The 67,995-nt window shown below is 42.0% G+C and overlaps 3 protein-coding genes across 5 annotated transcripts in view; 2 read left to right on the top strand and 1 right to left on the bottom strand.

The window, feature by feature from the left end:
• Nucleotides 1–17,167, bottom strand: part of DUSP11 (dual specificity phosphatase 11) — a 20,118-nt gene extending 2,951 nt beyond the window's left edge. For both annotated transcript variants that reach the window (XM_047781761.1, XM_047781760.1), the window contains exons 1-7: nucleotides 16,933–17,167; nucleotides 15,223–15,298; nucleotides 10,622–10,753; nucleotides 6,520–6,643; nucleotides 1,689–1,749; nucleotides 401–447; nucleotides 61–136 (exon numbers count right to left, since the gene is read on the bottom strand). In XM_047781761.1, coding sequence (XP_047637717.1) covers nucleotides 61–136; nucleotides 401–447; nucleotides 1,689–1,749; nucleotides 6,520–6,643; nucleotides 10,622–10,753; nucleotides 15,223–15,298; nucleotides 16,933–17,033 — 617 coding nt within the window. In that variant the 5' untranslated portion in view covers nucleotides 17,034–17,167. The remainder of the gene's footprint in view (nucleotides 1–60; nucleotides 137–400; nucleotides 448–1,688; nucleotides 1,750–6,519; nucleotides 6,644–10,621; nucleotides 10,754–15,222; nucleotides 15,299–16,932) is intronic.
• Nucleotides 17,168–20,974: 3,807 nt separating this feature from the next.
• Nucleotides 20,975–30,076, top strand: C5H2orf78 (chromosome 5 C2orf78 homolog). Its single transcript, XM_047782799.1, has 4 exons — nucleotides 20,975–21,051; nucleotides 22,305–22,375; nucleotides 26,275–27,036; nucleotides 28,200–30,076. Exons 1-4 carry the CDS (start codon nucleotides 20,975–20,977, stop codon nucleotides 30,074–30,076), a joined length of 2,787 nt encoding a protein of 928 aa, XP_047638755.1.
• A 5,413-nt stretch (nucleotides 30,077–35,489) lies between these two features.
• Nucleotides 35,490–65,007, top strand: STAMBP (STAM binding protein). Of its 2 annotated transcripts, none has more exons than XM_047781758.1 (10): nucleotides 35,490–35,570; nucleotides 37,439–37,656; nucleotides 48,009–48,084; nucleotides 48,412–48,507; nucleotides 50,111–50,477; nucleotides 51,995–52,119; nucleotides 52,978–53,115; nucleotides 60,811–60,923; nucleotides 61,516–61,615; nucleotides 64,351–65,007. In XM_047781758.1, exons 2-10 carry the CDS (start codon nucleotides 37,454–37,456, stop codon nucleotides 64,405–64,407), a joined length of 1,275 nt encoding a protein of 424 aa, XP_047637714.1. In that variant the 5' UTR covers nucleotides 35,490–35,570; nucleotides 37,439–37,453; the 3' UTR covers nucleotides 64,408–65,007. The 2 variants fall into 2 exon arrangements, with proteins under 2 accessions (XP_047637714.1, XP_047637715.1); XM_047781759.1 differs by lacking the exon at nucleotides 35,490–35,570 and adding an exon at nucleotides 35,589–35,644.
• The last annotated feature ends 2,988 nt before the right edge of the window (nucleotides 65,008–67,995 follow it).

Here is a 67,995-nt window from a genome sequence, read left to right as displayed (position 1 = left end):
CTTAAATGATATAAAAATCATCTTCCCAACCACAAGTATCACATATGAAACACAACTTACTTTCTGATGGGACCACTCTGAAGGTCTTCAATGTAGTTTTGTCTTTCTATGCAATGTCCACGGCTCCTATTGAATACTGAGGAATGGATGAACTGTTAGAAACATCTGTACAAAAAGCAAATTTTCCCTAGAGAAAGCAGATTGAAGCTGAAATCCACTGGCTAATTAGTCAAGCTGTTATATCTCACTATTTCCAGATACACCCCTTTATAAACCTGGTGGAACGTTAACTTACGTCAGAGCAAATGAATTACAAACTTTGCTTTTTTTCCAAAATTTGAGCAATTCGTTTACATTTCTATCTTCAAATTTTAAAAATAGTGACAATCCTCATACTTACATTCAATTGCATCATCTGGCTTCATGCCTTCTACATCAATCAAATACCTAACAAAACAAAATAATTCAAGTCAGTTGTAAATAACAAAATTTTAAAGAACACAAGTTTTTGCAAAAAGGGTCCAATTTCACTCTACAAATACAGAAATAAAAATCCCAAGAAGATATTAGCACATCTAATCAATAAGTATTTAAGAATGATATACTGGAGTTTGAATTGTGGCACCGTGGAAATGAATCCGACTAGTATCCATGAGGATGGGGGTTCGATCCCTGGCCTTGCTCAGTGGGTCGGGGATCCAGCATTTCCGTGAGCTGTGGTGTAGGGTGCAGATATGGCTTGGATCCTGCATTGTTGTTGCTGTGGTGTAGGCCGGCAGCTGCAACTCCAATTCGTCCCCTAGCCTGGAAATCTCCCTATGCCTTGGGTACAGCTCTAAAAAGCAAAACAAAAACCAAAAACCAGATGCTCAATAAATATCTTCTGCGTGAACATAAACTGGTACAGTGGAGCAACACCCACAAAAAAGCATTACTATTGCTTCAGAAGTCCCATTCTGAGTGAAGCTGTCTGAGACAAAGCATAAATATTTAAAGATGTTCACATAGGAATGTTCACTACTTTAATGTTTTGTAATATCAGAAACTTCTGACTTTTTTTTTGGCCATACCCACAGCACGTGGAAGTTCCCGGGCAGGGAGCGAACCCATGCCACAAAGCAGCCTATGCCACAGCTGTGGCAATGCTGGGTTCTTAACCCACTGTGCCACAAGGGAACTTCCAAAAAAAACTTCTGTCTTTTATATTCATCAGTAAGTAAAGGAATGATGCAGCCTTTAAAAAAGAACAAGGTCTCCAAATATTTTCATAGAAAGATGTCCGCTATACCTTAAATTATAAACTAGGATGTCTAAATATTATAGCATTAAATCACAAGCACAGTCGGCCCTCTGCATCCATGGGTTCTAGATCCTGTGGATGTAGGGGGCTGACTATATACTACACCATAAGGGACTTGAGCTTCTGAGGATTTTGGCACCCATGGGGGTCCTAGAACCAATCCCCTGCAGATACCAAGCAACAACTGCATATGGTTATGCCTGCATTTGGAAAGTCCGGAATAATACGTGCTAAATTATTACTGGTGATAATCTCTGAGGGGGGGCAAGATGACTCTCTACTTCATGCACTTCTGTTCTGATTGCATTTTTTGTATTCAGCTTACATCAGCCTACATACTATTGTAAACAACTTAAACATGGTCTGCCTCTTGGGATTGGCAACTCACCTGCAAATGAGGTAGCCAGTCCTGTTTAAGCCATGGGTACAGTGGACACCAATCAGTCTGTCTATAAAACAGAACAGAGAATTAAATAGGTGAAGTAGATACGCTAAAAACAAGTTACACAATTTTTTGAAGAGCAGCACTTACTAGTTACTAAAACACTACCACTATCCTAAAAAGGAAAAACTGAAGAGTGTGTTTTTGTGGGAACATACCCTAAAGAATTAACTAATATAAAGTCAAAATTCATTGTCTTTGGGAAGTTTTGCACAGCCTCCAACCAGACACAATGGTGTGGACTGGAGCAGGCCTGGTCTGGCACTAACAGTTAAAACTGCACTGAGACAAACACCTGTCTTAATACAGAATGCCCATCGGGAACTGATCTGACTACAGAAAAAGGGAGTGGGAAAAAAAAAATGGAATGCCTTCACTTTAAACGATTAATGTTAAAAAAGACAAATGGTTTCTGAAGGGCTCTTGGGTTGCCAGGGCATTTCTGAACCTTCCCTCATTGCTGCTCCTCAAACGCCATGGGTCTAATGTGCCTGAGGGGCTCTTGGGGTAAACAGCACTGCTCCTATCTCATGATGAAAAAATTAAGGCGTGGCGATGTCAAGCCAAGCTGCATAGCAGGCAAACAGACCAAAGACTAGGGAGTTCCCGCCATGGCGCATCAGAAACAAATCTGACTGGTATCCATGAGGATGGGGGTTCAATCCCTGGCCTCGTTCAGTGGGTCAGGGATCCTATGTTGCTGTGACTGTGGTGTTAGCTGTAGCCCTAAGCCTGGGAACTTCATATGCCACAGTTCGGCCCTAAAAAGCAAAAAAAAAAAAAAAAAAAAAAAAACCCAAAAAACAAAGACTAGAATCGAGTCTCAAATTTTCCAACTATGCCACACTATTTCTTAGTCCATCATCTACAAAAATTACATGAGAAAGTAAACAAAAAACAGCATGTAGAGTTCCCTTGTGGTGCATTGGGTTAAGGATCTGGAGTACTCCCTGCAGCAGCCTGGGTTGCTGCTGTGGTGCGGGTTCAATCCCTAGCCCAGGAACTTCTATAAGTGGCAGGCGCAGCTAAAAAAAACCCCAACAACAAGTAGCCAATCTCTGCAAAAAGCATGTCTGTGACGAGGGGGTGTCTGGCAGGAAGGCACTCTGCATCTCCTGCCAGGACCTCTGCCACCCTACTTCTAATCTCTACTTCAACTGATCCTCCACAGGGAAGATATTATCTTTCTAGAATACAAACTTGGCCGAGGTGCTCCGTTGCTTAAAAATCCTCGTTTAGGAATTCCCTGGTGGCACAGTGGGTTAGGGTTCTGGCGTTGTCACTGCTGTGGCGCGGGTTCGATCCCTGGTCCCAGAACTTCTGCATGCAGCCGGAGTGGCCCCCCAAAAAAACAAAAATAAACCTCATTTAGCACAGAATAAAGCCTGAATTTTTAGCACAGCATTTAGAACTCTGTCTCTCCAACTGAATTGCAAGTTCAAACTACAACTTACAGGGAGCCAAGTGACCCACCTCCCTCCTCTCCCCTGCCAGCCTCTGTGACCCTATTTTCTACCGCTCCGTCATCGCTCACCCTCCCCTCACTCTCCCACACGGGCCTTCTTACTATTCCTCAATCATGTCAAGCATAATTGTGCCTCAGGGACTTTGCACCTACTATTTCCTCTGCTTTAGAACACTCCTTTAGGGAGTTCTTGTTGTGGCTCAGCAGGTTAAGGACCAGACTCTGTCTCCGTGAGGATGTGGGTTCGTTCTCTGGCCTCACTCAGTGGGATAAGGATTCAGAATTGCCACAAGCTGCAGCACAGGTCACAGATTCGGCTCCGATTCGATCCCTAACCCAGGAACTTCCATATGCTACCAGTGTGGCCCTAAAAAGGAAAAAAAAAAGTCTGGAATAATCTATGTGGGAAAAGAATCTGAAAGAGAATGGACATGTGGGAGTTCCCGTTGTGGTGCAGTGGAAACATATCCAACTAATAACCATGAGGATGCGGATTTGATTCCTAGCCTTGCTCAGTGGGCTAAGGATCCAGGATTGCAATGAGCTGTGGTGTACGCCATAGTTATAACTCCATTTCGACCCCTAGCCAGGGAACTTCCATATGCCATGCATGGGGCCCTGAAAAAAAGCAAAAAAAAAAAAAAAAAAAGGATAGATGTATACATATGACTGAGTCGCTTTGTTGTACAGCAGTAACTATCACAACCCTGAAAATCTACTTCAATAAAACTAAAAACAATATTTCAAATATCATGTCATATACCTTAAATCTATACAATTTTCACTTGCCAAGTATACCCCAGTAACACTGGAAAAAAATTAAAAATACACATCCCCCTCTCAAAAGAACACTCTCAGGTAACCAATGGCTTGGTTCCTCATTTCCTTTAAGGATCTGCTCAAATGACATCTTAACAGAGAGGCCTTCCCTGATCCCCTACCACATTCCCCCATCTCTTTATCTGGTTTTGTTATTCTCCAAAGCACCTACCACCACCTGACACTCCATATATTTACTCTCTCCGACTAGAATGTAAAGTACATAAGGGCAAGAATTTTATTTTGCTCCTACTTCCTAGAATAGTGCCTTCAACTTGGAAGGTGGTATATAAATATTTGCTGAAAATGAACATGTGAATTCTCTGCCCTTTCCCACTACCCTCTGGTCATACAAGTTCAAGCCCCATGCCTTCTATCACCTGTTCCCAATACCTTTCCTCATTCTGGCAAAATATTCTTCCTCCCAAGCCCAGCTCAAATGCTGTCCTCACTCAGGCCTTTCCTCAATCTCTCCCCTTTTCCTGATGCACTTGATTCTTTCATTATAATTAACCCACTGTCTCATAGTTACTACTTGTTTATCTTCCTAGGTAACTCCAAGTTTCTAACGAACAAAGCCTATTGGTCACCTCTATATCCCTGTGCCCCAACCACAGACCTAAAAAGCTTTCAATGTTTATCAACCAGTTTATCTTTTGAGTCGCTACCAGTCCTAGGGAGTGGATAGTGTAGTCTCCTCCTCTTCATCAGTGAGCCTGGCATTGGTGGGAAGGCCTTACAGCAGAGGAAGCCAAAAATGGATCACAGGGAGGGTCCCAAGATTGCCAAGGTGGAGAGCACAGTGAAGTTAGCCTGACGCAGGCAGAAGACCAACAGAGGGCTCAGCTTATGCAGTGGACTACACGGTGTAACATGTGAACCATCAAGATCCACAAACGTGTTCTCACACACTGATGAGGATCTCACGCACTCATGAGGACTCACAAACATGTTCTCATGCACACATGAGGATCCGTACTCTAACATCTTAAAGAGGTAACATTTCTGTGACTGGTTTATATAAATCAGATAATATACCTCCTTTGTAGACACCCTGGTTATCATGGGCAAGGCCAAGCCTCTTAAGTTTTAAAGTACAGAAGAGATCTTTGAGTAGGGCTTAAGATATTTAAGTTAGTACCTGCATTAAGCAGTCAGGTTATAGTTTGAAAAATTATCTTGAGAGTTCCCTGGTGGCCCAGTGGTTAAGGATCCGGTGTTGTCCCTGCTGTGACTCAGGTTAGATCCCTGGCCCGGGAACTCCGGCATGCTGTGGGTGCAGCCAAACAAAAAAAAATAGAAAATTTATTTTAAAATTCCAGTCTCTCCCTCTCTCACCTCCTACCCCCATCCTCCCACCTCCATCTCTATGCCATCTCCCCTACTCCTTATATTCTATGAATACATGATATCGCTTTATATACACATGGAATAATTACAATCTTTCAGATTTATTTAATAAAAGGTACACTCCACAGGCTAAATTCAGAAAGAAGGCAAAATGAATACTTGCCTTCTTTCTGAATTTATAATTCATTTCTGTTCCAAAGACAAAAGATCCCTTAGTCCAAATCCATGTTCCTTCTGGACTTCCCATCATGGCTCAGTGATAACAAACCTGACTAGCATCCATGAGGATGAGGACACAAGTTTGATCCCTGGCCTTGTTCAGTGGGTTAAGGATCCAGTATTGCTGTGAGTGTAGTGCAGATTTCAGATGAGGCTTGGATCCAGTGGTGTAGGCCGGCAGCTACAACTCCGACTGACCCCTAGCCTGGGAACTTCCATATGCCATGGGTGTGGCCCTAAAAAGACAAAAGTAAATAATAAATACATGTTCCTTCTGAGAGTTAGATGCTGGAAAATGGCAAATGGATCCTTCAAACTCAGAAGCTACTAAGACTTTCAATAAAGGAAGGTTATTAATCTTAAAGTGAGGACAGAAAATGTCAACCTTTTTAAGTTCTTCCTGTCTGAAGACGAGACTAAGAGGTGGTCGTGTCCTTCCTCATTTGCCCTCAAAGGGAAAAAGCAGCAGAAATATTTTAAACTGGTATGACAAGGATGCCACTCCTCTGGTCCACTCTGCTTGCTCTGCTTCCAGGGATCTGTCTCACTACAAACCTCTGCCTTTTGTTTTCTCATTTATGTTCGCTAAGAACCTAAGAGTCTCACTCTTTACTTCTCAACTGTTAACCAATAAATAGGATAAAAGAATATTTTATTTAATTATATATTCCCCACTCAACTTAAAAAAAAAGAGACAAGTAAGCTAATTCAGTTCTTAGTTCTCACAAAAATCATTTTCCAAACTAAATTGTCTGTGACCATAAAAAGGAAAAACATCTTACTCTATTAGCCCCATGTGACATTTCCACCTTAACATTATCAAACACAGCAGGACTAATGTCAGAATTATTAAAAATATTAAAAATCCCCACCCCACTCAAAATGCATACCAAAGTTCAGGTAAAGAGGAAAAAAGCAACTCACCGTTATCTTTATTTTCTTTCAAAAACCCATCAACAGCACATTTGAATTTAAAAATAGTCTTGTCATCAGGTACATGATGCCCAACCGTATAAATTTTTAAGTAACGAATAGTTTCTGGTAAGTCCTATAAGGCAAAACCATAAAAATGTGGATTACATCATTTGTAGGGAAAGAATAAAAAATTAAGAGGACGAAGAAGAATATAACCCAAGAGATTATATTAAAACTTAGTATGTCAATCATTCCAATAAGAGTAATGTTTTTCGAAACTGCTTTCACCAGGAAGTTTAACTTTCATTAAAACTACAGCACAAACAGTCACTAGGTACACAAAAGGAAAAGCAAAGTCCATGTGAACAAAAGAACTAGAACTCAAAATGACGTAAACAGGTATACCTAATATCTTATATTTCATAATGGAAGCATCTGTGATTTAAGTAGAACAGTAGAACAGCATCCGAAGAATTTGGATTTGAATTGGGAGACAGAACAAATTTCAGCCACTGTTGAGAACTGGTGTTCTTGGGGTGGCAAAAAGTAGATTGTCAATTACAAACAGAAAAGGATAAGTGAAAATTCTGTAGTTCTGAATTTAAACAGAAAGTAGCAGTATGAACCTATGATGTCTTTTACATTAAAAACAAATTTGTGGAGTTCCTGTGTGGTGCAGCGGGCTAAGGATCTGATGTCAAACTGCAGAGGCTCAGGTTGCTGTCATGGTGAGGGTTTGCCCTCTGGCCCAGGCTCAGGTTGTGTCATGGTGAGGGTTTGCCCTCTTCCACATGCTGTGGGTGCAGCAAAATAAACAAGCAAACAAACAAACAAATATAAAAACAAATATACGAACATGTTTCCTAGCTCTGACCACTGACAAAGCCTAGAAACAACGGATGTCATGCCAAAAGGACCCAGGAGCCAAACCGAGAAGCTCCAACTGGCCAATGATGGGGTCTCAGTTAGAATAATAACTGTAATGGAGGCCATAGTGATACGAAAATAAACAAATAAATAAATAAATAAATAGGTCACCACTGGAGGATGTCTGTGAATCAACCTTTTTTTTTTTTTTTGTCTTTTTGCTATTTCTTGGGCCGCTCCTGCGGCATATGGAGGTTCCTAGGCTAGGGGTCGAATTGGAGCTGTAGCCCCCGGCCTACGCCAGAGCCACAGCAACTCGGGATCCGAGCCGCGTCCGCAACCTACACCACAGCTCACAGATCCTTAACCCACTGAGCAAGGCCAGGGATTGAACCCAAAACCTCATGGTTCCTAGTTGGATTTGTCAACCACTGAGCCACGACGGGAACTCCAATAATTGTCATCTTTTTACATTGCATCTTCTCATTCATTTATTCAGATTTTTTTTTTTTTTTTTTTGCTTTTTAGGGCCACACCCTCCTCATATGGAGGTTCCCAGGCTAGGGGTCAAATCGGAGCTGCAGCCACCGGCCTACGCCAGAGCCACAGCAACATGAGATCCGAGCCGCGTCTGCAACCTACACCACAGCTCACGGCAACGCCGGATCGTTATCCCACTGAGCAAGGGCAGGGATCGAACCCGCAATCTCATGGTTCCTAGTCAGATTCGTTAACCACTGCGCAACGACAGGAACTCTGAATCAACTGTTTTGAAAACTGTTAAATAAAAGGAGAAACCATGCCTCTATAACTGAGCAACCAAATAACTGATGAGGGAAATCGCCTGATAGAAATAAATCAAACAATGCAAAAATAATAGAATTCACTATTTTCTGAAGCCCTAGTTGAATTAATGGATGTAGATACCAATCTTCAGTGATTGATAATATCATAGAAAGAGACAATCATTCATCTCCATGGAAGAACACACTATCACCTAAAAAATATCTTGCCAAACAAGTTCCTGTCGTGGCTCAGAGGTAACAAACCTGACGAGTACCCATGAGGATGTGGGTTTGATCCCTGCGGGTTGAGGATTCAGCATTGCTGTGAGCTGTGGAGTAGGCTGCACACATGGCTCAGATCTGGTGTTGCTGTGGCTGTGGTGAACAGCCACAGCTCCAATTCAACCCCTAGCCTGGGACCTTCCATGTGCCAAGGATGCAGCCCTAAAAAGACCAAAAAAAAAAAAAAAAAGAAAGAAACAATAACAACAAAAAAACTATCTTGCCAAGCAAAACAAAAAACATTTGAGCTTTATCAAGCTTCTAGGTCCAGCTACCAATTTACAGAAAATACAAGGACTGAAGAATATGTTAACAATGCATGGAATGTAGTCATCAAAATCCAGATGGGACAAACTACCTGGTCTCTTTAAAAAACAAAATTTAAGGAGAAAAAAAAATAAGAGACACATAGAGGGAGAACCTATAGATTAAGTAAGACTTCAGAGACCTAAAAATCAAATGCAAAATGTGGAACTTATTTGGATCTAATTCAAAATTCTTAAAAACAATTATTTATGACATTTATGAGACAACTGCAAATTTGAGCACTGACTGGATACTTAATATTAAAGAATGACATTAAGGAATAAAAGTCCTATATTTAAAGGATATGCACCAAAAATGCAGAGGTGTAATTATATATCTGGGATCTGCTTCAAAATAATACAGAATAGGGTAAAATAGGTAGGGGTTCAGATAAAACATGACAGCCATCACCTGATAAATATTAAAGCTAGATGAGCTCATGGGTATACAAGAAACACTCATGGTATTTTGCCTACCTCTGTATATGTTTAAATTTTGTGATAACTGTTTAAAAACAAGACAACATTGTAGAAAACAGCTTGGTGGTTTTGCAAAGGTTAAATTCAGAACTACCACATGACTCTACACCTACCTATGCTGCATGTCTAAATGAACTAAAAGCAGGGATCTGAACAAATACTTGCACACCAGTGTTTACGGTAGCATGATTCACAACAGCCAAAAGGTGGAAACAACCCAAGTGTCAGTTGACAAATGAATAACAAAATATACACACAATGCAACCTATTGAGCCATAAAAAGGAATGGCATTTTGTTACATGCTCTAACATGGATGAACCTTGAAAACATTCTGTTTATAGTGAAATAAGTCCGACGTAAAAGGACAAATACTGTATGATTCCACTTATACGAGGTACTGAGAATAGGCAAATTCATAGAGACAAAAAGTAGAACAGAGGTTAACAAGGGCTGGTGGGAGGGAAATGGAGTTGTTATTGTTTAATGGTTACAGGAGTGTTTGTTGAGAATCATGAAATAGTTTTGGTTATAGACAGTGGTGATGGTTACACGACATTGTGACTGTATTTAATGCCACTGAATTGTATGCTTATAAATAGCAAAAATGATAATTATTATTTATGCATGTTTTACCACAATAAAAAAGAAACAACCAAGTTCAAATTATAATTCCTTTTTTCTGAGTCTCAGTTTCATCATCTGTAAAATTAGTCATGGTGATTATCTGCCCTCTGAGCGTAGTGCAGAGTTAGCACTCAGTAGGAGATCCCGCTTCCTTAGCAAAGCATTGTTTTGAGGATTAACTAAGTTAACAGATATGAAAGAAGATTTTAAACGGCAAACTGCTATACAAATACTAACAAATATTAGTTGTTATTATTTCCCAAGAAGAAGGAACAGGGCGGAAGGAGAATTCTTCCCCACTGGTATGTCTCACATGAGCCAACAGAATATATGGGTTTCTAAACTATATCAAAAGATATTAGGAAAAGAAAGCATTAAAACTTAAGAGAACTGTCTTTTGCTAGGATGCTTAAACATGCTCAGGCAACTGCTTAGAATAAGTGCTAAAGATGTAATGGATATACCTTTCCTTCCTTTTAGGCTACAACTATTCTTACTAAAAGTTTACCTAATTTTCAAAATACAGAACATGGAAGCTTACAGAATTTCTTAAGCACATCCAGAGACTAATGCTAAACATTATAATTCAATTCACGTCTCTGATCTAAATTTGAGACAGCAAGTAGAAATGTGCAATTAAGGAAACCACTTGCCTCCCTTTTTGAACTCTTACCCATGAGAGAAGGCAGAAGAGGATAACTACTGAGTTGCTATGAATTACTGCAGTACCAGAAAGAAGGTTGTTTTCAATGAAGGATTCCATTTACCTCTGGTTTATAATAGCGGCGAGTATATGTTAAATCAATAATCAGTCCAAGTTTTTCATTCTGTTCCTGGATTTTGTTAAAAAGATCCAAGGGGGAAAAACGTTCTTCTGGAGTAAGTTTCTTTTCAAAACTCTGTCAGAGAGAATGAAATAACAAAGACATGTGCTTAAAAATCCTTTAACATATTATCCATTTATTCAGGACCTGAGATGCTAACATATAACAAGATTCAAGTAAAGTTTCTACTCCTCTGGAATTTACAAACTATATTAATAATCCTTTCTTCCAGACAGATTAGAGGGAAGAAAATAAGCTCATTTCTATATATTTATTTGTTTATTTCATGTTGGTCTCATAATCAGACTGTAAACTCCCCGAAGGCAGGGACCACACTAATTTTGCCTACCGCTGTATTGCCAGCTCCAAGCAGAATACCTGTAAACAGGCGCTTATAAATACTTCGTGAAGGAGTTCCCGTAGTGGTGCAGTGGTTAATGAATCCGAATAGGAACCATGAGATTTCGGGTTCGATCCCTGGCCTTGCTCAGTGGGTTAACGATCCGGCGTTGCCGTGAGCTGTGGTGTAGCTCGCAGATACGGCTCCGATCCTGCATTGCTGTGGCTCTGGCATAGGCCGGTGGCTACAGCTCTAATTAGACCCCTAGCCTGGGAACCTCCATATGCCTTGGGAAACGGCCCTAGGAAAGGCAAAAAGACAAAAAAAAAAACCCAAAAAACAAAAAACAAACTTTGTGAATATCTACATGTATGAAGGACGGCTTTCATTACTAAGTATTCTTTTATGTATTTGGATTATTTATGTACCTTGTTCCATTGATCTATTTGTTTATTCGAGTGCCAGAAACACACTTTAAAAAAATTAATAGACCAGTTTTTAGAGCAGTTTTAGATTCTCAGCAAAACTAAGCAGAAAGCACAAAGAATTCTTATACCCTCTCCTCCATCCCACACAGCTTCCCCACCAGCAATATTCCAGGCAAGTGTGCTTCATTTGTTAGAATTCATGGACCAACACTAACACATTATTATAAATCCAAGTCCATAGTTTTCATTATAAGTCACCCTTTATCTTGAACATTCTGTGGGTTTTGACCAATGTATAATGACATTTATGTGCCCTTATGGTACCATACCAAGTAGGATCACTGCCCTAAAAATCCTGTGCTTCCTCAACACTTTTTTTTTTTTTTTTTGGTCTGTTTGCCATTTCTAGGGCCGCTCCAGCGGCATAAGGAGGTTCCCAGGCTAGGGGTTGAATCGGAGCTGTAGATGCCAACCTACACCCAGAGCCACAGCAACTCGGGATCCGAGCCGTGTCTGCAACCTGCACCACAGCTCATGGCAATGCCGGATCCTTAACCCACTGAGCAAGGCTAGGGATCCAACCTGAAACCTCAAGGCCCCTAGCTGGATTCTTTAACCACTGAGCCATGACGGGAACTTCTCCCTCAACACTTTTTTTTTGAAGTAGAGTTGATTTACAATATTGTGTTAGTTCCAGGTGTACAGCAAAGTGATTCACTTATATACACATACCTTTCAGATGATTTTCCACTATAAGTCACCATAAAATTTTTTTTTTTTTGGTCTTTTTAGGGCCGCACCCACAGCATACGGAAGGTCACAGGCTAGGAGTCAAATTGGAGCTGTAGCTGCTGGCCTACATCACAGCCACAGAAACGCCAGATCTAAGCCTCGTCTGCAACCTACACCACAGCCACAGCAATGCAGGATCCTTAACCCACTGAGCAAGGCCAGGGGTTGAACACATGTCCTCATCCTCATGGATGTTAGTCGAGTTCATTACCACTGAGCCACAATGGGAACTCCATTTTTTTTTTTTTTTAGATATTGAATACAATTCTTGTGCTATATAGCAAATCCTCAATTTTCTATTTGCAACACTTTATAATATGGCTTAGTGTCTGGTAGAGCTGGATGACCCCCTTCCACTATGATTCCACCTTCTCAGAATTTTACTGGCTATTTATTTTTCTGAGAATCAGCCTAACTCAGAAAATCCCTATTTGAGATGATGTTATATTTATAATCGACTTAGGAAGATTTGAATAATTTATAATGTTGAATCATCTGCATAATACTAGAAAAGTTTTAAAGAGTAAATTAATTACAAGGCATACAACTCTCCAGTTTCTTGCAGACTGAGAGCTAATGGAGCAATTATCATCTCCAGCTGTCTGAAGAATAACTAAGAGAACTAATCTAAGTCACAAACTTAATTTCCGTTTAGATAACTTAAATAACTGACAGCTAATTTACGTCACAAACCTTTTTGGAAGCCTTCCTTGATTAACCTTGTCGGGTACCATTTTTGCCTCCTTGCCATGGCACTAATTTGACACTTAATATACTCTATTATGTCAGAGTATGTGTGCTTGAGAGGTGACTGTCGAGTACTGAGGCTGCTTTCCTTGGATGACTTCCATAAAACACGCAGGAAACCAATGTCACATTTCAATGCCACACTGAGGTAACTCACTTCCCCAACTCTATTGCATGAATATGGTGTGCTTTGAAATCACCTTTACAGTACCTTAAATAACCCCAACACTGAAGAAAATAACTTGAGTACAGAGAACTAGGAGAGAATTTTTATAATGATATCATACAGGAGAGATTTGTGGTTGTGTAAAGGAAAGGAAGATGAAGTCTTCCTGTTCTCTCTCCTGCTGATATACTTTCAGGCAAAGGGCTATGCAGGGACTCTTGTAGAATTTCAGGAATCCACCTTCAGAGGCTATGCAGTAGAGATTTGAAGAGTTAGAGTAACGGCGTAGAGGCAGCAGAACATAGGAGAGAATTCACAGTAACAGCAAATGTGAGTTGGGAATCCATTCATTCAACAAAGATTTGTTAAGTATTTATTACATATCAAAATCTATGCTTGGTGTTAGTGGATGTGAATAAGAACCATATGTTTGGAGTTCCCACTGTGGTACGGCAGGTTAAGGATCCAGCTTTGTCTCTGCAGTGACTTGAGTTCAATCCTCAACTCAGCATGGTGGGTTATGGATCCAGCACTGCCACAGCTATAGCTCAGATTTGATCCCTGGCTCAGGAACATCCATATGCCACAGGTGTGGCCAACAAAGAAAAAAGACGTACAGTTTATCTTTATAAAATTACTAGTTTTTTACAACCAGAGATGCAGGAAGAACATGGTATGTGGAAAAAGAACTCTGACCTCTGAGTCACAAGTTAAATAAATTCCCAATATATTCACAGTGGGCTTTTCCTAATACTAATTTTTTTTTTTTTTTTTTGCCACATCCATGGCATGTAGAAGTTACTGGGCTAGGGATCAAACTTGCAGCATAGCAGTGGCAACGATGGATCCTTACCCACTGAGCCACCAGGGAACTCCAACTGATATTAACTCCTGTTATGCCAGGTAGTTCAACAAGACATGGAATCTCTTATCATTTTTCTATATCTGTCAAATGCTTTCCCCATCAAGCCCTTTCTCAGTCAAACAAAACCAGAGTCTTCAGAGTTTCCATGCTGAAATCCTGACCTTGCTGATCCAGGCCATTTTTTTGGTTGTGATGATGGGAGAAAAGGGATCTTTCTTGCATTTAATGGTGGGGGTAATGGATGCCAGACAACTTGCTAAATTCAGACCAGTCCTACAAATGCATCTCCCATCCTAAATGACTTTTTTTTTTGGCTGCCCCAGAGCATATGGAGTTCCCAGGCCAGAGATCAGATATCTGAGCCACAGTTGTGACCTATACCACAGCTACCGCAATAATGGATCCTTAACCCACTGTGCTGGGCTGGGGATCAAACCTGTACCTCAGCACTCCAAGAACACCACTGATCCCATTGCACCACAGCAGGAACTCCCTGAATGACTTTTGAATGTCCTATTCAACATTCACATAGGTGAAAAAACTACTGATAATTATCTAAGCCTTAGAACCTAACTGTATTTCACAAATAAACACAAAGACTTTGGTTCTTGGCAGCTTTAACATACACTACATCTTCCAGAATGTTAATCATTTTATCAACTGAGTGAAGAATGCCTTGTTTTATTTGGAAATGTCCTAAGAGCTGTTCACTGTCATAGCAACTCCTGCTCCTAACACAATATAACCCACCTAGATCAGTTTGAATTTGCAGCTTTTGCATTCATGGTGCAAGTAATCAACTATTTCTTAATTTGTAGTATAGTCATGCTCAAACATTCACGTACTGAAACACACATTATTACAAGTTACTTTATTCTTTAGTGAGAGTGCATTACATTGATTTTTTTTCTTTAAAATTAAGTATGGGGGGGCACAGTCTTGATGCATTAGCCTGCTGTGGCCTCCTTTGCCTGGAAAAGCAATAAAGCTATCTTTTTCTCTTTCACCCCCCAAAAAATAAATAAGTAAACAAAATTAAGCAGGAAAGTAAACTGTATTTGCCTATGAATTTGATTTCAGGACAGCAAGGGTTATCACAACATATCCACTATAAACAGGGAAAATGGAGTATGACAGAGTTGAGAACCAGGGTTCAATACAGTGATTTTAGACTTCTGAAAGAATACTGTATTAACCTTTGCTTACCTTTTTCAAAGGAACTTTGAAAGCAATGAAACGTGTCCCAGGCATCCGCTGTCCAACTGGGAGATAGTCTTTCCACCTATTAACACATTTTTCATTAGGCAAATTTTATGTTAGCCTGTCTCTCTGAATAGGATGAAGGCTCCTTGTAAATGGAAATCACAGCCCTCTACAGGAGGTCCCCTCCTTCTGTTGGCATTTTGCTGCTCCAATTATTCAACCCCACCTAGTAAGAACCTATACTTGCCTTCTTCCTGTTTCCCCAGCTCAAAAACAGATAAAAGGCAATTAAACAGTGCAAAGATCTCAACAAATAAGGTATATCTAACACCAGAGATGGTCGGAACTTCTGTCTACCTGATAAAACCTAGGCCGGTCTTCAATACTAAGTTATCATTACTACTCAAATGTTGACTGAGATAGTTAAAATTCAATTCTTTGACTTCACGGTTTCTTTTCAGTCCTCATACAACTGATGCCATCAAACTCAATCAGTACGGAACTTCAAATTCATATTTTAAAAGAAAACCTTATGTGAGTCCTCTGGTAGCTCAGCGGGTTAAGGCTCCTGCATTTTCACCACTGCATTTTCACCACTGTGGGTTGCTGCTGTAGTGCAGGTTCGATCCCTGGCTGGGGAACTTCCACATGCTGCAAGTGTGGCAAAAAAAAGAAAAAGAGAGAGAGACGTGACATAAATGTTGCAACTCTCATTTTAAAAAATTAAAATATAAAAGAAAACCTGGTGATAAAAGGACTGTGAACTTCACTTAGAGCTAGGAATCACAGTGAAAAGTAATATGTGAACTGACTTGTGTAGGATGAGTTTGAACTAAGGTTAATTCAGAGTATCTGAAGCATAGAAAGTGAAGGCAAAAGTAGCAAAGACGGGGGTCTAGAAGCAGAGAAGATTCTATACCATGCAGGGTCTTAAAGGTCAAGAGTTTGTTTTTTATTCTTAAAACAATGCTTTGGGGGAAAAAATGCTTTTGAGAGATGTTTATGAGCAATATTCCAACTTTGTGTCTTAAAAATATTTCTTGTGTGAAGAATGGATTGAAAGGAAACAAGAGTAGATATACAGACACTCGTAGGGACCTAATTGCAACAGGTAGCCAAGTTCAGTATTAGAACGCTAATGGAGAGGTGACAGTTTCAAAAGAAATTCAGGAGATAAACTGAAGCAAACTTAATGTGGTAAGAGAGGAAAAAAGGTAAATCTCAGGGAATAAACGAGTTTACTGCGCATGAGCAATGTCTCAAAATTAATCATTTGAACGTACAGAGGTAGATCTTCCAAATGTCACCGGTTAAGAAGCAACAGAAACCACACAAAGCAACTTTTTCGATGGAAAACTCGGCGGCGCTGCTGGTTTTTTTCACTCAAATTCAATTATTACATTTTCTGTAACACAACTTGAGGAACTGAAGGAGACTCCATTTCAGTAATTAAGAAGAAATCCCAACACTGCCGCTTCCATCTTAAAAAGCAGTCCCTCTGCATTTTACCCGAGAAGCAATTGCCAGAGCCTCGCTTTTAAAACAACGGGAAGAAATGAAAACATCAGACCGTCCCTTCCAGCTACTACGTACGGCGAAGCGAGAGGCTGAATGCCCCGTAGCACAAATCGGGCGGGGCAAGCGCTCGGAAGCCACAGTGACAAGCAGAGAGCGCAGACCTGAAGCCCAGGCCCAGGAGCCAAGGCATATTACCTTTCCGGGATGTGGTTTCCACCTTTCTTCTTGGCGGAGGAATGACCAGAATAGACCCAACTCTGGCTCCAGCGTCTGTGAGCATGATGACAGTGGCTCATGTAGCCCCCAAGAAGACGCCCACAGAAGGCCAAAAATGCTAAACTCGCCAGGCCGGCGCACCCAAAGACAGACTCGATCCGGAACCGGAAGCGCCTAGGCAGCAACCCTCGCCGCGCCCCGATCGCCTTGCTATTGCGCATGCGCTACTGCTCGTCGAGATGACGTCACCACGCCGGCCGACTAAGAAACTTGATTAGTAAACAAGACTCTGCTGGCTGCAGTGCCCTCTTTAGCGGGCGGCTGGTAGCACAGGTCTGTTAGTTTGTGTGTACCCTCAGAAGTACAATAGTGCAGGACCTGGAAAGCTGTCTCACAATCCCAGTTTCTTGTGTAGTGCTAACATATTTTACAAACGTTACAGTCACACTTGTTGTACCTTGTATATAAGTATTTGTACATAATGTATATCCTATATTTTAAATAAAAGCAGCATACTATACATATTCTGCAGTCTAGCTTGGATACTGATTTCCCCAATTTATTTATACATTCATTCCATTCTTTCATTTTTCTTTTTTGGCCGACCCTCAGCATATGGAGTTCCTGGGCCAGGGATCAGCTCTCAGCCATAGATTCGACCTAAGCCACAGCTGCAGCAATGCCGGACCCTTAACCCACTGTGGTGGGCAGGGGAACCAACCTGCACCCTAGTGCTCCAATGCCACTGATCCTATTGTGCCACAGCAGGAACTCCTCATTCTATTCCTTTTAATGGTGCATAATATTCCATACTCTATATAACTAGTCCAATATTGATGGACTTACAGTTTTCGGTTTAAAAAATAATAATAATAAAAAATAATATCCTGCAGATGGGCTGCAATGTGAACATCCTAATACATGTATACATCTATATCTATATTTCTAGAAGTAGAATTGCTGGAATGAGGGAAATACAAATGTAAAATTTTGAAAGAGGCGTTCCCGTTGTGGCTCAGCGGGTTAAAAACCCGATTAATATCCATGAGGATGTGGGTTTGATCCCTGGCCTCACTCAGTGGGTTAAGGATCTGGCATTGCCCCAAGCTGTGGCATAGATCAAGGATGTAGCTCCAATCTGGTGTGGCTGTGGCTGTGGCTGTGGCCTGGGAATTTCCATATGCTGAGGGCATAGCCCTAAAAAGACAAAAAAAATTTTTTTGAAAGATAATGCCTAATTAATCTCCAAAAATATTGTATTGGGAATTCCTGCTGTAGTGCAGTGTGTTAAGAATCTGACTGCAGTGGCTCCGGTTGATGCAGAGGCATGGGTTAGATCCCCAGCCCAGCACAGTGGGTTACAAGGATCTGGCACTGCTGCAGCTGCAGTATAGGTCATAGATGCAGTTCAGATTCAATCCCTGGATCAAGAACTTCCATATATATATGTGTATGTGTATGTATATACACACATGTACACATATACACACACACATAAATATGCCACCAGTGTGGCCATATATGTGTGTGTGTCTGTGTATTTATATGGTATCAACTTAAATTCCCACTCATTTATTGCGTTTCTATCATGTGCCTGGTATCACGCTGGATGTTGACAGTACGTATTTATGTTTTAGAAATACCAAAAAATACGAGAGAGAGATAAGAATGGAGCTCAAGCATAAGATTTCCTCACAATATCAGGCATAGGGATCTGTTAAAAGGGATCTCTTAGAAAAACTATGATTTCTGCCCCAGTGGAACAGCAAAGGATAACCTATCTTACATTAGATTAAAAAAAACAAAACAAAACAAAAAACATGTGGATTTCCTTTGTGATTCAGTGGTTTAAGAATGCGGCATTGTCACTGTAGTGGGTCAGGTCGCTGCTATGGCGCAGGTTCAACCCCAGGCCCAGGAACTCCATATGCTGAGGGCATGGCCAAAAAAAAAATTTTTTTAAAGTTTAAATCCACAACATTTACAATTATGAAAGCTTCCACATAATTACGAACAGGTCAATGTTAGCAAAGTGCTATTTGGAAAAAGAAGAGATATGTTAGCACAACATAGTTTGCAAACTCGCATGTAGGCATGTTCAAATTAAAATATTCTTTTGCAATTTATGAAAAAAAAATCCAATAGGCATGTACTGTCCAAAAAGTACAAATGATACAAATATCTATAGACATGATGTCAATGTACAAGATGTGACATAAATCTATCAGACACAAGAAAAGCTATATTGGTCTCACACTTCTGATTGCTAAAAGGTACAAGCTTGGATGGGAACAAATTCAGCTGGATTTAACACAAGAAAACCCTGGGCAAAACAGGGTTTCCAAAAAGTATGGCAACTAGCAAAGAGGAGGCTTCCGGATGGGATTGGGTCCAACATGAGGTAAAAGAATGCCTTACTAGGTATGTAGTACGCTGGAATGGAAACTATAGAATCAAGGGATATTTGGAGCACCAGCCAGCTCAGCATTTGATGCTAATGAAATCTACCAGTATCTGACAGGCCCCAAAAACCATGTAATGGTTTGAGGGATTCTAAAAAAACGTGACAATGGGAAGAGTTAGGGGGAGTCTGGGGGGTAGACAGACTGGGTACATTATGCCAAGAAATGACTCCGTTAACTTGATGGGTACAAAATGCAGAAGTGGGTCTATGGGATAAGACAATATCCTAACTATAAAAATAAGGCTTTAGATAGGACGTGATGGTAAGTTCCAAAGTGTTGAACTGTTTAGAGCTGTTTAGGATCTTCCTCCAATGTGTAAGATTCTTTCAGAGGTTAAGACAATGCTGAGCCTGGAAGCTAAAGTTAAATGGCTAGAACTAGAGAGCAAAAATAAGTCATATAGGCTCAGAATCTGGAAAGGCCTAACTAAGGATTTGCCTGAATAGACTTGAATGTCGGAAATGAATATTTTATTTTGCATTATTCTATTCTTATTTATTTATTGGCCGTACCCATGGCATATGAAAGTTTCCAGTCCAAGAACTGAATCCCAGCTGAAGCTGTGACCTATGCTGCAACTGCAGAAACACCAGATCCTTAAACGGACTGTGCCTGGCTGGGAATTGAACCCATGCCTCTGCAGTAATCCAGGCCACAGCAGTTGGATTTTCAACCCATTGTACCACAATGGGAACTGCTTTATTTTATTCTATTTTATTAGCTATGCCTGGAGCATGTGGAAGTTCCCAGGCCAGGGATCGAACCCAAGCCATAGCCATAAGCCAAGCAACTGCAGTGACAACACATTTTGGCCTCATTTTGTATAAACAGACAACTATATATACATACATTATAATAATATATATAAATATATGTATATACAATATGAATAAATACATGAAATATTTTATATAAAATATATCCTAAATAATATATAAATATATTACATATTATATAATTATATATATTATATATTATATATATAATTGTCTGTCTATACAAAATGAAGCCAAAATGTGTCAACTTAGTTCTCACAGAAACCGAGAAATCCACATAAATCACATAAATCTCTTTTTTCCTGTGGCCTTTCACCTTGCCTGCTCCCTATTTTCCACGGGGGGGGGGGGCATACTTGCGGCATAAGGAAGTTCCCAGGCTAGAGGTCAAATTAGAGCTATAGCTGCCAGCCTGTGCCACAGAAACACTGGCATCTGGGACCTACACCACAGCCCAGAGCAACAGCGGACCCCCAGCCCATTAAGCAAGGCCAGGGATCAAACCTGCATCCTCACGGCTACCAGTCGGATTCGTTTCCACTGAGCCACAGCAGGAACTCCTTGAATGTCCTCTTCTTTCTCTAATTATTCTTTTCTTCATTTTGCCTGGCCTTGCACCCAAGCATGCAAGACAGAGAATCCTAGAGGCCAGAGATTCTATAGCGGCTGTTTGCAAGGGGGAGGAGATTACAGTAACTGCCACACTGGGTAAACTTATGAGACAAGGAAAAGAGACAGTTTCCAGAATGTTTCTCACAGATAAGAAACCTGGATGGCAGGATGCCTGTGGGGCCCAAGGAGCCAGAGGTAGCAAATTATGGGCAAAGGAATTGCAGTCAAAGGCTGAAAGAGGAAAGGTTTGCGACCAGCTGTGTCTCCTGTCTCCTGCTTTCTGGTATTTGCTTCCAATGGGCTGAGTCTGGGTTTTTTTGTTTCTTTTTTTTTTTTTTTTTTTTTTTTTTAGGGCAGCACTCATGGCATATGAGGTTCCCAGGCCAGGGGTCAAATCCGAGCTGTAGCACTGGCCTACACCACAGCCACAGCAACGAAGGATCCAAGCTGCATCTGCGACCTACACCACAGCTCACGGTAACACTAGAGCCTTAACTCACTGATGGAGGCCAGGGATCAAACCTGCGTCCTCATGGATGCTAGTCAGATTTGTTTCTGCTGAGCCACGATGCGAACTCCAGAGTCTGTTTTGTGAAGCATCAAGCACTGAAAAGAAGACCTTCTACTGCTGGAAGTTGACAAGAAGTGACATCCATGAGGGTAAGAAGGCAAGATCAAGACTTGTCCTAGAAACAATGCCTATAATGAAGGAAAAAAAAAAAGAGAGAGAGAGAGCAGAAGAGAAATACAAGTCCAACTTGGCCCAGCCCAACCCCAGGATGGTAGGAGTTAGGGGAAAAAAAAAAAACTAAAAAAGATCTTTGGACCACATTGTTCTCTAAAACATGCACTCCACAAACATCACCCTGCTCTTGAACCAGGTTCCAAAAAGAGCTCCTTAATGTCATCCTTTGTGTCTTAAAACCTGCAGTAAGTTCACTAATCAAACTGACGTGATTTCATAACAACTGTAATTGTTCAACCTGCACAGCTCTTTCCTAATGAACTAATGTATACAAAATCAAAAATGTATAATATATAAAGCATAATAATATAAAATGTTTTATATTTTAAATATATAATATATAAAACATAAATCTATAAAATATGTTACTATTATTTATATCCATAAACATCTAGAAGAAACATTGAGATGATTTCCCTAACCTAACAGCCTCAGCCTGTGGGAAAGTAAATCTGTCCTGCAGGATTTCACCTCCCCAGAGTTCACACATTGAGGTGTTGTTTCGCTCTTCAACGTGCTCTCCACCAAATCCTGTCTTCTTCTTGGGGATCCAACCTCCCTATTGGCTTCCTCATACCTTTTAACTGCCTGCTTTGTGACATCGTTCTCCCACCAAACCTACTGCCACATGGCAGAACCTCGTGGTTTCCATGGAGTTGCCTGTGTATCAATTTGGATCATCGCAAGTGACCAGTGACCAGTGACCAGTGACCAGTGACCTTTGTACTGGACACATGTGCTCTTTGGCTTCAGCCACTCAGCCATCCTTCGGTCTCATCTAGTATCTGCAGTTGATGTTTCCTCTTCTTTTCTGAACATGTCAGGTAAGGAAAGAAACTTTTAAAACTTTTTCATTAGGTTTTTTTTTTTTTTGCCGTTAGATTTAGTAGTAGATTCAAAATAGCGTGGAATAATGGGGAAAAGTATTGAACTAGAAATCTGGAGGCTGAGTTTCAGTCTTGACTTTGACATTTACTATCTGTGTGACTTTGGGCATGTCATTGACTTGCTCACAAAGTATTTTGTCCTCATCTGTTACATTAGGATACTACTCTGGTTGTTCTCTGTGGTCCCTTTCTTTGCTAATATTGAGTCTTAAAGGGGGCTCATGTAGAAAATGAAATCAGAGACTTGTTGAGAGTATTCAACAGGAACAGAAAACCCAGTTGATGCAGAAAACTAGCAATATATACTGAGATGTTTCGTCTGTAATGGTCTCCTTCCACGTATGTTTCAACTTTAGTATTTTAAATTTAGGGCTGTTCAAAGAGTAATATTCACATATTTCAGAGTTTTCTATCTAAACTAGTTGAAAGAGAAAATAGAGAGAGAGGATGGAGAGTACTGGGCCACACGGAGGCACATGGTCAACGTTAAGGAAGTTTAGGATTGTTTTAATCAGTACAGGTCAAGAGGAACCAAGTGAAAGGAGAAAATATAAGAATAAAGAGGCGTTAAAAAAGAATAAAACTGGGAGCGCATGGAGGAGCTCTCGAGAAAAAAGTAGTTTGGGATGGAATGTTGACAGGAACCAAAGATTTTAAATCAAAGCAGAAAAAGCATGGAGTGAAATATGCTCAGAGCAGGGCGAAACAAGTTGATTTTAGCGAATACTTATATTAATAGACAAGGAAGGAAAGTAAGGCCAGAATAGGGTATGGCTGGGAAAAGCAGCTTATCATAAAAGTCATAGTGTTTTTCTTTGATTGCCTCTCTGAATGCAGTTGGCACTTGACAGTTTTGAATGTAGACAGTTTCAAAATATGTTTTAAAAACAATGCTTCCCATAAGCAAGAAACTAATAAAAGTGGTTATCTAGGGGGCTGATTTTCAATGTTTTATATCATTTTCATTTGTTAAGCCATGTAGATGTTTGGCTCATCAAAAATAAAATTTTCAAAATGGTATCTTCTAACCGGAATCAGAAAGATTAGTTCCTTTGTATGATAAGTAGGTTCTAAGTCAAGGCTACTTTTCATCTTAACAGTTATTTCCTTCTTAACACAGTGAGCACACTGATCAACAGCCATCCTGTTTTTAGATCTTAGCTACTAAGAAGATAGAGGAAAAGTCAAGTCCCACATTTCTAGTTCCACTTTTATTTAAAACAGTATTGTGGAGTCCTTTGGGTTTTCCTACATTTAAAAATCTTTTTTCTTTCTTTCTTTCTTTTTTTTCTTTTAGAGCCATACCCACGGCATATGGAGATTCCCAGGCTAGGGGTTGAATTGGAACTGTAGCCGCCGGCTGCAGCCACAGCAACACAGGATCTGAGCCTCGTCTGCGACCTACACCACAGCTCACAGCAATGCCAGATCCTTAACCCACTGAGCAAGGTCAGGGATTAAACTTATGTCCTCATGGATGCTGGTCAGATTCATTAACCACTGAGCCACGAAAGGAACTCCTAAAAATCATTTTTAATTGGACTCTAGTGATGATGGTTTTTTTTAAGGCTTTGGGGATGTCGCTCTTCTAGATGTTGAAGATGATCGTAATCCAGGTTCTAGGATAAATTTAAAAACCATCATGATACTTTCTAAGATGTCTTTTTGTTTATTATTGGGTTATATTAATTGAAATATATATTTCTACTAAGCTTAATATCTGCTACTTGCTGGGTAATAGTCAAAAAAATATGAGTGATCACAGTAACAGAATTCTTGTACACATTATTTTGCTGTCTGCTTTGTACCAGTTTTTATTGAAATATTTGTCTACATAGATTGTGGCTACCTATACATTCACATTTATTGCGATTTTTTTTTTCTTTTTAGGGCCGTGCTTATGGCAAATGGAGGTTCCCAGGCTAGGGGTCTTATTGGAGCTACAGCTGCTGGCTACGCCACAGTCACAGCAACACCAGATCCAAGCCATGTCTGTGACCTACACAGCAGCTCATGGCAATGCCAAATCCTTAACCCACTGAAGAAGGCCAGGGATCAAACCTGCAACCTCTTGGTTCCTGGTTGGATTAGTTTCCACTGTGCCACAAAGGGAACTCCACATTTATTCCATTTTACCGTTTATGCATTTTTACTGATGTATCTTCTCTGTATGGCTAGGAATTCATTCAAAATCACCTTCTGTTGTGTTTTTTGGTAAACAGTATTCACTAAATAGAGTAGGCAATATTCACTTTCATAATATTGCATGTATAATACAGAACTTAATTTATTAGTAAATTTCTGCTTTGATACTTGCTAATGCCCAGTTTTCATTAATATCCATGTATTTTAGTTATGTGATTTATTTTTCATGATTTTTTCATGTTTTTCCAGAACTTATTATATCTTCCTCCATACACATCATATGTAATATATGATTTATTCATGAGTTACTACTGCTATTATTACTGTCATCATTATAACCACTTTATAAATGAGTAATCTGAAACTCAGAGAGTTGACTTTTTTCTTTAAAAAGCATTTAAGAATTTCACTTTCAGGTAATCATTTTGAAGTAGGATCAGAAACCAATCTACGAGAGTGTAAAAATGACACTTTATTTTATTTTTTGTCTTTTTAGGTCTGCACCCATGGCATATGGAGGTTCCCAGGCTAGGGGTCTATTTGGAGCTGTAGCCACCGGCCTACACCACAGCCACAGTAACACCAGATCCTTAACCCACTGAGCGAGCCCAAGGATTGAACCCGAAACCTCATGGTTCCTAGTTGGATTTGTTTCCACTGTGCCATGAGAAGAACTCCTAAAAATGACCCTTTAAATTTACCACTTGGACTGAGCTGTATGTGAACTCTAGGTAATAGCATAGGAACTACACAAGCAAAGTGAGACACTGAAGGGAGTTCCCATGGTGGCGCAGTGGGAACAATCCAACTAGGAACCATGAGGTTTCGGGTTCAATCCCTGGCCTCACTCAGCAGGTTAAGGATCCAGTGTTGCTGTGAGCTGTGGTGTAGGTTACAGACCCGGCTTGGATCTGATGTGGCTGTGGCTGTAGCGTAGGCCGGCAGCTGTAGCTCTGATTCCACCCCTAGCCTGGGAACATCCATATGCAGTGAGTGCGGCCCTAAAAAGAAAACACACACAAAATGAGCCACCAACGATTACAAAGGTGATAGCCGTACTGTTTTCTAATGGACAAACAAAACAAAACAAACAAACAAACAAACAAAAAAAACACCTGTATGAGAAGTTCTATTTCTCCTGGCATTTGGCAGAGTCATGCTCAGGGCAGATCCTGGGAAGGAAGTCACGATATTTAGGTTCTGAAGCTTGGTAATGAAACTAACATAAGAAGAGAACTTGAACAAGTCACCTTGACCTCTCTGAGTCTAGGTTTCCTTACACATGAAATGAGACTGTTAGAACAGGAGGTCTCTAAGGACCTCCTCATTCTCAAATGCTTTAATTCCAGGAAATAGCATACAAATCCATACTAGTATGGGTTTAAGGGAAAGATAAGGAGGGGAGAAGGTTGCCTCTAGTCTAGAGGACAAGGTATGAATCACACCACACCACCTGGGTCTTCTGCACATCCGTGCCCAAGATGGGAGCACAGGCAGTTCATCCAGAAGAGTGTCAAGTTGCTCCAGCCCTTACAACCATCACAAACAGTCTGATTTTTTTGGTATCTCAGTAACTATTGTGATATTAGAGGTGTCCTGATAGTAAGGCATTTAAGATAATGTGGTTCCTCAAACATAATGAGAGCTTATCAATCTCACTGACTTTTTCATTACCTTCTTGTTCCTTACAGAAAATTTCCAAAATGCCTCTGTGCTTGGAACTCTCAATTCTCTCCAGCTCTCCCTTCCTGTGGTGAGCAATGCAGCTTCCCTAACAGGAAGCGCCTGCAACTTCTCCAGAGTCTCTGCTCCAGCCGTCAGTTCAGCCTGGCTGCTGCCATCAGTCTCTGGCACCTCTTTCCAGCCACTCATGGGTAATGCCTACCTTTACCAACATTCTAGCACAACTATGTTGTCTGGAGTTACTGGCCAGAACCAGATCTCCACTTCAGCTGCTTCCTATCCAGGTATTTTTGAGTGGAACATCACAGGAAGCACTGAAAAGAAGTCTTCTTCACTCGGAGACTTCACTGTGACAGTCATGGGCCAAGACACAACTGTGTCTTCCATGTCTATGGCAGCCCAGTATGATAAAACTTCAGATGCCAATAGCATGGTCTCTCTGTACCCATCATTTTCTGCCAGCCTTGTCCAGGGAGCACCATCGCAGACTCCAGATCAGGGACATGGCCTGTCGCTTCCCCACCAGGAGGGAAGCCAAGTATATTACTATCACCAAGGCACACTGGGGTCTTTACTGGCTGGAGAACTTGGCCCCTGCCTGCCATCCTATGGCCCTGTGTCATACACAGGAAGTAGGGCCTCTGCCCCTCAACCAGAAATGGTAATGGTACTAAAGGAGGTTGAGCCCGCAAATATCCTACCACCAGCTTCTACCCCTGGAATCTACTACTCTGTGTATGCTCAACCCATCACAGAAACAAGCTTTCAAGGTGAGTACAGATAGCTGGAAAGGAGGACAATAAGGTTAACATTAGAAAAATGGGGTCCAAAATCTGTAGCTGGGAAGTGGTGTGTAGACAGGTTGAATTTATGTCTTGAGACTTTATCTACCCTTGCTCAGTGCTCTCTGTTTTCAGACTGTATAGAAGAAGACCTAATACAGGTGGGGAGTTGAGAGACTGTAATGGTCAGCTATGCTGCATGTATGAGAACCCCAAGAGCAAACCAAGGGATACCATATTTTTCACTGTTCTAGCTCATCAGTCCCCTTGTACTACCACACTGCAAAACTCCCTTCCCTGACCTGCTGCTATAGGCTCCTTGGAAGGCATTTCAGAACTCTTATTATGACAGTACCAGTTTAACTTTCCCTCATGTCCTTAATTTATACCAGCATTTGAGACCTTGGGTTCTGAGAGCCTTTCCAGAGCAAGCTGGTGAAGACTCTGACCCTGCTTATATATATCATCAGGAAGCCCTATTCACTTCCTAGTTCATGGTGTGAAGTGTTCTTATTCTCTCATGAAAGTGGGGAGAATTGGGGAGTTCCTGTTGTGGCTCAGTGGTTAACGACTCCGACTAGGAACCATCAGGTTGAAAAGACTCTATATGAGAATGTTAGGCTTTGTAAGACACTTGGTATTTTTTTTCTGTCTTTTTAGGGCCACACCCATGGCATACAGAGGTTCCCCGGCTAAGGGTCGAATCGAAGCTGTAGCTGCCAGCCTGTGCCACAGCCACAGCAATGCCAGATCCCAGCTGTGTCTGTGACCTACACCACAGCTCATGGCAACACCAGATCCTTAACCCACTGAGCAAGGCCAGGGATTGAATCCACAACCTCATGGTTCCTAGTTGGATTCGTTAACCACTGAGCCACTATGGGAACTTCTACAACTTTTATTTTTTATTTGACTTACAACAGCCCAATGAGAAATACAAAGGAAACCAAGAATCAGTGACATCAAATGATCACCAGTAAGAATTAGACTAGTCACCTCTTATCGCCTAGCATAGGGCACTGTCCATGATCCTCAAGTAGAGCCATGAGAAATGCCTTGCCCATCATTGGAAGGTATATGATTGCTGTGTTGGTGTCTAGGGGGAGCATCTCCCTTGCTGGGGACTGACTTCTTCCTTGATTTCTTTGTAGTGATGGAGAATTCCCTGGGACTGCAACCTCCAAGTCAAACATTTTGTTTGTCACAAACTCCAGAATTCCCCAAGTCCTGCAGTAGCAGGAACATCCAGGTTCTTGAGAGTAACCCACCACCTGAACTTGGGGACATTTCAATGATAGCTCAAGTCCAGAGTTCCAGCAATCTCCTGGCACTGCCTCCGGCTCCAAGCCAGGAACAAACAGAGAATAAGAGCTTGGATGATATCAAACCCAAGCAACCAAGCTTTCTGGATGCCTACCAGATCCCAATAGAGAACTTAGATCCTCCACTACTCCCTTTAGAAATTCCTGATATCCACCATCTCCTGGCCTGCATTGATCCCCTTGGCCAAGAGGAGAAGCCTGGCTCTGAAAAGTCCGCCCTGCGAAATAATAGCCTGAGTCTTGAGGACCTAGGGACACTTGAAAATGGGATTGAATCTAACAGTGGTTTTGCAGACATTGCCACATTGGTGGAGGATATACAACTTCCCCAGCTCTTTACTCCTTTGGAAGACCTCGATCAGTCTAACAGTCCCAAGGTAATCAAAGCCACCGATACCAGAGCCATTCAGGTGAATCAGGTGCAGGAAAAGTCAGGTGTCCTAAAGGCTCCCTATGATCGACCCAGGAAGAACAAACATAAGGCCTCGGAACCTATTGACGGTGCTCCTGAGGCCAAAATCCAGCCAAAGAACCCAGAGTGCCTGTTAGGGGGAGAAGTGGTTATTTGCAATGCCGTAATCAGTGATGGGGGTCTTGAGAACATGGCCAAGCCTTCTAACAGCAAACCTCAGAAAGCTGCCTCCAACAGGATCAGCAAAGCTAGGAGCCATGGGCAGGAAAAGACCAAAAGACCCAGAGAAAACAACTCCAAGAAAGCTGAAGAGAGTAAGCAGTCAGGGAACAAAGTCAAGGCAGAAGAGAAGCCAACCATTTCCAGGAGGAAGCGGAAGAAAAACCAACCTGACCTTAGCCAAGAGAACTTTAAAAAGCCTCTCAGCTGCCTAGGCATGCATATGCTGGAGTCTGTGCAGGTGTTCCATGCCCTGGGGAAGAAGACTGATAAGAAAATTAGATTCGCTTCCTCTCACGCCCTGGGAAATTCCAGCAACCTCAAAGACCCCCAGCCATCCACAGCTATCAAGCCATGGCTGGAAACCCCATGTAAGGGTAAGGGTGCTGAGAAAACTCAAATCAAAGCCCAGAAACCAGATGGCAATGCTGAAAAAGAGTGTCCATCTTCATCCCAGTATGAGCTGCCACCTCCTGGGAAGGTCAAGTTGGTACCTCTGCCTTTTCCCAATCTGGACAAGCCTCAAGCTCGACCTGTCCCTAGGAGACCACAGCCTCTGGCCTCACATCGGCCTGCCATGGCTTGCCCTTCCCGACCTGGTTCTACTAACTCAGCTCAACCTACTGCAGCCAATCCATCCCGACCAGCTTCTGCATCTTTGCCAGGTCCTGCCAAACCAGGTCGGCCAGTTGTGACCAACCCAACCCGGCCCAGTGTCCCTCAGGCTGCTGGTCCTAGGCCTGCACCCTACAAAACATCATCTTGCACTTCTCTCCAGCGGGAGCCTGTTCCCCCTGCTGTGACCAAGCACCAGGCCCCACCCAAGCCTCAAAACCAATTTCTACTCCAAGACTTCTGCTTCCAACCAATTCCATGGAGGAAACCCAATGTTCCTGAGCCAGTGATGTCAAAGCCCATCACAAAAGAGCAGAGGCCAGAGCGAGAGGCCATGAAGAGGAAGGCTCAGCAAGAGCGTGAGAACGCTGCCAAATACACCTCTTTGGGGAAAGTGCAGTTTTTCATTGAGAGGGAAAAAGACATGGAAATTGCTCGATACTACGGATATGCAGTATAAGAGCTGCTAGGATTGTTGGTGCCACCTGAGGTACCAGACATTTTTCCATATAGAGATAGATAGATATACATTTCTCTACTTATTCTGATATATTTTAAAACTTGATAAAACTGAATAAATGTAATAGAATTAATAGATGATAATAAAGAAGCCTTCTGAGTTTTGAGATGCTGTCAACTGTGGTATTTTTGGGGGTGTAGGTAGGAATCAAAGCCTGCATGAGAAAGAGGGGACTGAAAGTTGGATGGGAGAATGAGGGAACAGTAGTAAGAACTGAGGAAGGAGGAAGGAACTTGGCCCAGGGCTAGGAAGGCCAGACAGGGAGAGATTTTATGGGTTCACACAAGGAAGCAGGAGTAGGGCATCAGGGTCTGAGGTTAGGGTTGAAAGAACAAAATTTGGGTAGAGTTGAAGATGACTGAAGATGCATCTAGGTTGACCAGGAGAAACAGAAAAAGCCTCTGGTGGAGATTAGCCTTATGCCTCATGACCACCAGATAGGTATTTCAGAAAATGAGGTTCAGTACACAGCTTTGAAAGGTTTGAGTTGCCCTGTCCATGTGTGATTATAACAGGGGTGGGGGAATAGGGAAATCCACCAGATGAGTGGCAACGGCTGAGTTATCCTGGGGGCAGAGGACAACATGGGTGGGGTCAAGTGAACCATTGCCACAGGAGACCCACTGGGAACAGGCCTGGAATATAAATCACCATTTATGCAACACGTATGGACCGGGGCAGCAAATGCACTATTCAGTTAACCTTCTCCACAACAGGCAAGGCCAGCATTACTGTGCTACTTCACTACCGAGGGCTGCTAGTGAAGGGCTGAAGTCACACTGCATGTGGAGGAACAGGTTTTCAATTGGAGGTGCCATACTTCTGAAGCCCTAAGTATTTGCAAGTGTCTGTAGGTGGCCAACCCAGGGCAGCTGGAGGGTGTGAGGTTGGAGGAGTGGGGGAGGAGGGGTGTGGGAAAGAAGGAAGGGAGCAGGGAGAGAGATGGGGACCGTGGATAGCAACCACGGGAAAATTGGCAATTTTCATTTTCAAAATTATTTGTTCTTGAGATATAGTTCACGTGCCATAAAATTCACCTTTTGAAACTGCAAATTCAGTGTCATTTAGTATATTCACAAGTCTATGCAACCATCACCATTATAGAACCCAAAACATTTTCATCACCCCCCTAAAAAGAAACCCCCCTAACCATCAGCAGTCACTCCTCATTTCCGCCTCCCTTCAGGCCCTGCAACAACTAATTTACTTTGTGTTTCTATGGATTTGCCTTTTTAGGACATTTCATGTATATGAAATAATGCAAATGTGACCACTGTGTATGGCTTCTTAGCATATTTTCAAGTTCATCTGTGTTGTAGCATGTGTCATTAATTCATTTCCTTTTATGATTATATAACCAGATTTTTAAAAATCCATTCATCCATTGATGGACATTTGGATTGTTTTCATTAACATATTCCATTTATTGAGAATTTGTTCTGCGCCAAGCAGCACCAGGCTAAGTTATTCATCCTATTGCACAGATAAGGAAATAGACTTGGAGAGTGTCAAGAATTTGCCTAAGATTAAGAACTAGCAACTGGGGAGCTGGTGTTTGAACTCAGGCAGACTTCGGAGGTAGTAGATCCACATGACAGAACATTAGAAAAAATACAAAAGAATATTCCTGTTTCTCCAAGTCTTTACTTAAATCTTTCAAATGAGGGTTTACCTGACTACACTCTCTGAACTTGCCACTGCCCCCTACATTTCTCCTTTCTTTCAATCTGATTCCTTTTATGGAGACCCAATTCTTCCATGTATTTCCATGTATATGTAAATTACACTATGTAATTTACATATTTATCACATGATTGTTTGCAATCCATCACTTCTTCATCCACCACTAGACTATAAGATCCTTGAGGGGAGGTTGTTTTATTTTTGTCTGGTTCATTCACTAATATATGCCCAATGCCTTGAATAGTGTTTGGCACATAGCAGGTACTCAATAAATATTTGTTGACTGACCAACTGACTGAATGAATGTTTTTCAAAGAGTATAAATACAATGGCATGCAATTCTCTATCTCACATTCAAAGTTCTAGTGCTTGGTCATCCACTAACATTTTTGCAAAGAAATATGTAAACCAAATATAAAATTATAAAATTTCCTCAACCCAAATTGTACAATTCCGAGTCATAACGGGAGTTCCCATCATGGACCAGACTAGCATCCATGAGGATTATATTCGACCCCTGGCCTCATTCAGTGGGTTAAGGATCCAGTGTTGCTGTGAGCTGTGCTGTAGGTCGCAGATGTGGCTTGTATCCCACATTGCTGTGGCTGTGGTGTAGGCTAGCAGCTTCAGCTCCAATTTGACCCCTAGCCTGGGAACCTCCATATGCTGCGGGTGTGGCCCTAAAAGACAAAAGACAGCAACAAAAAAGTCAGAAAGTTTCTTAGCTCATTTAACTCTAGTTGAAATTTTCAACCTTGTGAATGGCACTCTTACCTAAAACAAATGGCTCTGAATTATTAGGAAATAAATCATATAACTCACAGCTAACTAGAAGGTAACAAAGGAAGAAAAGAAATCTAGAATAAAATTGACTGCTTATGTGCAAATTTAAGCATTAATTATAAGAATACACACACATTTAAAACCTTTCCAAGAATGCATAAAAAGTCACTTTCCCAACTAGATATTTTTCTTGATGACTGGAGATACCATTCTTCAAACAAACTGTAGGTGGAGCCCCAAACCTCAGATTCATCCTAATGTTACTGGTTTTACTGTAGCCTTCTCAAGGAACAATTTCATAAGGTAATTTCAACACCCAACTGAAAAGGAACATAATTTCCATGCCTTTATAATATATAAAAGTAAAAGATCCTAGGACACTTGCTCTATTTCCCTTCTTGTAAACAGCTCTTTCCACATCTTTATCTTTCCAAGTAATTACTTTTCAAATTCTACTTGGGAGTTCCTGTCATGGCTCAGTGGTGATGAACCTAACTAGCATCCTTGAGAATGTGGGTTTGATCCCTGGCCTTGCTCAGTGGGTTAAGGATCATGGTGTTGCCAAGAGCTGCAGCATAGGTTGCAGACCTGGCTGGGATCTGGCATTGCTGTGGCTGTGGTGTGGGCTGGTAGCTGCAGCTCGGATTCAACCCCTAGCCTGGGTACTTCTATATGCTGTGGGTGCAGTCCTAAAAAGACACACACACACAAATTCTATTTGCTATTTTATATTCCCAATGAGTTCTCAGAAAAAAATAATTAACCATGTGAACATTTTTCTTTAGTACACATTCTACTTCTGCCTTCAGAGCACCCCCATTCATTAAGAAGTCTTTTCTTTCTTTCTTTTTTTTAAATAAGCATCGTATTTTATTTATTTATTTATTTTTATTTTTGTCTATTTGTTATTTCTTGGGCCGCTTCCGCGGCACATGGAGGTTCCCAGGCTAGGGGTCTAATCGGAGCTGTAGCCACCGGCCTATGCCAGAGCCACAGCAACGCGGGATCCGAGCCGCGTCTGCAACCTACACCACACCTCAGGGCAACGCCGGATTGTTAACCCACTGAGCAAGGGCAGGGACCGAACCCGCAACATCATGGTTCCTAGTCGGATTCGTTAACCACTGCGCCACGACGGGAACTCCAAGAAGTCTTTTCTTAATGAAGTTTTGAAAGACATTTGTTTTGAGAAAGAAATAGTTATAAAAGATATGCTTTTTAAATTCACGGGTAAATTTTGTTGTAACATACGCTAATTTTTTAAATGATTTAACCAGTACCCAAAAAAGAACTATAGAGGCTAAGATGTTGTTAAAGTTTACACAATGAGGAGTTCCCGTCGTGGTGCAGTGGTTAACGAATCCAACTAGGAACCATGAGGTTGCAGGTTCGATCCCTGGCCTTGCTCAGTGGGTTAAGGATCTGGCGTTGTTGTGAGCTGTGGTGTAGCTTGCAGCTGCGGCTCGGATCCTGCGTTGCTGTGGCTGTGGTGTAGGCCGGCGGCTACAGCTCCGATTAGACCCCCTAGCCTGGGAACCTTCATATGCCGCGGGAGCGGCCCTAGAAAAGGCAAAAAGACAAAAAGAAAAAAAAGAAAAAAAAAGTTTACACAATGAAATTTATTTTTTGATAAGGTTTTAATTTTTTCTATTATAGTTGATTTACAATGTTCAATCAATTTCTACTGTACAGCAAAGTGACCCAGCTATACACACACGTATATACACCATCTTTTTCTCACGTTATCCTTCATCGTATTCCATCACAAGTGATTAGATATAGTTCCCTGTGCTATACAGCAGGATCTCATTGCTTATCCACTCCAAATGCAATAGTTTGCATCTACTAACCCCAAATTTCCAGTCCATCCCACTCCCTCCCCCCAAAATGAAATTTACTTTTAAAAACTTATCTTTCGCCGCATATGGAATGTGGAAGTTCATGGGCCAGGGATCGAATCAAGCTTCTGGAGAGATAGTGATGGATCCTTAACCCAGGGCGCCAAAAGAGAAGTCTGAAATTTACTTTTAGATTCTACTAGTGGAAACCGCTAGAATGACTGCTCATCTACCGAATTACTCTTCCTCTGAAAACCTTGCCAACAGCCAAGATGGACCTTAACAGCCAAGGAGTCCACTGCGGCCTCTCTGGCCACAAAGGTTTCTCTGGACACTAAGTTTCTGAATGTGGCAATGAACAAAACTAAGGTGAAATCAAGAGCTGAGAATTGAGTAATTTCTAAAAATAAGTGAACGAAAATTCAGAGAAAGCAAATTTCCACACAGAGAAGACCCGAGGATATGTATTTAGCTATAAAAATAAAAGTAAAAACACAGCTCATCTCCTGATTTTCCAATGACATTCATTCAGACACACCTAGTAGAAGATATAGGGCATGGACAGGCTGATAGTGATAGGGGTCAACTTGCGATCAATTTTAATAGAGTTTGTACAGTTTTCTCCAAAGAACTGGGACAAGGTAGCTTTCAGAATTGACATAAACATTTAACACACCTCACAAATATGAAGGACGTGAAGGCATGGGGTAAACCTGAGTGACCAGACTCTAATTCCAAAAAATGTATGCTTTATGTAATAGATTTTATTTGATTCCATACTTTCTAAGCTTGTTTAAGATATGTTGCATTACAACTTGTGTAGCTTTTCACTCCGAGGGAATGCATCGGTCCATTTACGGTGCTCGTATTAATCTAAAAACAAAAGTTAGCTGGGTCCTTTATTTGTTTCCCACTCCTTCCGCGTTGATTTTCCTTTACCAAAATGGCCTCCGCCCAGCTCTCTTCTCATTGGTGGATTTTTTTCCGCAGGTGACAGTTCTAACCCCGCCCCCAGACACTGCCCCGGGTCCTAAGTTCTTGGGAGTTCAACTGACAGCCCAGTTGGAGGGGGCGGGGCGGGGGCCGGATGTGACGTTTACGGAAGCTCCGAGAGTCATTCGCGGGGACAGGTGGGGAAGGGTCCCGGGAATGTGGTGGGGCCTGGGTGCTGAGCGTGGTCTGACAGTGACGGGGAGTGGCGGCCGTGAGTGTGGGACCTGCAGCCCACTCCTCCCCGCGCCGCCTGCCCAACCCTCCGCGCGCGAGTTCCCTGACGGCTCCCGTGCCCAGTCGGGCCCAGCGCGCCCCCGCCTACCTCATGGGCCCTTAAGCTGTTGTCAAGAGGTCCCTCTCCGCTGTATACGCCCCCTTCCCTCTTCCCGCTGCTTCCTTTTTCCTTCTCATGTTTACCCCTTGGTCCTTTACGGCACCACCTGTCTGGAGTATTGCTCAGCTCTGTATGTAGTACTGGGCACCACCTGCTGGTCTCGGGAGTGGATTCCATTTGCGACAAAAATATCCTCTACAGAGAGACAGGGAAGAGCAACGAGCTACCTCTGTTTCAGATAGCTTTGATGGGCTTTGCCCTGAATTTACTAATTAGAGAACTGGGGGAGGTTTTAGATTTGCTAGTGGCTTTCTGAGCCCTTAAAAAGGCTCCTTACAGGAGACAGAATGCCTCTACATCCCTGGTAGTCCCCACAGCTTTTGTACTATGGGGGTGTATGAGAAGCAGCAGCTTGGTGGAGAAAGTGTCACTTAGAGATAGAATTGGCCTGGAGAAAACTATCTCTTAGGGAGGGGTTGGAGTGGAAAACAACAACAGTGTATAGATAAATGAAACTGAAATGTAAAGGTTTCTAGGCAGATATGAATCATGACTGAAGCAAAAGATCTCTATGGGGAATGAGTAAGGTTTAAGATTCAAAGGAAAAAAATGGGCCATTTGACACAGGGTCTTGAATTTCAAAACCTGTGGTAGCTTGTGTATATTCTAGAACATGCTGGTTAGGGTGTGCTGTAATTCAGTATGTAAGGTTGGAAGTTAGAATCTGATTCTAGCAGTAGCAATATCCAGAAAGATTCTAGAGGTGTTCCTTGGTGGCTCAGTGGCTTAAGGATCTGGTGTTGTCACTGTTGTGGCTTGGGTCACTGCTGTGGCGCAGGTTCGTTTCCTGGCCTGGGAACTTTTGCATGCCCTGGGCCTGGCCAAAAATAGAGAGAGAGATTGTAGATTACTGCAGTATGAGTCCCAGGTGGTGTTTTGTTGTGTTGTGTTTGTTTTTTTTTTTCTTTCAAGTTACCTTTGTGTCCTTTTGTTATTCGAAGAGCGCTTAGTCTTTAAAGATAGATTCCAATAAATTGCGTTCTAGATCAAAAATCCTTGCCCTGAAATGATGTGATGTAGATTGACTGGAAGAGTGATTCCGTGAGCAGAGTTAGGATTATGAGCATTCATTCCTATGCCATTTCCCCTAACCTACCTTCTGCTCAAGTATGAAAAAGTATAGGGAAACATCAGTTACTCTCAGGTTAAAATGATCAACTTGAAGTCAGTTTAGGATCATGAAAATTCATTGAGTGTTCTCTGCCAGGTCAAGGGTGGATAGAAATGGGGAGCTGAGAAGAGAAATAATGGGAAAAAATGTAAGCTATTGTTCTTTTTATGGTGCTGAGGGCAAGGCCACCTAACCACAGGGAACACTTAGCAGGAAGGGCAGAATTGAACCCCTTGTAGCTCATTATGTTATACTCTTTGTACCACCTAATTATGGCGCAGGGATTAGGAGTTTTTGAGGCTGCCAATCTTTTCATCATTGTGATATGGGCTTCCCTGAGGGTCTTGGGGAAAGAGACCTTACTTGATAAAAGCCATAATGTATTCTTTTTCTTTTAATTTCTTCATAAGGTAGAGGTTTGTGGGATGAGCACACTGTGCTAGGCTATGCTGGGATGTTGAGGGCTTTGGTGTTGATGCCATCTGTTTTCTCTGTTTCAGAGCTTCTTGGTCCCGATGTCTGACCATGGAGATGTGAGCCTCCCACCTGAAGACCGGGTGAGGGCTCTCTCCCAGATAGGTAGCGCAGTGGAGGTAAATGAAGACATTCCACCCCGTCGGTACTTCCGCTCTGGAATGGAGATTATCCGGATGGCTTCTATTTACTCTGAGGAAGGCAACATTGAACATGCCTTCATCCTCTATAACAAGTACATCACGTAAGACACCTCCAGTTTCCTTTTTCTTTTCTGGTGACTGATGCCTCACTCATTCTGCTCTTGTGCTCATTTATTTCTGCTCAGAATTGCTAAAAGTAGAAAACGTTACAGCGTCATTATCATTAATCATTTTTGCTGGCAGCTCCTACGTATTGGCTGTCCTTGACGTTCAAAGACATAAGTACTGAAAGTGTTGTTTTCATGACTCAGTAATTTCATGAGTAAGAGACCTCGCTCTTTGGCCTGTGCCCACATGGCCCAGCTGTTAGGCAGGAGAGTTGGTGTTTCAACTACATGATTTGTATTGATGAATGTTTTTCCTGTCCTCTCTCAATCAGAGAATTATTGTTAAGCTTTAGCAGAGCCAAAATTCCTCACCTCTACTTACTTTATAGCAAATTGAGTGATTCGAGGAGAGTTTTTCTTAACCTTTATCATAATCTTGCAAATCATCAAATAAGTATTGACCACCTATAGTTTGTGTAGCTCGTTATAAGACCTTTCCCTTGAGTTGCTTTTCTTAGGGCAGGGGGCATAAATTGAAGATTTCGGTTCAGTAACAGAAACAGTTCTTTTTTTTTTTTTGTCTTTTTTGTCTTTTGTTGTTGTTGTTGTTGCTATTTCTTGGGCCGCTCCCGCGGCATATGGAGGTTCCCAGGCTAGGGGTTGAATCGGAGCTGTAGCCACCGGCCTACGCCAGAGCCACAGCAACGCGGGATCCGAGCCGCGTCTGCAACCTACACCACAGCTCACGGCAACGCCGGATCGTTAACCCACTGAGCAAGGGCAGGGACCGAACCCGCAACCTCATGGTTCCTAGTCGGATTCGTTAACCACTGCGCCACGACGGGAACTCCCAGAAACAGTTCTTAAAGCCCCAGTGATAATGGAAAAGTTGTCTAATTCAGGAAGAGAATAGTGTTAAAGGGCCTCATTTATAATTTCTAGTCTTGTTCTTTCATAATACCAGGACCTTCAAATACAATAATAATTGCAATGTATTTGTATGGCTCTTCGTAGTTCACAGAGTAGTTTACCCGCGTTACTTCATTTGACCTTCACAGTTCTGTGTGCACTGAGTAGGGCACATCATTTTCTCATTCTCCACATGAGGACACGTGCTCTGGTTTAGTGGTAGTTTTTGATCCACAGTTTGGACTGACGAAGCCTGGATTTTCTAACTCTTAATTCAGGATTCATTCTACAACGTAGGTCCTGTTCTTTTTGTTTCCTTTTTTGTAATATTTCATGACTTGAAGATGGTCTTTTGAGATCATAGTCTTAAGCCATACTAATTTTTGGTTATTTTTAAATTGTTTTTGAATAGGTAACACATGCATGTTTACTGAATTCAGAAGGCACAAAAGGATGTGTATATTTAAAAACCAAATCTCCCTACCACTCCTCTTGTTCCCCAAACCCTCAGTTCCCCTCCAGAGACAGTCATTCTTATTACTTTCTTTTTTTTTTTTTTCTTTTTAGAGCCTCACACACAGTGTATGGAGATTCCCAGGCTAGGGGTTGAATTGGAGCTGCAGCTGCGGGCCTACGCTACAGTCACAGCAATGTGGGATCCGAGCCGCGTCTGCGACCTACACCACAGCTCATGGCAATGCTGGATCCTTAACCCACTGAACAAGGCCAGAGATCGAACCCATATCCTCATGGTTACTAGTCGAGTTCATAACCTGCTGAGCCACAACGGGAACTCCTCTACCAGGTATTTTTCTGAAGGGCCTTCTGGGTTTTTTTGTTGCCCTACATAGAACGTGCTTTGAGGGTGAGAACCATATTCATTCAACAAATATATTGCATATAGCTATTAACTACTTGACACTCCAGTAGGTCCTGAATACAGTGTAAGTAAAATGGCCCCTGCCTTTATTCTAGTTATGGGAAAAGACAATATACAATAAGCAAATAAATATACAGGCACAAAATAGAGAAAATGCTATGGAAACAACAAAGAGAATGTTGTGACAGAGAATAACCAAGGGTATTCTTTTTTTTCTTTTTTTTTTTTTTGGTCTTTTTGCCTTTTCTAGGGCCGTTCCCGTGGCATATGGAGGTTCCCAGGCTAGGGGTCCAATTGGAGCTGTAGCTGCTGGCCTACACCACAGTCACAGCAACGTGGGATCCGAGCTGCATCTGTGCGACCTACACCACAGCTCATGGCAACGCTGGATCCTTAACCCACTGAGCGAGGCCAGGGATCAAACCTGCAACCTCATGGTTCCTAGTCAGATTCGTTATCCACTGTGCCACGATGGGAACTCCACCAAGGGTATTCTAATTAAATAGAGTAAGATCTATCTGAAATGTGGTAAGATTTAAACTGAGACTTGAAGGATGCCATAGAGTTGGTCATTCCAAAAGCATAAAGCAGAGCATTTAAAACAGATGCAACTGTCTATTCAGAAGCTCTCAGGTAGGAAAGTCCTTAGTGTGTTCTGAGGGTTGAGAGATCACTGTGTTTGGAGAGTAGCAAGTGAAGAGGAAGAATGACTCCAGATGAAGCTGGAGAGACAGGTGGGACAGAATCACACAGGATCTTATAGGCCACGGTAAGGAGTTTACGTTTTATCTTGAGAGCAATAGAAACCCTTTGAAAAGTTTTAAGTGAGGCTGTGACCTAACCTTACTTATACTTTAAAATTGTGGCTGCTATGTGGTAAACAGTGGAGGGAGTGTTAAGAAAAGGCATTGCAATTAGTTAGGAAACTTGTAGAATCAGCTCAAGAGAGAGGCTGGTGGCTTGAAGGAACGTGATGGCCTGGAAAGGAGCAGATGGATTTGGTATTGTGGAGATAGCATCCATAGGACTTATTGTAATTTAAGAAAGAAAATAGTATCAAGTTTGACTTTAGTTTCTTCCTTGAGTAACTTAGGATGTGCTGGTCCATTTATTGAGATGGGGAGAGTGGTGTTGAAAAGGGGTTGGGTATCAGGGAGATTCAGAAGTTCAAGCCTGGGTGTTTGACATGTTAGGTGTTAAGTTTAAGGTATCTGTGAGATGCCCAGTAGGAGGTTGGATGGAGCAGCCTGAACTCAGAGGAGAGGTCTGAGCCCAGCAATCTTCAACATATAGTTAGTTCTGAAGCCACAAGAACTGCTGAGACTGTCTTCTTCTTCTTCTTTTTTTTTTTTTGTCTTTTTGTCTTTTTAGGGCTGCACCCGTGCATATGGAGGTTCCCAAGCTAGGGGTTTAATTGGAGTTATTGCTGCTGGCCTATGCCATAGCCGCAGCAACTTTGGGACCTGAGCCATGCCTGCGACCTACACCACAGCTCACAGCAGCGCCATGATTCTTAACCCACTGAGTGAGGCCAGGCATCAGATCTGTGTCCTCATGGATGCTGGTCATGTTCATTAACTGCTGAGTCACAATGGGAGCAGCTGAGACCTTCTACTGCAGAGGTTTTTAATCTAGGGTCCAGGAAGCCCACAGGGATTCATTGTTAGAATTTAGGGTCCATGAACTTGGTTGGGAAATTTTTTTGTTGTTTTTACTAATCTCTAACTGAAATTTAGCATTTCCTTCGGTTTCAAATATAGGCCTCAAACCACAGTAGTATTAATATCTGTAGTTTTGGCACTAAAAGAAATCAGGATATTTTCATATTGCTTTATGATTGTTGCTAATATCTCAAAATAGCATTTCCACTTCCCACTACTTTAGAATTGCTGTAGCGTTATTAAGTCCACAACTCAATCCTCTTTTTTTGCTGTATTAGCGATGCGTTAATAAATAAGCACATATCACAATTTTTAATATTTTGAAATTTGTATTACAGTAGAATTGGTTTTTTTTTTTAATCCTTCATCTTTTATATCTTAAAAAATTATTCTGAGAAGGGTCCATAGGCTTCATTATGGATCTTCATCAGAAGCATCCAGGACACATTAAAGGATCAAGAAACTTTGATAATGAGGAGTTCCCGTCGTGGTGCAGTGGTTAACGAATCCGACTAGGAACCATGAGGTTGCGGGTTCGATCCCTGCCCTTGCTCAGTGGGATAACGATCCGGCATTGCCGTGAGCTGTGGTGTAGGTTGCAGACGCGGCTCGGATCCCGAGTTGCTGTGGTTCTGGCATAGGCCGGTGGCTACAGCTCCGATTCGACCCATAACCTGGGAACCTCCATATGCCGTGGGAGCAGCCCAAGAAATGGCAAAAAAGACAAAAAAAAAAAAAAAGAAAGAAAGAAAGAAACTTTGATAATGAGTCTGTAGAATGAGAAGAAAAGGAGCTTAGGACAGAGGCAAGAGGTTGCTAGTGGAGGGAGAGCCAGGAGAGGAGACTTTGAAGGAAGATTCAGGAGGTAGGCAGAAATCCAGGAGAGAGTGGTGTCATGGGAGCTGAACATGGTCAGTATTTGCAGAACAGTGGTCCGCTGTCTCAGATGAATGAGGATTTGGGCTTGGCGTGATTGGTAATCTTGATAAGTAGTTTTACTGGAAGGATGAAAGATTGGAGTGGGTTGCAAGGTGATTGGACAATAAGAAAGTAGAGACCCTGAGTATGGTCTAGAGATAGGCAAATTTTTTCGGTAAAAGGGCCAGATAGTAAATATTTTTTGGCTTTACAGGCAATTTGATCTCTGTTGCAATGTCTCCTTTGTCATGTGAAAGTAAGCCATAGATGATACATGAATGAATGGCTGTGGCTATGTCCCAGTGGAAGCTGGAGTTCACCCACTAGCCATCATTTGTCCAGCCTTGGCGTGGACAACTCTTTGGAGAACCTTGGCCGGGAAGTAAAGTGGACAACTGTGGAAGTAATCGAAGGGGGCAAGGAGTATATGAATATGTATGTGTGTGTGTGTGTGTGTGTGTGTGTGTGTTTTAAGATGGGAGATTCTAGAGCATATTTTTTTGCTGATGGAAAGGACACTGTGGAGAAGGAGAGGCTACTAGTACAAAAAAGAGAGTTCCACTGTAGAAATGAACTCCTAAGTAGGCCAGAGGGGGTAGGATTAACCAACCATACACCGAAATTTAGAATATTGATTTTTTTTTTCCCTGTGATTTGGCATTATCGTGAGTGATATGAATATCAGTGTTAACAGCAAGACCTCGATTTGGTACAGCGTCTCTTCCTGTATGTGGTGTTCTGCTTATGGCACCATTTAAGATGTTGAACTAGGCCTAGAGAAAAGTTAAGTGAGAAGAGGGTAGAATGTATTGCTTAATTTGTTAGATTTGGGGTTTCCTTGGGGACTTGGTTGGATTTGGCTTGACCCACATCAGTTCATGTAGCTACCTTCACTTTTCTTGCTGATATCTTTAAGACCCTAATTCTGATTCTGTGAACTGACAGGCCCTAAGAATTGCAAGAAAAAAAATATTCTAGCTTATTATTCTCAGTTGGTTTTTCTCCTGCACTTTTCTTGGTGTATCCCTGTGAGTAACAGCGGCTCCCTTTGGCAATTATCACACTGAGGAGGGAGGAGGAAAGGCCTCCACTCCTCTGCCTCCGCCTACTATTGAGTCATTGTTCTAGACCTTTGGTGGATTTTAAAGATTTTAAAGGGCATGTTTGTTCTTTTCCCTCCAGCAATTCAGGCTTCTTAATGATCTCAAGCACATTTCCCCTCGGAGATTTTTCCCTGCTGTAGGAATGCTTTGCCTTTTGCAGACCCCAGTATAGAAGAAGGATCTTCAACATATTAAATCAGTACATATTTTCATGGTGAGCACAGACAATAATCCAGGCAGTGGATTCTCTCACAGCTTTTTATGGTCATTGACTAGGCAACATAGAAGAGAGTCACAGAGGAGTCAGACAGTTCCTGCCTGCTGTGTGAGCCTCCCACAATGCAAACCTGTTTTCTGAAAATAGTCTGTCACCTGCGTGGAAAATGTTAACCACTAGGATTGGGGCTTATGGACTGAAGAGGGTTTTCATCTGGGATCATACTTGCTTTGCTGACTAACTTCTAGATGGGGAGGAATTAGAGCCCTCAGCCCATCCGTGTTACAGAATTTCTGCCTGACTTTTTAAATTAGCTATTTTTACACAAAAGCGATATTTGTTCAAGATGAAAACAACTTTTTTTCAAACCATACAGCAAGGGAAATTATAATGTGAAGAGAAAATTCACGTCTACCAGAGGTGGTCTCTGTTATGTGCCTTGGGTTTATTGAGAAAATGTATAAGCCTGTGCAAGCATGTGGGCACATGATTAATCCTTTTTTTCTTAAAACCTGAATGAGATCACACAATATATTCTTTTTTAAACTTGCTTTCTTAAGTCAGGTCTTTCCAGATCAGGACGCACTAATCCATCTCATTCTGCCTTAGGTTGTTTCTTCTGCCTGGAACAGTCTTTTCCCAGATCACTTCGTGGCTCACTTTTCCAGTCCTTCCTTCAATGCCACCTTCTCAGTGATGCAGCCCTATCTAGAAAATCTCAGTCCCGCCCCTGTCGCTTCGTTCCCCTTCCCTATTAATGACTTTTTCCTCACCCTGATCATATGCTTCGTGGTTGTTTATTATCTGTTCTCCCACTGTAATGTACAGTCTGTGGTAGGGAGGAACTTGTGACTGTGTCATTCACGGCCATATCCCCAGTCTTTATAAAATAATACCTGACCCCATAGTAGAGGCTCAATAAATATTTGTTGAAAGAAAGAGTGAACGATTATGTTGTTTTTTACATGTGCGTTTACCCTAAGTTGATGGCCATTTAGGTTTTCAGGTTTCTCCGCTTGTATGAACAATGCTATATTGAATTGCCTTAATATATATATATACACACACATTATATATATATGTGTGTGTGTATATATGTATACACATATACACAAACATATATATTTGTATTATCATGTAGTATAAATTCATAGAAGTGGAATTTTGAGTTTAAAGGGTACACACATTTTAAATTTTGAATACTTGTCTCCCACTCCCCTTCTTCCCCTAAGAAATTACAAATTACATTTCTGCTAAGAGGGTATAAGGACACCTGTTTCTCTTTGCCCTTGCCTCTTCTGGTTGTAATCAACTTTTAATTCTTTGCCAGTCTCATAGATGAAAATGATATTTCATCGTAATGAGAATTTGTCACTTCTAAGTAAAGTGGAATACCATTTTATAGAATTACTTACCATTATTTACCTTTTGGATTTACTTTTCTGCATATGTCTTTTTTCTATTGTTCTGTTAGGTGGTTTTGCTTGTTTTTGCCGACGCGTCTTTGTTTGCTTTGGTACATTTCCACTCTCTAGGCTGCTACCAGATACAACCCAGAGAACAGTATACATCTGGGCCACAGCCATTCTCTGCCTAGAAAATTTCTAACCCTAGTTGTTCACTTCTTCATCTCTTCTTCTTGCTCATATCTTTATTAGCAAAAACAATCATATAAACGTATAGCAGGTGTTGGCTTAGTGCTAGGCACTGTGCTCAGCACTTTATTTATAAATCTATTTTAGTGTCATAGCAACCCTATCAGGTAGGACTAGCTTGTCTCCATATATATAATTCATAGAGAGAGAAACTGAGGAGTGGTGCTAGTAAATGGTTAAAGCCAGGATGTGAACCTAAACAGGCGGCTCCTGAGTCTGCCCTGCTAACCACTAAGCTCTGTTGACTCCAGTGTGGGCAGTGGGTTGTGTTGTCCATTCTGTTTTGAGGAGGCCCTTCTGTCCATATGTCCCCATTCAGAAGATTGACTAGTTACTGAAACAAGGGAAAGGTATTCATGTTCAGGTCTGGGAGTTGTATCTTTACTTGTAAACTAGTGTTCATTACATGGTTCAAAATCAAAGAAAAAAGTGTATGGTGAACAGTTTCTCTCATCCACTCTATTTCCCCTATCCTCTACTTTTATTAGGTCCTGTGTATGCTTCCTGTGTTACTTTATATACTTCTAAACAAAATAAATATATATACATACATACACAGGCATACTTATTTTATTGCACTTTGCAGATACTGCATTTTTTACAAAGTGAAGGTTTGTGGCACCCTGCATTGTCAGATGATGGTTACCATTTTTTTAGTTAATAAAGAATAAAGTGATTTTTTTTTTGTCTTTTTAGGGTGGCCCCCTGACATAATGGAGGTTCCCAGGCTAGGGGTCAAGTAGGAACTGTAGCGGCCATCCTTCAATACAGCCCCAGCAATGCAGGATCTGAGCCCTGTCTTCGACCTATACCACAGCTCATGGCAACGCCACATCCTTAATCCACTGACCGAGGCCAGGGATCAAACCTGAGTCCTCATGGGTATGAGTCAGATTCGTTTCTGCTGAGCCACAATGGGAACTCCAATAAAGTGATTTTAATTAAAGTATGTATATATATTTTTAGACGTAATGTTATTGCATACTTAGTAGACTACACTATGGTGTAAACATAACTTTTATATTCACTGGGAAACCAAAAAACTTATGTGGCTCACTTTATTGCAATATTTGCTTTATTGCAGTGGTCTGGAACTAAACATGCAATATGTCTGAGGTGTGCCTGGATATAATTTCCCCCCATTTTTTTACACATAAGACACCATAGTATATTATGTACTTTACACTTTGTTTTTCACTCAGCGCATCTAAAGTTTTTAAGAGAATTCTATTCATTGGATATTTACTGAGTGCCTCTTTATACAAGGCACTGGTGGCTTTAGAGGAATATACAGAGAAGCATGAGACACAGACATCTCTGGTTTCAGGGACTTACAATTCTTCAGGCTGAGAGCATAAGTGAATATAAAGTGTGGTGTTTATTTGACATGGTACTTTCTTGGCTGATTGAGGCTTCAGTGCAAAGCACACTCAGCCCGTCCAAGGTGGGGAACATGTACTTTGGTCTTTAGAGTGACTGAATTACGGGTCTCTTGATCACAAGACCTATGTCTTATTTATCTTAGGATCCTCTTTAGGACTTTATGGTTGAAAAGTGAATCTGTGCTTGTTTTAAGTATTGACCTGAAGGAAACTTCATGAACCAAAGGATGAATTTTAGAATGATTTTGATTATGAAATTCATCCTGCCTAGGGTGTTGTTAAATTGGTTTGAAATGAAATTTTCATGGGCCTGATATTGAACAGGAGGAGGATGGCTCACCTGTAGAGGGTTTGTGCTGGTGGGGACCTTCTTCTTTTCCCTTTACTGAGACTTCCTCCTTCGATTACTCCTGCGCATGAAAGAGAGTCACTTAGTCCCAACTACATTACAGTATTTTACGGCTGGTGGGCAAGCTGCCCTCAATTTAGTCGTTTTGGGGTTTCAGCTTGTGTTTAATTATATTAAAAGACATTTTTGTTCCAAATCCCACCAGTGGTCCTGGACATTCCAGGAGCCATGAGGAGGTAGTGCGATATAGTGGTTGAAAGAGTAGACTCTGGAACTGGCCTGCTGGCATTGAAATTCTGAACCTACCACTTTCAGCCATGACACGTTACTGAACTTGTATTTGTTTTCACTGTCCCCAAGTAAACATCATAAATGTTAGAGGTCTATGAATTGATTCTGTTTATTTTTCCCATTGAGCTTTATAGGCAAGGACAAGAACTGAAAGAGAAAATCTAGCACTTATGTTTCTCTAAGCACTTTTATTTTTTGGCCTCCCTGAGGCATATGGAGTTCCCCGGCCAGGGATCAGATCCGAGCCATAGTTGCAACCTAAGCCACAGTCATGGCAATGCCAGATCCTTAACCTACTGTGCCAGGCCAGGGATGGAACCTGTGTCCCACTGCTCCCAAGACACCACCAATCCTGTTGCACCACAGTGGGAACTCCTTTAAGCACTTTGCATCAGTGACCACAATGCACTTTACACATGTAACATGCATATATTACACCTGTGTAACACATGTACTGTCTAAGCATCTCAGTGCTTAATATGATGCAAGGAATATTCTTCTTTGAAGAAACATGAATCCCAAAGAAAAAAGCCAACATTAAAAGTCACGCAGAGCTAGGAATAGTAATAGAACGTGGGTTTTCTCTTAGCCTCCTGCCCTTGGCTGCCAAACTGTTCTCTGAAGAATGATTTGTGACAGAGGCCTTTTCTTTGGAAGCCTGTCACTGTCATAAGAAAAAAAAAATCTCTTTGGGGGTGTATTTTGGGCACAGGATAGGCTTTCCCCCCCATTTTTTTTGGTTGTAGGAGTCTGGTGCTTGCTGCTGCACACCTGATTTGGGAGAAGCAGCACACATTCCATTGCTCTTTCCACAGCTAGAGATAGGTGGGGAGCATGGCTGGGCATGTGTGCCCATTACCCCTGCATGCCTGGAAACCTATTAGTAGTCACTGCAGGGTGAGGGAATTGACCTGGCTTCAGAGTCTTTTGGATGTTTGGACGTTTTCTTTGTGTCACAGTCATTCTGATCTGTTTCCTTAGGCTCTTTATTGAGAAACTACCAAAGCATCGAGATTACAAAACGGCTGTCATTCCTGAAAAGAAAGACACAGTAAAGGTGGGTCTTCACTTTTCACTGTTGCCCATCTCAAAGCTTCAAAGCAGCAGAGACTAATACCAGGATATAAATGACAGTATCTACATCTGAGCATCCAGTTGTGCAAACAGGAGATAAGGCCAAAATCTAATTTCACTAGATAAGTTATAAAATATCAGGTATGGTAGGGTAGGGAATATTTTAAATTAAATTATTTAAGTTTAAATTATTATTTAAATGCTTTTGGAAACATTATTGTTATTGCCATCTTGACTTAAATCTTTTTACTTCTCTGCTTAATTAGCTGGCGGTTGGTCTAACTCTTAGTTTCTGATTTTTTTGTCTCAGAAATTAAAGGAGATTGCATTTCCCAAAGCAGAAGAGCTAAAAGCAGAACTATTAAAACGATATACCAAAGAATATGCAGAATATAATGAAGAAAAAGTGAGTATGTAATAGCAAAACAAAAAGGGAAATTATTGGGAGTTCCTGTTGTGCCTTAGCAGGTTAAGAATCCAACTAGTGTCTCTGAGGACGCAGGTTTGATCCCTGGCCTCACTCAGTGGGTTAAGCAGATGCAGCTCAGATCTGGTGGTGTTGTGGCTGTTGGTGTAGGCAGCAGCTGCAGTTCCAATCAACCTCTAGCCCTGGAACTTCCATAAGCCTCAAGTGCAGCCCTTTAAAAAAAAAAAAGAAGAAGAAGAAAAAGGAAAAGGGAAATTATTTTGGTTTCTTAGGCTGTGCCCTAGGATTCTAATAAATACTTCAGCAGATGTTGTGATCTTAATGTGATACTTTACCTTTTTTGGCCAAGACCAGAAACATTCAAAAAGGTGTTTAGGCTGAGGATTCTAACACAAACTTAGCCTGCTTTTCTAAGAGGATGACTTGAGGTTGACAGAAAAATCTCTTGATTGTCCGCTGTGTCCAGAGCTGGAACCTAAGACCAATGAAAATTCTCATCAAAATATAGGGTTTTTAGATCAGAGAATTTGGGGAGTTGATTCACATTGGGTTACATCTGAAACAAGTTATTCCTATTTATAATAATTGGTTTTTCCCAAGCTATTTTCATATGATTCTTGTTGGGAAGAGTCAGTTAAAACACGTGGAGAAGGTCCCAAGGCAGCGTCAGTAGTCTGTGTCAGGTGCGAACACACACTACAAGCACTTCCACGTTATTTTGCACACTCTCCTGAGCTCCATTCTGGACTTTGATGTTGAAAATCAGCAGAGAGGTGAACAGCTATGCATTTCTAAGGTACTAAGAGAGTGAAAACCTTCATGAAGGAGATTGTTACTTGAAGTTTCTTAATACTTTAAAATGTTCCTCTATATTGTACCAGACACCAGAAAAAAATTTCGAAGGCTTCTTTTTGGGTTAAAATTTAATAGCAAGTTTAAGTTTGGATTTAGTTCTGTCTCACAGCCTTACTTGGGATACAGCATGATACCTGGCCCACTTAGAGAATAAAATTGTGTATAAGACAGATTATGGGAGTTCCCATTGTGGCAGAGCAGAAATGAATCTGACTAGTATCCATGAAGATGCGGGTTGGATCCCTGGCCTCGCTCAGTGGGTCCGGGGATCCGGTGTTCCCATGAGCTGTGGTATAGGTCACAGATGCAGCTCGGATCCCACATTGCTGTGGCTGTGGTGAAGCCTGGCACCTGTAGCTCTGATTCGACCCCTAGCCTGGGAACTTCCACATGGCTCGGGCACGGAACCCCCTCCCCCCAAAAAAAAGACAGATATGAGGTGCAGACAATAAATTGCATTGAGGTTTTGGTAAAGAAGAAAATGCACTAGTCAGAGTCATTGGGAAAGAGTACTGAGAGGTTGGAGACTGTGATGTCCTGAAGCAGAGGTATATGGTGCCTGGGTAGCCAGGGCCGAGGACTGTTCCGTGGGTGTAGAGGTACTAAGGGAAGCATGAGTTTGGGGAGTGTGTTTGCAGAACTGTTTCTGCTGGAAAGCTTCGTCCCCCTAAGGTGTGAAGTCACCTGTAGATAAAATGTTGGCTTAACTCCTGTTCTTTCTTTGTAGAAGAGGGAAGCGGAAGAACTTGCCCGAAACATAGCCATCCAGCAAGAGCTGGAAAAGGAAAGACAGAGGGTGGCACAGCAGAAGCAGCAACAGTTGGAGCAGGAACAGTTCCATGCGTTTGAGGAGATGATCCGAAACCAGGAGCTAGAAAAAGAACGCCTGAAAATTGTACAGGAATTTGGGAAGGTGGACCCAGGCCTGGATGGCCCCCTGCTCCCTGGCTTGGAGAAGCCCTCGCTAGATGTGTCCCCCACAGCACCTGTTATATCCACGCAGCCTTCGGACTGTAATACAACTGTAAGACCTGCCAAGCCACCTGTGGTGGACAGGTCCTTGAAACCGGGAGCATTGAGCAACTCAGGAAGTAGTGAGTTCATGTGCCCATGTCTTCTTCCATCTCAGCTGCAGCTGAATAGTGTCATTCGGTTTGGGGTTTCCACCTAAGACTGCTTCCATGATCCCACTCATTCGGCTCAGGTCACAGGAATTCATTGGACCACTGTTACCACACTGTTCTATCACAGCTGTATTACAAAGTAGCCTTTGCTTAAGCCATATGATTTACCTGGGTCAGGTTGATTTTCTGAAGAGCAAATAATAATATTCTTGAATGTCAGACCCTCAGCTTTTAAGGGTTATACAGAGATTTGAAATGTTTGATGAACTAGAGACCACTGTTGACCTTTTGTAAAGGAAATTTGAGATTTATGGTACCACTTTGCAATGCACCAACAGGCTTTTTTTTTTTTGGTCTTTTTAGGGCCACACCTGCAGCATATGGAAGTTCTCAGGCTAGGGTCGAATCAGAGCTATAGCTACCAGCTAGGGGTTGAATCAGAGCTATAGCTGCACTAAAACCACAGCAGTGCCAGGTCCGAGCCAGGTCTGTGACCTACACCACAGCTTATAGTAACACCACCAGATCCTTAAGCCACTAAGCAGAGCCAGTGATCAAACCCATGTCTTCTTGGATGCTAGTCAGATTCATTACCCCTGAGCCACAGTGGGAACTCTAACACCTGACCTTTTTTTAAAATTTTTTAAAAATTTATTTATTTTTAATTACTCAAATGAATTTATCACATCTGTAGTTGTATAATGATCATACCAATCCAATTTAACAGGATTTCCGTCCCATAAACCAAGCACATCCCCCCACCCCCCAAACTGTCTCCTCCGGAGACCGTAAGTTTTTCAATGTCTGTGAGTCAGCATACAGCTGACTTTTAAAAAACAAAAAAGAACTACTGAATTGGGCTTGCCCTTCGAATGTTCCTAATCCTTAAGATCTTAGCCACGGTCAGTATTGTATGTAGTCAGTGATAATTCAGTCTAGTGATAGCAACTGTCCGGTCTTTCCTCCTCTCACCACTTCATGGCTATCTGAGAAAATGACCGTAGTGGCAAAATGAGGAGTTTGCCTTGATTGTTAGATTAGGCCTCTTTGTTAGGAATGATGTATCTTTCAAGTGGTCATTTAAGGAATTCAGCCGTGCAGAAGAACCACTTAAAAGGACAGTGGGAGAGTGGGCAAGGACTCAGCAGCCTGGCCTTCAGGGTTTCTCCCCATGTACTCGCAGGATTATCCCTGTTATTCCTGAATAGCTCAGAAACTTCTTTTAAGTAGTAGTTTATCCTCATCTTAACTTGAATGGCTAAGGCCTCTCCTCTTTTCTTGCCTTGAAATACTCCCAATGGCTGTGGCGGAGGTCAGAGAAGAGACTTTCCACCCCTTTTTCTTCCGCCATTAGGGTGAGATCCCCACTTACGGCCTATGGCTTGGGGGACCCTAGTGATCTGACACTGCTCCCCCAGGGCTGCCAACTCTGAGGTCTGCTTGGGGAGGCTCTGCCCTGGACTCTCAGACTTCTTTCTCCATTTCAGCTCCTACGATCGACGGCCTGCGCCACGTGGTGGTGCCTGAGAAGCTCTGCCCACAGTTTCTCCAGCTGGCCAGTGCCAGCACTGCCCGGGGAGTAGAGACGTGTGGGATTCTCTGCGGAAAACTGGTAAAACAGCAAGTACTTGCCTGAGCTGAGGCTGTTTCTTCCCCCTTGGCCTCCCGTTACTCTCAGAGAAGACACCCAGGGTCTGCTGCTCTGTGCCAATCCCTCTGCCGAAGGAGCCGTGCACAGCATAATGTAGTGTCACCTTGAATTTAGGGACCCTGTGTTTGATTGATTTTCAGAGTCCCTTGAATTGAACTGATTCTTTTAATGCTAGTGGTAAGAAATACCTACTTTTGAACTTGGTAGGAAGATCCCATATCTTAGTTTTTGAGCCCCTGCTTTATGATAGGACTCGGGAATATGGAGTCTGTAGCACATAGTGTGTGTGCACAAGAAGTAGCCAAGCACCTCAGGGAGATGGGAGATTTACACCAAAAGATAAAGAGCGTGCTGACTAGTAAGTACAATAAAAGCACTAGGTTATGAGGAAGGATCATTAAATGGAGGCGCTTTAATAGCCCATTATCAACTGCTGAGTAAATAAATGAATAAAGGGGAATAGACTTAAATTGAGCCTTAAAGGGTGAAAAGGGCTTGGAGAAGCAGTAGAAGGAAACTACCTTAGGCAATGAACAGAGGAAGAAGAATCCTATGACACCTGGAACATCTCAAGAATCATGAGTAGACCTGTTTGGCTGTAGCAGGGGCTGTGGGCATTGTGGCTTCGAAGAGGGCCCCAAGCAATGCATGTGGGCAGCCAGGGTTGTGAACCACTGACGTGAGGGGCTCCCCTCCTGAAGGAGGGTCACGCTGGCGGGGAAGGGCCTTCGCGTGTATGGCTGTTTCACTTTCCATTGCTGTGACAGTGGGGTTCCTAAGTGCCAGGCCGTTGTGATGAGCTGTTTTCTCATTTGACAGATGAGGAATGAGTTCACCATTACCCACGTTCTCATCCCCAAGCAAAGTGCTGGGTCTGATTATTGCAACACTGAGAATGAAGAAGAGCTTTTCCTCATACAGGATCAGCAGGGTCTCATCACACTGGGCTGGATTCATGTAAGCAATTCCGAGCCCTCTGAGGGTTCATCTTCTTGTCTCGCAAGATGTTGTCAACACACTGCTTGGTTTTTTCTTGAAGCAAAGAGAATTGTATCCAGGTTATTTAGATGGTAGTTTTTCCCTCCATTGGCTGCAGACTTAGCTTCCCTAGCATACTTAACTGCTTGCACTCCAGTATTGATTTCTGGGAACTACTTAGGGCTTTTTAATTTGACGTACATTTTAATAGAAATAAACTTGTTTCCTTAAAGTCCCAATTTCCCTGTGAGCATGAAGCATGATAGGATGCCAGCCTAGAATATATGTGGACATTGACTGTATAGAGGCTATATTTTATTACTTCATACAAATGATGTTCCTGAAAGGTATATAGATCAAAATATTTTAAATGAGCCAAGGAAGTTAATTCAGATGTTTGCATTTGGTCTTTCTTAAAGCAGCAGATACCTTGATGTAAATCAGAAGGGCCACCAGTATAAGTGATTTTCAAGTATCTGTGTATCTTAATGGTCTTCTGGTAATATGAGGTAAAATAACATTCCGTCTCTAAAGATTCTTTTTTTTTTTTCTTTTTAGGGCCACACCCACGGTATATGGAAGTTCCCAGGCTTGGGGTCAAATCGGAGCTGTAGCCACTGGCCTACACCACAGCCACAGCAATGCCAGATCCGAGCCGTGTCTTCGGCCTACACCACAGCTCATGGCAACGCCAGATCCTTAACCCACTGAGTGAGGCCAGGAATCGAACCTACATACTCATGGATCCTAGTTGGGTTTGTTAGCACTGAGCCACAGTGGGAACTCCAAGATTAATTCTTAATTTGTCTTTCCATCTCTTTTCTCATAGACCAAGCCATTTTACATACAGACAAGTCAGCTCATTTCTGAATTTGGGAAGGTTGCACATACTTGTGTGTTAGAATTTGGGAAGTACTGACCTATGAGGCAGTCCCATGTGCTTCTGTCCTTTCATAAATATTTCCTTCTATTGTGTATCCCCCATTATAGTAGGTAGGGGATAGAGAACTTGTACCTCATCTACCAGGAAATACAAATTTGAATAAGATAGGATTTTAGTTTCATAAGGGAGATTGATATATAGACATGTCATAACTCTTTACATAAGGCAGAAGGTGCCAAGTTCCTCAAGAGGTGAAAACAGCATTGTGGAATTCACAGGAGGGGAGGACCACAGCTGGGGTGATTTACTAGAATTTTGACAAGATGCACCAAGAGAGAATTCCATATCGAGGGGACAGCATTGGAGTAGGTAGGCTGTGTTCCTAGAGCACCAAGTGGTCCAGTTTGCTGGGGTTTGTGATTCTTATCAGGAGACAGTGTTGCATAAGCTTTCATATGATCTGTTAGGAGTGTGTTCCGGAGGGTTTGGGTGTGGGCAGGCAGGATTAAAAAGTTCTGCTTTTTAGTGAGTAGGTTGAGGCAGGGAAATCATTTAAGAGATTGGTGTGGTGATGATAAACTCTAATAATGATGAGAGCTAGGGTGATGGCATTGTGTTTGGGAAGGAGGAGATAAATGTAGGATATCAGAGAATGTAGGGAATGAGTAAGAGAGGATGATGAGTAAAAGTGATGACTTAGAGATTTCAGCCTGACTCATGGAGGTGCAATGGATCAGTCATCTCATAAGCAGAGGTGGAGGCTCCAGCAGGAGAACTTACTTGGAAGTGGAGGAGGGGTGTGCAAATGGTGTCTTCCATTCTGAGCATGTTGAATTTAAGGTTATTAGTAAGACATTACATCAGTCGAGGTAGTTATCTGGCAGTTGGAACTTGGGGGCAAGGCCAAGGTGGGCAAGAGAACCGGGAGACCTCTGCGCAGAGCTGACCTTGGAAGCCTTGGAACTGGAGGAGAGCAGAGAGCAAGTGGAGAGTCTCTGGCAACCTGAAGGACAGGCCACCCAGGGGAGCACAGGGAGTAGTCATCCGTGAAGCAAAGAGATGTCAGAGAAAGGCGAGGGTGGTGTTAAGGCACAGAAGCCAAAAGAAAAGGAATGTTTTAAGAGGAAGCTTCAGGATGTTAACTGTGTCACATGCTGTAGAGAGTCGTAGAGTGATGAAGCCTAGGATGAGCCTGTTGTCTTGATGAGGTCACTGATGACCGCACTTTAGTGGGTTTCAGGAAGTGCTGGGAGTAGATTATAAAGGTTTAAGAAGTGATGGGTATTGAGGTGGTGATAGTGAAATGTATACACTAATTTCGAGAAGAGCTTAGCACTAGAGGAAAGGAAAGAGATGGAATGGTGGCTTCAGGAATAGCCAGGTTGAGTGAAAGTTTGCTTGATTCATATAGTTTAATGCAAAAACATGTTCTGTTTTGATTTGGGTTGTTGTTGTTTTTTTTGGGGGGGGTGAATCTTTATATTTGAAATAGAACAAAGTCCACAAACTAAATGTATACTGTAACAAATCATTAAATAAGCACCTGTGTACGCACATTACCTTGGTCAAGAAATAGCACATTTTGCCAGACCCACCCGCTGACCACCACGCCCCTGCCCCGGTCACGCTTCCTCTCTGATAGAGGTAACCCCTCCCTTGACTCTTCTGGAAATCCTCTGCTTTCTGTATAGTTTTACCTCCTAAATGTATATCCCTAAACTCACTAGTTTCGTTTTGCCTGCTTTTGAACTTTATATGAATAGGATCATGTAGTATGTCTTCTTCTGTACCTGGCTTCATTTGCGCAGTGTTTTTAAGGTTCATCTACATTCTTGTGTATAGCTCTCTGAACTTGCCCTGTGAGCCAGCGGAGTAGAGTGGAGCCTGTGGAGGAAATGCGGAAGGGCAGGAGAGGCAAGATAATGTGGAGGCAGGGAAGTGTTAAGTCAGAAGTACAAAGAGAGGTTCACCTTCCTGGGGAGGAGAAGATCCTCATTCCTCTGCGTGAAAGATATGAAGAGAGTTTTAAAAATTTACCTCTTATTTTTTAAAAAATTCAATGAATTTTATTATGTCTGTAGTTGTACAACCACCTTCACAACCTCATTTTAGAACATTTCCATCTCAAATCCCCAGTCTTCCCCTCCCTCCCCACACAGAGAGGTTTTTGAGATTCTAATTGGAGGGGTTGAGGGAACTCATTTTTGATGATCTTGATTTCAGCAAGGTTGGGGTCTAGACCCACTGTCCAGCAGGAGGGAGACAAATGAGTTTCAGAGCTGGCGAAGATGGGGGAACCTTGGACCAATTACTTTTTAGATGTCCAGGAGAACTTAGCCACAAATGAGTATAAGAATTTTTAGTATCAGTGAGAGCCTAGCTGGGGCCAAATTTAGAGTCTAAATTGATAATATCTCAGCTTTTTTCCCCCCATGATATTTTTGTATCATTCCTTCCTAATTTTGCATTAAAAGCAAACAAAAGCAGACCATACTGTTTGCTCAGATCTTAAAGTTGACAAGAGGAGAATGCAAGAAGTCAGTTCTTCCTTTTATACCTCGCCAGCTCTGAATCAGGTTCTCTGGTCATGTGCTCATCACCAGCTGCTGTGTAACCTCCAGATCAGGATTCCAGGCACCCCTTCACCTTTTCTCAGCCTTACCTTAGCTGGCATTGCCCTCCTGTGGCCTCTCTGCTTGCCTAGGCACCTAGGCCACCCTTAGCATTCACTCTTTTTACTCATTTCTGCTTCTTGGATGTTTTCTCTTCATAAAAATGCCTTCCTTTGTCTCCAGCATGGTGGCACAGTGGACATAACTAATTTTTTTAAGATGCTAGACTGTGAAGAGAAGGAGAGAGAAGGAGAGAGAGGGGAGCAGAGGCTCAAATAAGACTTTTTGGTTTAGTTTGACCATTATTAAGCCCCTGTTATGTATCTGTATGTTGTCTTTCTAGCTTCCCCAACTTTATTTTTTTCATTTTTAAAATTGTATTGAAGTATAGTTGATTTATGATGTTGTGTTAATATCTGCTGTGCAGCACAGTGACTCAGTTATACATGTATATGCTTTTTTGTATTCTTTTCCATTATGGTTCATCACAGGGTATTGAATATGGTCCCCTGTGCTCTACAGTAGGACCCCGTGGTTTATCCACCCAGTATACACTAGTTTGCCTTTGCTAATTCCAAACTCCCAATCCTTCCCTCCCCCACACTCCCTCCCCCTTGGCAACCACAGGTCTTTTCTCTGTATCTGTGAGTCTGTTCTTGTTTTGTAGATATGTTGATGTGTGTCATATTTTAGATTCCACATATATGTGATAGCATATGGTATTTGTCTTTCTCTTTCTGACTTACTTTGCATAGTATGATAATCTCTAGGTCTTTCGTGTTGCTGCAAATGGCATTATTTCATTCTTTTTAATGACTGAGTAGTATTCTACATATAACACATTTTCTTAATCCATTCGTTGAGTGATGGACATTTAGGTTGTTTCCGTGTCTTGGCTATTGTGAATAGTTCTGCAATGAACATATGGGTGCTGTATCTTTTTGAATTATAGTTTTGTCTGGGTATATGCCCAAGAGTTCGCGATTGCTCGATTATATGGCAACTCTATTTTTAGCTTTTGAGGAACCTCCATACTGTTAGACTGTTTTGCTTAGTGGCTGCACCAATTTACATTCCCACTAGTGGTGCAGAGGGTTCCCTTTTCTCCACACCCTCTCCTGCATTTATTATTTGTAGACTTTTTTTTTTTGTGGGGTTGGTTTTTTGGTTTTTGGTTTTGTTGTTTTTTGGCCGAACCTATGTGGAAGTTCCCAAGCCATGGATCGAGGCTGTGCCACAGCACTGACAAAGTTGGATGCTCAGTCACTAGGCCACCAGGGAGCCCCCTGGTATTAATGATGGCCATTCTGACCAGTGTGAGGTGGTACCTCAGTGTAGTTTTGATTTGCATTTCTTTAATAATTAGTGTCGATGAGCATCTTTTCATGTGCCTGTTGGCCGTCTCTATATCTTCTTTGGAGAAATGTCTGTTTAGGTCTTCTGCCCATTTTTCAACTGAGCTGGTTTTTTTTGTTTGTTACTGAATTGTGTGAGCTGTTTGTATATTTTTGAAGTTAAGCTCTTATCGGTCTTATCATTTGTTCTCCCATTCATAGGTTGTCTTCTTTGTTTATGGTTTCCTTTACTGTACAAAAGCTTGTAAGTTTGATTAGGTCCCATTTGTTTATTTTTACTTTTATTTATTTTCTGTTGCCCTGGGAGACTGATCTAGGAAAACATGGGTATGGTTTTGTCAGAGAGCGTTTTGCCTGTGTTCTTCTCTTCTAGGAGTTTTATGGTATCTTGTCCTATATTTAAGTCTTTAAGCCATTTTGAGTTTATTTTTGTGTATGGCATGAGGGAGCGTTCTAACTTCTTTGATTTACATGAGACTGTCCAGCTTTCCCAGTAACACTTGCTGAAGAGACTATCTTTTCCCCATTGCATATTCTTTTTTTTTTTTTAATATTTTCTTTCGTCTTTTTTTAGGGCCGCACCCGTGGCATATGGAGGGTCCCAGGCTGGGGGTCTAATCGGAGCTGTTGCAGCTGGCCTACACCACAGCCGCAGCAACACTAGATCCAAACCATGTCTGTGACCTACACCACAGCTCACAGCAATGCCAGATCCCACTGAGCGAGGCCAGGGATCGAACCCACAACCTCATGGTTCCTAGTCAGATTTGTTTCCACTGCGCCACGATGGGAGTTCCTCGCCATTGTATAGTCTTGTCTCCTTTGTCAAAGGTTAATCTCTGGGTTCATCTCTGGAATCTCTGTTCTGTTCCATTGATCAGTGTGTGTCTGTTTTTGTGCCAGTACCACACTGTGTGTCTGTTTCTTTGCCAGTACCCCACTGTTTGATTACTGTAGCTTCATAGTATTGTCTGAAGTCTGAGAGAGTTTTGCTTCCCGCATTGTTCTTTTTCCTCAGGATTGCTTTGGCAATTCTGGGCCTATTAACGATTCCATATAATTTTATGATTATTTGTTCTAGTTCTGTAAAAAAATGTCATGAATAATTTGATACAGATTGCATTTAATCTGTAGATTGCTTTGCTAACTAACCCAACTTTAGATTCGAAGCCTTCACTGGCTTGTGTAGACCTCATTTGTTACCAGTTAAAATTTCAGGCTCTAACCATGAAATGAAAGGTGTTGGCCCAGGCCATTTGTCCCTAACAGTCTATAGCATCATATTCTCATAGGTAGAAGCTCTTTTTCCCTTGTGGTCACCAAAGTTCTTTCCTGCCCCATGCAGACCTGTATGTGTGGACTTGCTGTCCGAACTCAGCTAACATGTTCCTGTTTTGCAGGCCTCTTCCACAGTGAGCTGGTCTCAGCATTCTATGGAGTGGTGCTTCTCAGATGAGGCTGCATATAAAAATCATATAATGAGCTTTAAAGAAAAAAATGTCCAGAGTTCCCGCTGTGGTGCAGCAAGTTAAAGGATCTGACATTGTCTCTAAGGCAGCTTGGGTCACTGCTGAGACACACGTTTGATCTCTGGCCCAACACAGTAGGTTAAAGGATCCAGCATTGCTCCAGCTGTGGTGTAGGTTGCAGCTGTTGTGTAGGTTGTAGTTTGGCTTGGATTCAGTCCTGGGAACTTTGAAATGCTGTGGGTGTGGCCAGAAAAAAAAAATTGTCTTTCTCAGGATGGATATTTCTGGGGTGGGGTGCAGGAGCCTGTGCTTTTGACAAGTTCCACAGGAGCTTCATCGTTTTTACACAATAGGGTTGAAAAACACTGGTCAAGTACATACAATAATTTTATGTGGTTTTCTGTCAGTGAAGATTGGTGGTCTTTTTGAGTCATGTTGGGTCGTTTTCTTTTTTTTTTAATGGCCAGACCTGTGGTATATGGAACACTGGCCAGGGACTGAATCCAAGCCATGACTGCAACCTACACCCTACACCACAGCTGTGGCAGCACCAGATCCTTTAACCCACTGTGCCGAGCCAGGGATTGAATCCACATCTCTGCAGCAACCCCAGAGTCGGATTCTTAACCCACTGTGCCACAGCAGGAAGTCCACATTGGGTCTTTTTCTGTCCTTGTCATCTAAGATCACATCCCCTCTGAGACGAGCACAAGTCATTGTACAGTGGTTCATTTGTGTACCAAGAATGTGCCCAATAAAACATTAAATAATTGAAAGCAAATGAAATAAATGGAATGCAATTTAGGTGATGCTTTAACTGACAACCCTCAAATTTCAATATCTTGATCCTTTTCCCAAATAAGGCAGGGTCCTTTGTGTGATTTAACCCCAGTCACTCTCTCCCTCTCATATCCTTGGATGATATGCCTTAACCACAGGACACCTTTTGCCACTTTTGTCTATAAAGCCCCGGACTCATGCTGGACTTTTAACACCTCTGTTAGGACGAAGACTCATTCATCTAACTGTGGTTTGTTAAGTCCATGTTGAAGTATTAGGCAGCATGTGCCATCTTCTTGCAGTATGGGTGACTCTCTCATGCAGAGAGAGCTTGTGAGGAGCCAGATAAGTCTCGATGGGCAATTAGAGGTTATGGGAGTGAAGAGAGTATGTGAAGGAAGGAAATTCATTACTTATTCTGAACTTCAGGTGTATTCCTCATGGCTGCTCGTGGCTTTGCACTTAAAGAGATTGCTGCAAGTTATTGAGAATTATTTGGCTTTAGCTTCCTTCATGGCCCAGGCTTGGCTGTGTATTCTCACTGAAGGGGTCCCTGGCTTTTTTTCTCTGCTCAGACTCATCCCACACAGACTGCCTTCCTCTCCAGCGTTGACCTGCACACTCACTGCTCCTACCAGATGATGTTGCCAGAGTCTATAGCCATTGTTTGTTCCCCCAAGTTCCAGGAGTAAGTACAAAGCATGCGGTTCAGGGTTTTAGTGGCGGGGGCGGGGGGGGGGGGAAGCCATTCTAAGACCTTGTTCTCTGTAAAATATATAGATTATGGTATTGATTGGCTTTTCCAAAAGGCTTTTTTTTTGAAACCCCTATATCCTCATAAACATACTCTGCTTGTTTAAAAAAAAGTATCCAAGCAATGACTGAAGTGCTTTTCTAAGAAAAGGACTTTTGAAATTTGAAGTGTTGGACTTGAAGCAGTAGGAATTTCAAGAGATTGAGGTCAGATTAGCGAATTTCAAAACCCAACAGATTATCTCCGAAAGTTAACTTCCTTTCACTCTAAATCCTGTTATTTACTATGAAATCTCCCGCAAAACTAGTGTGGTGGCTGTGATGAGTCATTTTCTACCTCTGATTCATTCACCAGAGAAGAGACCTATGAGCTGGCATATTTTTGAAGCTGTCTCAAAATGAGCTCTGCTCTGTGTGTGTGTGCATGTGTGTGTATGTCTGTGTGTGTGTGTGTGTGTGTGTGTGTGTGTGTGTGCGATTGAGGGGACATCTTTGCCTGATTCTGGACCTGCTTTTTTTTGTTTCAGAACTGGATTCTTTAGACTAACTGACCATGGACTAGAGGAGATTTCTTCCTGTCGCCAGAAAGGATTTCATCCACACAGCAAGGATCCACCTCTCTTCTGTGTATGTATCCATGTAGAAAAAAGTCAGAGCTGTGCTTTAAGCAGGCAGGACATCAGAGCTGATGAGGCATATATATATATATATATTTTTTTTTTCTTTCTTTCTGTTTAGGGATGCACCCACGGCATCTAGATTTCCTAGGCTGGGGTTAAATAAGAGCTACAGTTACTAGCCAGTGAGACAGCCTCAGCAACATGGGATCTGAGCCAAGTCTGTGACCTACACCACAGTTGCTCATGGCAACTCGGGATCCCTAACCCACTGAGTGAGGCCAAGGATCAAACCTACATCCTTATGGATACTAGTCAGGTCTGCAACCCACTGAGCCACAATGGGAACTCCTGATAAGGCATATTGTCCTTTCTAAACCACATAGAAGATCAGCTTTGTCATAATAAAGATATGTATGGGAATTGTGTAGGATAAAAAGGGATTTGAGTCTTAGTTCTGTTACTTAAGGACTCTGTGTCTCTGATCAAGTTACTTAACCTTCCCGGGTCTCAGCTTTCTCATCTGTAAATGGAGAGGTAATAATAATAATCATACCTTCTGATGTGATTATTGACAGCATTAAATGAAGTAATGTACAGAAAGTACCAAGTGCAGTAACTTGCTTATTAAAGGTTAGTATTTTTTCTTCATCAACCTCAGTTCCTAAGCCCGCACTTTAACAAGAGATTTGAATTCAAAGGGAAAAAGGCATTTAAGATAGGTAAGGTATATTTGATTCTGAAATTTCATTTAGATAATAGGGCTTTTTTTTTTTTTGGATTTACTGTTTTTTTTGTTTGTTTTTTTTCCCACTGTACAGCAAGGGGGTCAGGTTATCCTTACATGTATAGATAATAGGGCTTTTTAAGACCTTCTTTCTTAGAAAGTTTGTTTTCCCCAAAATGGTATTCTGTGAATAAAAAGTTTCAGTTTCTGATGAGATAAGTATGTTTCAATTTTCCCCTCAAATCTAATGCAGTAGTACTGTTTCACTCCATGCTGGCCATGGAGTATTATTATTTTCTTTTGTGTCCAGTGAAAAGTGGCCAATATGGAAAAGAGACTCAGAACTTAGTCACAAAAAAGAAACTGGAGGTGAAATTCCCATTGTGGCTTAGTGGGTTAAGAACCCAACTAGTATCCATGAGAATCCCTGGCCTCCCTCAGTGGGTTAAGGGTCTGGCATTGCCACAAGCTGTGGTGTAGGCCACAGATGCAGATCAGATCTGGCGTTGCTGTGGCTGTGGTGTCAGCCAGCTGCTGCAGCTCTGATTCAACCCCTATCCTGGGAACTTCCATATGTAGCAGGCATGGCCGTAAAAAAAAAAAGAAAAAAAAAAATACTGGGCTGTCTGGAGGGATCGCCAGGAAGGATGTGACAACTGACTGTAAGCATTGGAAGAACTGTCGAGTAAAAAATATCAGGGGTCGGAGTTCACGTCCTGGCTCGGTGGTTAACAAACCCAACTAGTATCCATGAGGACACAGGTTGGATCCCTGACCTCTCAGTGGGTTAAGGATCCGGTGTTGCCATGAGCTGTGGTGTAGGTCGCAGACAAGGCTCGGATCTGGCTTTGCTGTGGCTGTGTTGTAGGCCGGCTACTACAGCTCCAATTCGACCCCATAGCCTGGGAATTTCCATATGCTGCAGGTGCGGCCCTAAAAGGACAAAAAAAAAAAAAAAAAAATCAGGGGTATTTCGTATCACTCCCATAACTGAAACTTAGACCCTGTGGAATGATAGCTTTCAGCTGGGTATGAGAAAGAACTTTCAGACATATCCGCTCATAAATAGGTTAGTCTGCCTTAGAATGTAATAAATGTCTAGGTACCAGAATGTTGAAAAAGAGGCTGCACAATCCCCTCAAAATGCCTAGGCTTCAGTTAGAATGACTTCTTGTGCATGCATGCCAAGTGGGAACATTCCCATATGAGGGTGGATATATTTTATTATCAGGTTGACATAACGACCCCAAAAACTGCAGTGAATTTTAAATGTGTGTGTGTATATACTCTTTTTTTTGCTGTGAAGGACATCTTTAACTTGTAAAAATTATAAATAAAATAACATAGTTACTTATATATATACTTTTTAATTTATGTGTGTAGTTTTTGGCCACACCCACAGCACGTGGAAGTTCCCAGGCCAGGGATCCAATCTGAGTTGCAACAAATGTATTTTTTATGAATGACTCTAGAACATACATACATTTGAAAAATAAATGAAGACATGTGGGCCCACATTAATTCAGGCTACAGGTCTGGATTGGTGAAAGGAATACTCCCTGAAGCCCTTAGCGTAAATGCCAGGTAAGTAGCAATCTGGCTGCCAGCCTGGGAACCACTAGCCAGGGCGAGCATTTTTTTTTTAATTAATTAATTAATTATTATTATTATTTTTTTGTTGTCTTTTTGCCATTTCTTGGGCCACCCCCGCGGCATATGGAAGTTCCTAGGCTAGGGGTCCAATCAGAGCTGTAGCCGCCGGCCTACACCAGAGCCACAGCAACTCGGGATCCAAGCTGAGTCTGCAACCTACACCACAGCTCACGACAATGCTGGATCGTCGACCCACTGAGCAAGGCCAGGGATCGAACCCGCAACCTCATGGTTCCTAGTCGGATTCGTTAACCACTGTGCCACAACGGGAACTCCCAAAGTGAACATTTTAAGTAAGGAATTTTAAAAGATGACTTCCCAGAATTTTCCAGAACTTTCCCTTTCTCTTTTTTCTCCTATTGCAGAGCTGCAACCATGTGACTGTTGTGGACAGAGCAGTGACCATCATAGACCTTCGATGAGAGTTTGACTCAGACACCTCCCAAGAACTATAAAACCATATCAGTGTACTGTAGCCCCTTAATTTAGGCTTTCCAGAAAGCTCTGAAAGCTTTTTTAAACAGGATAGAAAGTGAGTATCACCGGGGGGAGAACTGATTTTCTATTTCTGGTTTGAAAAGAATATGTTTTTTAGGCACATCTGGGAAATAGCATGATCATGCTAAAACAACTTTTCAGTCTGCCTATAACTAAAAAATTAAGGTGAAAAAATGATGGAATGAACACTCATATACCCTTTGTTCTAAATTCACCAATTGTTAACGTTTTTTTCCCTCTCAGATATCCTTCTGATTTCTCTGCCAACTTGTTTATTGTTTACCTTTGGACTAATTAAGGGCATCTATGCAGACATTTGGAAGCCATTTAAAAAACCTTTGGATTTTTCTGTGGTTTATGGCAATATTAATGAAGCTTATTATAAGGCTGAGGGAGAGTTCACTATGTCTGACCAGATGGCAAGGCTCGAAAACCCTGAAGAATGATTTTGTCAGTAATTACTGTTATTTAACAGATATTTCAGGATATTTTTTCTTCTACAATAAAGTAACAATTAACTTATATATATTTGTTGTGCTCTAGAATGATCTGTTGGATCGAGCATTGTATAAACAGGTAAACTAAAAGGTCTGGTTATTAGGGGAAAATGGAATTTGAAATCAACAGACATCGAAGGTATGTCCAAGTTCACTTTTTGGGGGGGGGGGGCTTTTAGGGCCACACCCTCACCAAATGGAAGATTCCATGCTAGGGGTCAAATCAGAGCTGTAGCCACCGGCCTATGCCACAGCCATAGGAATATGAGATCCGTAACCCACTGAGCAAGGCCAGGGATCGAACATGCATCCTCATGGATACTAGTCAGATTCGTTTCCTCTGAGCCACGACGGGATCTCCTGTCCCAGTTCACTTTTAATTGTTCCGTCCTTTCCCTCTGCCTGTTGCCATCCTCCAGGGGTGTGACATCACCTCTGTTCTTTTGGTGCTGTCTCAAGTGGGTCATCCCATTCACTTCCTCCTTGTGCCCTAAAAGCTTTCAACAGAGGATAATAAGGCCTTTGTTTGGAGTACCAGATTACACTCCAAATAAATGATTATATTCGCATGCCACCCCACCCTACTAGTTTTATTTGTGTTGGCTATTCTTTTCTAACGTAGGCAACATCTAGGAAGATGTTTGAAGCTGCAATTGATTCTGTATTTTTCCTGCGAGCTGAGCCTAGAAATGAAATAGTGGTATTTTTGTGACCCCTCAGGTCAGGGAGGAGAATGATTTTTTTTTTTCCTATCAAAATTCAGTGGAAGGAAAAAAAAATCTGCAAATGTATAAAGTTTTGCCTCACTTAAGAGTTTTGTGTCCTAGGAGTTCTCCTGTGGCGCAGCAGGTTAAGGATCCAGTGTTGTCACCACAGCAGCTTGGGTTGCTGCCGTGGCACAGGTTCTGTCCCTGGTCTGGGAACTTCACATGCCATGGGCATGGCCAAAAAAAGAAGAAGAAAAAGAAATAAAATGTTGTGTCCAGAATATATTAGGTCTTAGGTCTTTATTGCTTAGGTTAGAGGCTCTCAAACTACTCCCCTGAAAGAACCAAGTCTCTATATTCCCCTTCATATAGGTTCTTGACTCTGAAGATACTGGAAATTCTTCTGCAGCTTTGGAGTAGGTGGGGATGTCGAGCTAGGTGGGTCTGGGCAAGGGGAGGAGTACCTCTGTAGTCACTGCCCTCTTTTCCCTGCTGTGGCCTCAGAGGCAGCCTGGACTCCTCCACCCAGCCCCTGACAGTCCTCTACTTGCCTGGCCCCGCACTTTCCAGGAAGTGCACCCCTTCTTCCCACTCTCAAGACGACCGCTTAGTTTAGGACCTTATTACCCCTTACTTGAACTGTTGTAATAGGCTTCTATCTGCCCTCTTTGTTTTTCATGTTTCTTGACTCCAGTCTCTTCTGCCTAGTACAGGTAGAAGCTTCTCACCTTACAACCATCCTCATGTTTCCTCTCTTGCTCAAAAACATACAGTAGCTTTCAATTACTCTTAAAATCTAAATTTAGCCTTTGTTGTGAACTTTCTAAATATGGCCATATAAAGCTCTCATCCCTGGCTACACATTCAAATACCTCTAGAACTTCTCGAAGAATGCTGATACCCATGCCCCACCCCACCCCCAATGAAATCCAGCTCTCTGGAGTGGGACCCAGACATGGTTTTGGTTTGGGTTTTGTCTTTAAAGCTGCTAGGGTTCTCAAGTGCAGCCAGGGTTGAAAACCACCATTCCTAAGAATTGCAAGCTCTCTTATCAATCTTTGCACATCATAGACATTCAAGGAATGTTTGTTGAACCAAAGGGTACTGTATCATAGACTGCAACCACATTGATCATTTGCTGTTTAGAAAATGGCCACATTTTCTTGTCTCTGCTCCTGTACACGAGAAATCTCAGTGCCTAAACAGGTGCAGGAAATCAGCCTGCAGATGCTCTCTTGAGACTTGGTACAGTCTAGCTATGGCAGAGACACTTTGAACAGGCCAGCTTTAGTGCCTCACTTCACCCTTCCTCTGTGGAAGGATGTGGGTTTGATCCCTGGCCTTGCTCAGTGGGTTAAGGATCTGGCGTTGCCATGAGCTGTGGTGTAGGTCAAAGACACGGCTCGGATACTAAGTTGCTGTGGCTGTGGCTGTGGCATTGGCTTCAGCTCTGATTCAACCCCTGGCCTGGGAACCTTCATATGCTGAGGGTGTAGCCCTAAAAAAGACAAAAGACAAAAAAAAGTGAATGTCATGGGGATGTAATGTACTAGTTAATAATACGCTAATGTGTATTTGAAAGTGTCTAGGAAAGTGAATTTAAGTTTTCATCAAAAAAAAAAAATCTTAATGCCTGTCCCCTTGACTGCTGATCACTTCTTCTGGGTTTCAGTTACCCCCGTTGAAGAAATTTTTCACGTGGGGGTTGAATGGAGACTGCTAGGAGTGAAGCTTTAGTGACATGAGAGCCTAGTGAATCCTGTGACTTTGGTCTCTTTCAGATGGACTTTGAGGACAGTTTTAGAACCAGACCAGATGTTGTTTCCTAGAAAACAGTCTGTCGTTTGGTATTGTGTCTCCTAACCTCTCCCTGCTGTGTCTCAGTGTGTTAACCCTATCTGGGTTTGGAGACCAGTTTGTCCAAGGATCTTTTAAGCCTGCAAGCCCACAGTAGAACTTGAGAAGCAAGGCTTATTTGTTTTTGTGAGGAGCTTTGCTGCGGGCACTGAGAAGGCCTCCTTGGATCAGGACCATCGGAACATTATCCTCTGGAGAGGAAGTGCCAGATGGAACATTTAAGACTTTGCTTCTTAGACACAGCTGTTCATTCACCAGCAAGTCACTTAACTTCCCAAACTGCTTTAAAATCTATAAAGTGGGATCTGTCTAATATGCCTACTTCAAATGAGGACAGAATCAAGTCCATATGCAACTATGTGAGTTGTGAAGATGCTATAAAGGTTGAAGGTACTTAATCGTTGTACAACTATAAATGTAATAAAATTCATTGAGTAATAAAAAAGAAAGA

The sequence above is a fragment of the Phacochoerus africanus genome, chromosome 5, assembly GCF_016906955.1.
Source record: "Phacochoerus africanus isolate WHEZ1 chromosome 5, ROS_Pafr_v1, whole genome shotgun sequence".
Taxonomy (NCBI): Eukaryota; Metazoa; Chordata; class Mammalia; order Artiodactyla; family Suidae; genus Phacochoerus; species Phacochoerus africanus.
This window is presented reverse-complemented; position numbering and strand designations above follow the sequence as displayed.

Bases quoted from the DNA above. Each gene is read 5' to 3' on its own strand.
- C5H2orf78 (XM_047782799.1), top strand. From the start codon at position 20,975: ATGCCTGTGGGGCCCAAGGAGCCAGAGGTAGCAAATTATGGGCAAAGG. The intron at 21,052-22,304 runs GTTTGCGACCAG...CTTTGGCTTCAG, and splicing joins CAAAGGCTGAAAGAGGAAAG to CCACTCAGCCATCCTTCGGT. The intron at 27,037-28,199 runs GTGAGTACAGAT...ATTTCTTTGTAG, and splicing joins CACAGAAACAAGCTTTCAAG to TGATGGAGAATTCCCTGGGA.
- STAMBP (XM_047781758.1), top strand. From the start codon at position 37,454: ATGTCTGACCATGGAGATGTGAGCCTCCCACCTGAAGACCGGGTGAGG. The intron at 60,924-61,515 runs GTAAGTACAAAG...TTTTTGTTTCAG, and splicing joins TGTTCCCCCAAGTTCCAGGA to AACTGGATTCTTTAGACTAA. The intron at 61,616-64,350 runs GTATGTATCCAT...CTCCTATTGCAG, and splicing joins AGGATCCACCTCTCTTCTGT to AGCTGCAACCATGTGACTGT.